A 72,089-nucleotide genomic window follows, 5' to 3' on the forward strand; every position below is an offset into this window, starting at 1 on the left:
GCTGCCTTTTTTTAACAGTGATTTAATTTAAAAAAAATGTTTTTAAAATAATTTACTGTCAACTACTGCCAGTTAGGTACTGTGATTTTATTTCACAGTAAGTTACTTGTCAATTACTGCCAGTTACTTACTGTAAATTTCACAGTACATTTTTACAGTGTAAATTTTCTTTGATTAAATTTGCAATAAAACAGAACTTTTGTTGATTGGTACTAAATCAAAACTAAGTAAATCCCATAACTTTCACATTCCTGTTGATAACTTCTCCATCTCTCCCTCCCCTCAGGTCAAGAATTTGGGTGCCATTCTCAAAAGAGTACTTTCCTTCGGATCCTATGTCAATAGCTGGTCAGCCTACTTCCATCTCCGGAAAATTAATCGTCTTTGTCCTTCTCTTACTGCTTACACTACAACTAATCTGGTCCACAGTCTGGTTACCTTACGTTTAGACTACACTGAAAAAAGAGAATTGTTGGACCAACTTAAAAAAAATACTTAAATTGGTAACACATAAATAAATTAAGTTTTTACAAATTAAGTAAACAAGTTAGATTAACACAATTCCTTTAAGTTAGCTCAACGTAATTATTTGATTACTTTCAAGTTGATGGTTTTCATTATCTCAACTTAAATTTAAGGCAAATCAACTTAAATTATCCAGTTTATCTAACTTAATTATGTGCTTCATAATTTTAAAGTACACTGTAAAACATTTCAAGTTGTTTAAACTCAGCATAATAAGTTCTCCTGCTGCCTTAAAAGGCTGAGTTAACTCAATGTGGTATTCTCAACATATTTGGTATATTATTATTTAACTGCAAATACTGACAGTATAATACTGGAGCAGCATAAGAATAAACTCAGTAGAGAGTGAACTCTGCAGCTCAAAGCCAGCATACTGTAATCACTAGGAACACAGAATAAAGATAATATGCTCTTACAGCCCACAAACACTGAGGCCTGGCAATCAAATTTTATTATAATATTGCACGCCTAGGATAAGGTAGCTTTGGGCAACAGACAACACAAAGATGGTAAGTAAGGGAGAGGCCACAACCAATATGCAGATATATGGTGCCAGGAGTCTATAGGAAAGCTGCATGAACCAACACTCTAGAAAGAGCATTGACACAGGTAGTGACTAAAAGTTGGTTGAAATCACATTTTTTCATTGGTTCAACCAACATTTTTAAGTTTTCAGGTTGAAGTTCTCTGAACTCATTTTATTGAGTTATACTGGCCGATAAGTTCACTCCACTTAATAATATTAGTTTCCACTGACTAAAACACAGAATCACTTTTTAGCGTGTACTGTAACTCTTTTTATTTTGGCCTACCACAAAAAAACCTACATAAATGACAGATGCTTCAAAATGCAGCTGCCCGTGTCATTACCCAGACTCTCTCAATCCTCATATAACACCTGTTTTACAACAGCTTCACTGGCTTCCTATCCCATATTGCATAAACTATAAAATATTCCCCCTCACAATCTTGCCCCTCCTTATCTTTCCTACCTTCTTCACATTGCTACACCTGCTTGTACCCTCAGATCCTCTTCTTCTATTTATCTTACTATTCTTCCTGCCCGCTCTGGCATTCACTCCCACCTACTCACCATAACATAGACTCATTGCCACATTTCAAATCCAAACTCAAAACTTATCTGTTTAAAGTTGCTTATGATTTGTGATTATTAATCCTATTCTGTACTTTTTTTCCACTGTATATTCTATATTCTGTCTCTATATATGTATTGTGTGGTCTGTCAGTTTTATGTTGAATCATGTAAGGTGACAAGAAAGGCGCACACAAGTTAAATCTATTATTGACCCCTTTCACACCTGACACTTGGGTTCAGACCAGACTGAAAAATTAGAATATCTGGACCAAAGGAAGTAGGTGTGAAAGCCCCATTAATAATATGTCTAGATGTCACGAGGCCTCTCATATCCAATGAAGTCTTCACACCATTTCCCAGGATTGCTTTTGTCTGACTATTTTCTGAACCAGTAATTCAAACCGGACTCGTCATTGACTGTAGTGCAACATAATTTTTTTAATGACCTACACGTTTAACATTTTTTTTGAAAGACGCAGAGGAGTTGCACTCCGTTGCATGGTGGTTTACCTCGGAGATAGGAGACCTCTTTAAGGAATACTTTGTGGGTAAAATGAAATTGCAATCTACTTTAAAACGGTAACTAAAGCAACATTGAAACTGACATATTAACTGTTTTTTCTATAAGGATGCTGAAGTTCTGAACAGAGAACTTGCTGGGAAGGTTATGAAAATTGTGGTTAACAAAGCTGCCCCAGCCAGTGCCACTCTCGTTATAGGGGGAACAGAAGTCCTGAGGGGACTGGATATACCAAGTTCTTGTGCCTTGCTGTGATGGGTCTTATATAAGCTCTTAATCTCAGCTACCCAAGACAACTGAGGCATACCTTCTCAAAAGTTTTTCAAAAGTTACTCCTCAAACTGGATGGACTGAAAGCTAGTACAAAATAATGTCAACAAAACAACAGCTCGTAACGTTCAAGGCCTTCTCTGCAAATTGCAGAGTTTTTTAATAAAATAATACAATTTATGCTTAAAATCCAGTTGAGTTTAATAGACCCTTTATATGTATGTTGAATATTTGAATATAACTCTAAATATTTTTGTGTCGCTGCGAGTATTGTTGCTTCAAGAGATGGTTTTACTATGTAACCTTTCCGAAGCATTTGGAAATAAAAGATGAAGCGTTTCCTTCTGTAATGTTGTTTGTTAACAAATGTTGTCTGATCTACAAGAGCCGTTTGGTGGGTTCAGTGCCTTCTTTGAAAATTGAACAGAGTAGTTTTTTTTTTATTTTGGTATGTTTGACATAGCAAATTTGCCAGCGGTAAATCAGTGCTGTATGTATTAAATAAATCTTAAATTAAATGTGGACACTGTGTTAATTTAATAATGACATACCACTGGCAAATATGGTTCCCCAAAAATGTTTATATAGTGCATATTTACTTTAGTGGTATGTTCTGTTAACTGCTGTGTCTACAGAATCTACAGAATAATTTTCACAGATCTTTTTTTTTTGTTTGTTTGTTTTTTTGTGAGGCATCTATTTTCAAGAATATTTTGATCTCAAAATCTAATTGTTTTTTTTAAACTGAAAGGCTTGTTTAATTGTTTAATTAATACTTGCTAATTAAAAAAATAATCAATAATAAAAGCAATAAAAAGGTAATGGTTTAAATTTTTTTTTTTTGCCTGAATATAAAAAAAATCTTACATGGATTAGTTAGGTTTAAATAAATACATTTTTAACGTTTTTAATAAAATTATGGTGGGAACAACAAAATAAGCTTTTTCTCAACAACATTTTAGTTAGGATTGCAAAACGACATTCTAAAATCCAACATTCTAGTTAGGATTGCAAAACGATGCATGCAAATTGTCACATAATTTTTTTAAAGCGATCCAGTATATTATTTTTTAGAGTGCACATAAGAACTGTTGAACACAAGATAGATGTTAGTGCATTTTACACAGTTAAAATGTGGTTTAGGTCTTAATTTTTGATCGAAAGAGAAGTTTTCAGTACAAAACAACACATGAAGCAGATTTCGCTCTAAGGAGTGAAATAGGAGCTCAAAAACGGTAAAACGGTTTTCTCAGCGTGAAACTTTTTTTTAACATTCAACCCCAACTCTTTATTACATGATGTGGTACATTTTACACAGTTAAAATGTGGTTTGTTGAGTCTAACCGCAGAGTGTTGCTGCTAGCGATGCGTTAGGAAGGAGCCGATTTATTTTTTTTGCTGATTTATTTCACAGAGCAATACAACGTGACCATCTGCCAGTTGGGCTGTACGTAGACTGACTTATACATGTGAAACTCTCCTACATAAAAGTGTCCAACTACGGAAAGTCCATTGTGCCAAAAAAAAACAACATTTACACATTACTCATATGTTTTGTGTTCTTGCGCCCTCTAGTGTCCGTAAGAGAACATAGCAGTATTTGCAAGTCATGTAAACTGAGGACATGGTTTAGGTCTTTAAAACTCATTTCTGATTGAAAGAGAAGTTTTCAGTAAAAAAACGCTTGAAACCGGTTTTCGCTCTTAAGGAGTGAGAGAGGAGCTCAAAACTAAGCGTAAAACGCTTTTCTCAGCGTGAAAAAATATTTTACTACATTCAACATATAAATGAACCCAAACACTTAAGAAAGAATGACAACGAAATGTTCGTGCATTTTACACAGTTAGAATGTGTTTTAGGGCTTAAAAACTCATTTCTGACCGAAAGAGAAGTTTTCAGTAAAAAAACAACAACACTTGAAGATGTTTTCGCTCTAAGGAATGAAAGAGGAGCTCAAAAACCATGCGTAAAACGCTTTTTTCAGCGTGAAAAAAGATTTTACTACATACAACATACATATGAACCCCAGCTCTTAAGAAATGTTTATTACATGATGTGGTACATTTTACACAGTCATAATGTGTTTAGGTCTTAAAAACTCATTTCTGACCGAAAGAGAACTTTTCAGTACAAAACAACACTTGAAGCAGTTTTCGCTGAAAGGAGTGATAGAGGAGCTCAAAACCATGCGCAAAACTATTTTCTCAGCGTGAAAAAAGATTTTACTACATTCAACATACAATCAACTACATTCAACCCAAACACTTAAGAAACGACGAAAACGAGATGTTAGTGCATTTTACACAGTTATAATGTGTTTTGGGTCTTAAAAATGCATTTCTGACCGAAAGAGAAGTTTTCAGTACAAAACAACACTTGAAGCAGTTTTCGCTCTAAGGAGTGATAGAGGAACTCAAAACTAAGCGTAAAACGCTTTTCTAAGCGTGAAAAAAGAATTTACAAGATTCAACATACAAATGAACCCCAACTCTTAAGAAATGTTTATTACACGATGTGGTACATTATACAAAGTCATAATGTGTTTAGGTCTTAAAAACTCATTTGTGATCAAAAGAGAAGTTTCCAGTACAAAACAACACTTCGCTATAAGAAGTGAGAGAGGAGCTCAAAAGTAAGCGTAAAACGCTTTTCTCAGCGTGAAAAAAGATTTTACTACATTCAACATACAAATGAACCCAAACACTTAAGAAAGAATGACAACGAAATGTTTGTGCATTTTACACAGTTATAATGTGTTTTAGGGCTTAAAAACTCATTTCTGACCGAAAGAGAAGTTTTCAGTACAACTACTGTCCTTTAACTGTGCTGTACCCACACTCAATATAACAATAACTCACCTGATCATTTCAGCACCCTCTACTGTTCTCTAACTGTACTGTACCCACACTCAATGTCCCAATAACTCAGCTGATTATTACAGCGCCCTCTACTGTTCTCTAACTGTGTTGTACCCACACTCAATATAACAATAACTCACCTGATCATTACAGCACCCTCAAATGTTCTCTAACTGTACTGTACCCACACTCAATGTCCCAATAACTCAGCTGACTATTACAGTGTCCTCTACTGTCCTCTAACTGTACTGTACCCACACTCAATATCCCAACAACTCAGCTGACTATTACAGCACCTTCTACTCTCCTTTAACTGTACTGTACCCACACTCAATATCCCAGTAACTCAGCTGTTCATTACAGCGCCATCTACTGTTCTCTAGTTGTACTGTACCCACAATCAATAGCAAAATAAATCACCTTATTATTACAGTGACCTCTACTGTCCTCTAACTGTTCTGTACCCACACTCAATATCACAATAACTCAGCTGATTATTACAGCGCCTTCTACTTTCCTATAAATGTACTGTACCCACACTCAATATCCCACTAACTCAGCTGATTATTACTGGGCCCTCTACTGTTCTCTAACAGTACTGTTCCCACACTTAATATCCCAATAACTCAGCTGTTTATTACAGCACCTTCTACTGTCCTTTAACTCTACTGTACCCACACTCAATATCCTAATAACTCAGCTGATTATTACAGTGGCCTCTACTGTCCTTTAACTGTACTATACCCAGACTCAATATAACAATAACTCACCTGATCATTACAGCACCCTCTACTGTCCTCTAACTGTACTATACCCACACTCAATATCCCAGTAACTCAGCTGATTATTACAGCACCTTCTACAGTCCTTTAACTGTACTGTACCCACACTTAATATCCCAATAACTCAGCTGATCATTTCAGCTCCATCTACTGTTCTCTAATTGTATTGTACCTACAACCAATAGCAAAATAACTCACCTTATTATTACAGTGACCTCTACTGTCCTCTAACTGTTCTGTACCCACACACAATATCACAATAACTCACTTGATTATTACAAAACTCTCTACTGTCCTCTAACTGTACTGTACCCAAACTCAATATCACAATAACTCAGCTCATTATTACAGCACCCTCTACTGTTCTCTAACTGTACTGTACCCACACTCAATGTCCCAATAACTCAGCTGATTATTACAGCGCCCTCTACTGTTCTCTAACTGTGTTGTACCCACACTCAATATCCCAATAACTCACCTGATCATTACAGCACCCTCTAATGTTCTCTAACTGTACTGTACCCACACTCAATGTCCCAATAACTCAGCTGACTATTACAGTGTCCTCTACTGTCCTCTAACTGTACTGTACCCACACTCAATATCCCAACAACTCAGCTGACTATTACAGCACCTTCTACTCTCCTTTAACTGTACTGTACCCACACTCAATATCCCAGTAACTCAGCTGTTCATTACAGCGCCATCTACCTTTCTCTAGTTGTACTGTAGCCACAATAAATAGCAAAATAAATCACCTTATTATTACAGTGACCTCTACTGTCCTCTAACTGTTCTGTACCCACACGCAATATGTCAATAACTCACTTGATTATTACAAAACTCTCTACTGTCCTCTAACTGTACTGTACCCACACTCAATATCACAATAACTCAGCTGATTATTACAGCGCCTTCTACTTTCCTCTAACTGTACTGTACCCACACTCAATATCCCACTAACTCAGCTGATTATTACTGGGCCCTCTACTGTTCTCTAACAGTACTGTTCCCACACTTAATATCCCAATAACTCAGCTGTTTATTACAGCACCTTCTACTGTCCTTTAACTCTACTGTACCCACACTCAATATCCCAATAACTCAGCTGATTATTACTGGGCCCTCTAATGTTCTCTAACAGTACTGTACCCACACTCAATATCCTAATAACTCAGCTGATTATTACAGTGGCCTCTACTGTCCTTTAACTGTACTATACCCAGACTCAATATAACAATAACTCACCTGATCATTACAGCACCCTCTACTGTCCTCTAACTGTAGTGTACCCACACTCAATATCCCAATAACTCAGCTGATCATTTCAGCTCCATCTACTGTTCTCTAATTGTATTGTACCTACAACCAATAGCAAAATAACTAACCTTATTATTACAGTGACCTCTACTTTCCTCTAACTGTTCTGTACCCACACACAATATCACAATAACTCACTTGATTATTACAAAACTCTCTACTGTCCTCTAACTGTACTGTACCCAAACTCAATATCACAATAACTCAGCTCATTATTACAGAGCCCTCTACTATCCTCCAACTGTACTGTACCCACACTCAATATCCCAACAACTCAGCTGATTAGTACAGCACCTTCTACTCTCCTTTAACTGTACTTTACCGACACTCAATATCCCAATAACTCAGCTGATTATTAAAGCTCCGTCTACTGTTCTTGTGACTGTACTGTAACTAACCTCAATATCCCAATAACTCATCTGATCATTACAGCATCCTCTACTGCTCTCTAACTGTACTGTAACTAAACTCAATATCCCAATAACTCAACTGATTATTACAGCGCCTTCTACTGTTCTCTAATGGTACTGTAACAACACTCAATATACCAATAACTCAGCTGATTATTACAGCGCCATCTACTGTTCTTTAACTGTACTGTACCCACACTCAATATCCCAATAACTCAGCTGATTATTACAGTGGCCTCTACTGTCCTTTAACTGAACTGTAACCACACTCAATATAACAATAACTCACCTGATTATTACAGCACCCTCTACTGTCCTCTAACTGTACTGTACCCATACTAAGTGTCCCAATAACTCAACTGATTATTACAGCGCCCTCTACTGTCCTCTAACTGTACTGTACCCACACTCAATATCCCAGTAACTCACCTGATCATTACAGCACTCTCTACTGTTCTCTAACTGCACTGTACCCACAATTAATGTCCCAATAACTCAGCTAATTATTACTGCGCCCTCTACTGTCCTCTAAATGTACTGTAGCCCACATTCAATATCAGAATAACTCACCTAATTATTACAGCACCCTCTACTGTTCTCTAACTGTACTGTACCACACTTAATGTCCCAATAACTCAGCTGATTATTGCTGCGACCTCTACAGTCCTTTAACTGTACTGTACCCACACTCAAAGTCCAATTAACTCAGCTGATCAATACAGCGCCATCTACATTTCTTTAATTGTACTGTACCTACAATCAATAGATAAATAACTTATCTTTTATTATTACAGCGCCCTTTACTGTCTTCTAACTGTTCTGTACCCACACTCATTATCCCAATAACTAAGCTGATTATTACACCGCCCTCTACAGTCCTCTAACTCTACTGGGTATTGAGTGCGCTATACCCACACTCAATACCCGAATAACTCAGCTGATTATTACAGGCGCTTGAATGTCCTCTAACCGTACTGTACCCACATACAATATCCGAATAACTCACCTGATCATTACAGCACCCTCTCCTGTTCTCTAACTGTACTGTACCCTCACTCAATATCCCAATAACTCAGCTGAATATTACAGCAACTTTTACTGTCCTTTAACTGTACTGTAACCACACTCAATATCACAATAACTCAGCTGATCATTACAGCACCCCCTACTGTTCTCTAACTGTACTGCACCCACACGCAATATCACAATAACTCACTTGATTATTACAATACCCTATTCTGTCCTCTAACTATACTGTACCCACACTCAATATGACAATAACTCAGCTGATTATTAAAGCGCCCTCTACTGTCCTCTAACTGTACTGTACACACACTCAATATCCGAATAACTCAGCTGATTATTACGGCGCCCTCGACTGTCCTCTAACTGTACTGTACACACACTCAATATCCGAATAACTCAGCTGATTATTACGGCGCCCTCGACTGTCCTCTAACTGTACTGTACCCACATTCAATATCCCAATAACTCACCTGATCATTACAGCACCCTCTACTGTTCTCTAACTGTACTGTACCCACACTTAATGTCCTAATAGCTCAGCTGATTATTACTGCGCCCTCTACTGTCCTCTAACTGTAATGTACCCACACTCAATGTCCCAATAACTCAGCTGATCATTACAGCGCCATCTACATTTCTTTATTTGTACTGTACCCACAATCAATAGCAAAAAAACTCATCTTAATATTACAGCGCCCTCTACTGTGTTTTAACTGTTCTGTACCCACACACATTATCCCAATAACTCAGCTAATTGTTCTGTACCCACACTCAACATCCGAATAACTCAGCTGATTATTACAGCGCCCTCGAATGTCCTCTAATTGTACTGTATCCACATACAATATCACAATAACTCACCTGATCATTACAGCACCCTCTACTGTTCTCTAACTGTTCTGTACCCACACTCAACATCCGAATAACTCAGCTAATTATTATAATGCCCTCTACTGTCCTCTAAATGTTCTGTACCGACACTCAACATCCGAATAACTCAGCTGTTTATTACAGCGCCCTCGAATGTCCTCTAATTGTACTGTACCTACATACAATATCCCAATAACTCACCTGATCATTACAGCACCCTCTACTGTTCTCTAACTGTTCTGTACCCACACTTAATGTCCTAATAACTCAGCTGATTATTACTGCGCCCTCTACTGTCCTCTAACTGTACTCTACCCACACTCAATGTCCCAATAACTCAGCTGATCATTACAGCACCATCTACATTACTTTAACTGTACAGAACCCACACTCAATATCACAATAACTAAGCTGATCATTACAGCACCCCATACTGTTCTCTAACTGTACTGTACCCCCACGCAATATCACAATAACTCACTTGATTAATACAATACCCTCTTCTCTCCTCTAACTATACTGTATCCACACTCAATATGACAATAACTCAGCTGAATATTACAGCGCCCTCTAGTGTCCTCTAACTGTACTGTACCCACATTCAATATCCCAATAACTCAGCAGATCATTACAGCACCCTCTACTGTTCTCTAACTGTACTGTAACCACACTTAATGTCTTAATAACTCAGCTGATTATTAGTGCGCCCTCCACTGTCCTCTAACTGTAATGTACCCACACTCAATGTCCCAATAAATCAGCTTATCATTACAGCGCCATCTACATTTTTTAATTGTACTGTACCCACAATCAATAGCAAAAAAACTCATCTTATTATTACAGCGCCCTCTACTGTGTTTTAACTGTTCTGTACCCACACCCATTATCCCAATAACTCAGCTAATTATAATAATGCCCTCTACTGTCCTCTAAATGTTCTGAACCCACACTCAATATCCGAATAACTTAGTTGATTATTACAGCGCCCTCGACTGTCCTCTAACTGTATTGTACCCACATTCAATATCCAAATAACTCACCTGATTATTACAGAACCCTCTACTTATCTTTAACTGTACTGTACCCACACTCAATATCCCAATAACTCAGCTGATTAGTACAGCGCCCTCTACTGTTCTCTAACTGTACTGTACCGATACTCAATATCCCAATAACTCAGCTGATTATTACAGCACCGTCTACTGTTCTCTAACTGTACTGTAACTAAACTCAATATCACAATAACTCATCTGATCATTACAGCATCCTCTACTGCTCTCTAACTGTACTGTAACTAAACTCAATATCCCAATAACTCAACTGATTATTACAGCGCCCTCTACTGTTCTCTAACTGTACTGTAACCACAATTAATGTCCCAATAACTCAGCTAATTATTACTGCACCCTCTAATGTCCTCTAACTATAATGTACCCACACTCAATGACAAAATAATGCACCTTACCATTACAGTGCCATCTACATTTCTTTAATTATACTGTACCCACAATCAATAGCAAAATAACTGATCTTATTATTACAGCACCCTCTACTGTCCTCTAACTGTTCTATAACCACACTCATTATCCCAATAACGCAGCTGATTATTACAGGGCTCTCTACTGTTCTCTAACGGTACTGTACCCACACTCAATATCCCAATAACTCAGCTGATTATTACAGCACCTTCTACTGTCCTTTAACTGTACTGTACCCACACTCAATATAACAATAACTCACCTGATCATTACAGCACCCTCTACTGTTCTCTAACTGTACTGTACCCACACTCAATGTCCCAATAAGTCAGCTGATTATTACAACGCCCTCTAATAATCTATAACTGTATTGTACCCAAACGCAATATCATAATAACTCACTTGATTGTTACCATACTCTCTACTGTCCTCTAACTATTCTGTACCCACACTCAATATCCCAAAAACTCAGCTGATTATTACAGCGCCCTCTACAGTTCTCTAACGGTACTGTACCCAAATTCAATATCTCAATAACTCAGCTGATTTATTACAGCACCTTCTACTGTCCTTTAACTGTACTGTACCCACACTCAATATCAACTATAACTAACCTGATCACTACAGGATCCTCTTCTGCTCTCTAACTGTACTGTACCCACACTCAATATCCCAAAAACTCAGCTGATTATTACAGCGCCCTCTACAGTTCTCTAACGGTACTGTACCCAAATTCAATATCTCAATAACTCAGCTGATTTATTACAGCACCTTCTACTGTCCTTTAACTGTACTGTACCCACACTCAATATCAACTATAACTAACCTGATCACTACAGGATCCTCTTCTGCTCTCTAACTGTACTGTACCCACACTCAATATCCCAATAACTCAGCTGATTATTACAGCGCCCTCTCCTGTCCTCTAACTGTACTGTACCCACACTCAATATCCCAATATCTCAGCTGATTATCAGTGCGCCCTCTACTGTTTTCTAATAGTACTGTACTGAAGGGTGTGATTGGAGATAATCACACCCTTCAAGTGAAGGGTGTGATTGGAGATAACCACATCTTCACACTCTTATTCTTAAATGTTTTATACATTTATATATACAGTTATTATTTTTACTGTTCACATTATAATTCACTTAATAACCTTATGATCTCTGCTCTCTTTTTAACTGTCACTATGACAAGGCTTTGGAGGTTGTTTTTACTTTTTCAGGAATCAGGAAGGTCAGAGTGTTTTCATCAACAATGAGAGCTGTGAGGAGAACGTGACCCTGAGTGGCAGAGAAGCTTCACTGCTTTTCTGCTGTTCTGGGACCAGTGCATATGAACTAGGAGACAACAAGCTATCTGAGTGAAGTGCTGGGAACCTCTCCTCAGATAGCCAGCGCTTGCCTGTTCTACACGCCGTAAAGTCGTATACAGGCCAGAAGATCTTTCCATCCACTCTTTTCCCCTATTTCATCTTCTCACAGACTTTAGGACACTTAAGGACTGTCTGCTGTGTTCATGAAGGACACAGAGCTGAACAACATCATGATAAGAACTTGTTGCTCAGACAGGCTGGAGCGGATCACGTCATTGGAACTGGACAACAAACTGTTTACTGGACTCTTCTGACGTAATCATATTGATAAGTTCTGTCCAATCACATGTCATTTGCAAAATGTATAACTGCTTGGATGAAGTCTGAGGAGTTCTCTCTGTCCCTCGACTGGCTTTAGTTTCTTTCTCTTTCTCTCTCTCTCTCTTTCTTTCTCTCTCTCTTTCTCTCTCTCTCTCTGGGTTGTGAATGTGTTGATCTATCGAGATTTTATTCGTTGATGTACTTTTACTCTTTTCTAATATATATCTATTAATTTTTGTTCCTTTTATATATCTGTAATGCTGAAACTATTTTTCAAGTAAACTTTAATATATTTTAAATTCTAAGCTCTGACTCATTGGCCATCATTTCATGTTCTGAGATTTCTCACATCCGAGTTTTATCTAAGTCGTGCTGTGGTAAATTACCCTACAGCTTTTGGTTTTTCAGCCCGGTTGTAATAAAAAAAAAAAAAGAGAGAATGATGCTGCTTTGGGCTGTAATTTATGGACCTTCTATACTGTCATGACCAACTGCTGTGTAAGGTAGGTTACATTTAATTAAGTAATATCAAAAGGGCTGGCACTGGGGGTTAAGGTGACTTGCGAGATGATGCCCTGGTCCTGGAACAGTACCGGACCAGGGGGGGGCTTTTTGGCCTGTTTGCCTTATGGTTCGGGGGTCCTGGAACAGTACCGGTCCTAGAAACCGGCCATAAAGGTGTTTGTGTGGCAGTTGGTGGTTTGGTCCTGGAACAGTACCGGTCCAAACGGAGCTTAGAGCTCGTACCTTATAGTTCGGGGGTCCTGGAGCAGTACCTCGACCACAGAACCTGGCTATAAGAGTAGTGTATACCAATATTGTCGTAGTCGCGACGCTTTTTCGTCTTGCATGATTCTTATCTCCCAAGTGTTCAAAGGTGGTGCACCACCACAGCAGATTAGGAGAGGATGAGATCTTACCCTCAGATGAGGTAGAGAAATATACAAATATTATATATGGCGCCAAATATAGATTAGATTAGGTAGTGTGAGGCAGTGTGAGGTAGTGTGAGGCTATGTAAGGGAAAGTAAAGTAAACACAGTTGCAGAAAAGGATTCTTCACTTGGTCATGGTAGTTGTGGTCTTTGTGTCCATGGTCGTTTTAATCCCAGTTCTATCGATTATTTGGTAAAATTAATGTATAAAGGTTTTCAGCATTACAGACCTGTTGATCTGAGCAAGAGAGTCTGTGTGTGTCCTGTCTGTATGGAGGCTGTGTGTGTGTGGGTTTAATTCTGGATCTGAGGTACATTGCAATCATTTTTAAATCAGTTTTGGACCCGACACCATTTCTTCTGTCCGGAAACCTGTGGGAGGTGGTGAGTTGCCTCAGTAATTTCTATAAAATGTTTAATTAAAATGTTTATTCTTAATATTTTATCATCCTATACATCCTAAAGGTGGTGATGGAATTTTAATTTTTGGCTAGATTTATTTTTGTAATGATGGCTAAACTTCTTTACACAATTTTGAAACACATATTTTGAGAAATTCAGCTCAGTTTAGCCAAATTTGGACCACATCACTAGATTTCTTTTAGACCAATCCAGCGAATTATTTAAAATATACACATGTATTAAAAGAAATTAAAATAAGTTGGCAGCACTGATTCTGGTTTCAGACGTGCCTAAGTTGATAGCACAAAATGGTTCAAACTCTGTTAATGGTTTAACCCCTTAACATGTCTTGTCCCATATATGGGCTACAGGGGTTTGTACCACCTACATGTTACTTGGAGAAGCTGGTTGTTTTCTCTCTACTTCACTAAATAATTCCAGATCAGTAACAGTAATCAACCCAAATTTTGCATGTTTGAAAATAGATGAAAAAAAAATAGATAAACATAACAAAACTAAAGCTTTGGAGGACATGAACTGTTTGGTTTTTATTCAGGAAAAGCCAATTTTATGATTTTATTCATTATATTTTGACATTATCAGATTTACTTAAACATTTTTATATGTTCTATTAAAATTGCAATTATGCTTTTTAGTAATGTCCCTCATCAAACATGAAAGCTTATGCAATTTTTATATAGAAATCCTCAAGATTTAGTGGTGTAATGTCAAAAATCCTGGCCTGTTAAGGAGTTAAACAGGTAAACAATAACAGAGTTGACCATGAATGAAACCTTGCTATACCTTGAGATGTTGTAATGAACCTGCAGTTCTAGAATGGAAAATGTCTGTGTGTGTGCGTGTTTATGTAGTGCTGTTCAAAAGTTTGGAATCGTTAGCATATAAACGCAATATACATATATTAAAGTAGGGCAGAATATTGAGCCATGCTGGTAATGTTCAATGTAACATGTTTCATTATCTTTATGGAGAATGCTGTAGAATTCTGAGGATGGCAGTTTAGTGAAATTGTGAGACAGCTTCATGTTTGAGTAGTAGTGATGAGTTTTGTACAAATGTCCACATTGTGAAAGTCATCCCTGATTGAAACAGAAAAGAGATCAGAGTTTGGAGCAGAGTACAGAAAATTAAGACAAACTGGCCAACTATGTGAACATGATATTAGTTTACTGTGGAACATTGATGAAATTCCAACTTTTAAAAGTACCAGATTTGGCCAGTTCAGTGTCAGGTTATTGAACTACAGCCTAAAGACAGAAAAAGGACATTTGCATTTCTTCGTTTCTATTCATTGCCACTTGTATGTAATGTTAATGCAGCAGAAATGGCACTTAAAAAATGGTCATCCAGTTTGAGGTGCTGTATGGCACTGCAAATGTGTTGTTCAATGTACACCTGCTGACACACATTGCAGCCAGCGTACCGAAATGGGGTCCTTTGTGGGCAACTTTTTTTTTCATTCAATGGCACTCTTGTGAAGTACTTCAATGGAACTACACATGTGCCTGTCCAGATTGTAAAGAGATTCCTTATGTGGAATGGTCTATCTAAAAGGGGAGAAAAGTGCATAAAGAATGCAACCAATGACATCAAAGATCTCTTCTCTTAGCTTCAGAACAGCAATTGTTTCAATACCAAATCAGAATACCTCAGTGGAAATGTAAGGGTGTTTGGTACTGCTTCAAACTGAGTGAACACAACCTAGCCACTAAAGCCTTTAATGATGGTCCAGTAACAAAGTCCACGCATTAAAGTCATTTCCTTGGAGATGATGTATATTTCCACTCTGATGGTAACAACAGGTTGCAGAAGAGAAATAATTCTATTGAAGAATTACAAGATGGGAAACTGTGCAAAGTCTTGAGCCTTGTTGCTTATGCAGGTGAAAAAAAGTGCTGTGTGGTGGTGGAGGAGCTTGTTAGGTCAGAAAGAAAACTCAGTTAAACACTTCATCTTTGTTCGTGCATGAGGTATCTGAGTCAAATAATGTCTATGGAATACATGCAGGGTTTATCAAAGGAAAATGTGTCATGATCAAAAAACATATGCCATTCCTCTACCAAATAATGTAGAGAGAGACTGAAAATGTTTTACAGATCCAAAATGAGATTTTTGTCACATTTTAAGTAAAATTATGGAATCACATGGAAAGATCTATTGAATAGAGAGCAGTGGTACTGAGTTGGTGCTTTGGGGATGAGGTGGGGTGGTGACCATCTAATACTCTGACCTTACTAATACTCTTCATGCTGAATGCAATCAAAGCATTCTACAGAGAGTAATGACAGCATGCTAGAATAATTTTAATACCCTTGATTTCTGTAGAAACAAAAAATGAGCATGTGTCCCAGAAGTTATAGTCTATATGAATTAATGCTTTTTTTTTCATTTTATTTGTCACATTGAAAAAGATAAACAATTTGAAGACAATAAATAATTGCTTGTTAAAAATGTGTACACATGTTTTCATATGTTCAATATTTATGAAAAATTAAATACATTAGAAAATGCACTTTAGATCTGTTTTCTTTCTGTTTATTTTTAAAGTTGGAAGTGTAAAACTACAATAATCATTACTACAAAATACTTACTTTATACTACAATACTTAATTTAAAGAAAATTTTATGTGAGAATGAATGTAAGAATGTTTTTAATAATACACCGATACATACATACATACAACATATTACATGACAAAAATGTACATTTTATTGCCTGAATGTAATAAGAAAGTAACTCGTTTAATTTAATGTGACACTGGAATCATGTTTGCTTTAGAATGTGAGTGAAGTCCATTCAATTGCTTACGTTGGATTAAAGCATGATATAAAAAGCAAATCTTTCATTTTATTATATTTGAAGTAATAACGTAAAAATGGTTTCACATTTAAATATACATTAGTTAAGTATAATATTTGACGAAAAGCAACACAAATTGTACCATAGCATAGTGTAAAAGGTATTTTTTTTTTTACAAAATATACTTTTTACATAATATACTTAAAATAGAATTATATGTAAAAAACACTTTTGGTTAAATTTGCTTTAGTATGTTTAGATTTAAATGTATTCTCTATCAACACATTAAAGTATAATTTAAGATGTATTACTTTAAAATACATTTTATAGAAATACAAAAAAGGTATATTTTATGTGTACTTTTCTAAAGTATAGGAAATGGAAAATATAATTTTAGTATTCTTGACCTTTTTTACATATACTGTCAGTGCTCTTAAAAGTACTTCGTATTCACAAAGAAGTGAGAGAGGAGCTCAGGCTAAGAATGTGTATGCCTTCATTACCTCAGGGTCAGACTATTGTTATGCGTTACTGTCAGAATGTTCCTGCAGCTAGTTCAAAATGCCGCAGCCAGGATCCTTACTAAAACTAGAACATTTGATCATATTAGTCCAGTCCTATCAGCACTGCACTGGCTTCCAGTCAAATTCCGCATAGAATATAAAGTTCTCCTGTTAATGTATAAAGCCCTACATCGGCTCGCTCCTGAGTATTTGCGAGACCTCATCACTGCCATTACTTAGATCACACGGTGCTGGTTTCTTATAGTTCCCAGAATTTAGAAGAGCTCTGCAGGAGAAACAGCTTTCTCTTATAAAGCACCCCAACTCTGGAATAATCTCCCCGAATATGTTCGGGACTCAGACACAGTCTCAATCTTTAAGACTAGATAAAAAAATTACTTGTTTAGTTTAGCTTTTGGTAATTAATGTTTTTCTCATTAGATAAGGTTGCAGATCCAGGGGTTCATGGATATAGGGAATTGTGGTAAACTGAGATGCTGGTGCTGTTGTTCGCTCACTGCACGCGATCACTCAGGTTTGTGAATGGTGGAGTGGGTGGATGCCGGTGTTTCAGGGTGCCTCCGTGTCTATGCTACCTTCTGGCTCTCTCCCTTTAGTTAGGTTGTTTTATTCAGATCTGCCGGAGTCATTAGCCACACTCTGATAATGTTTTATATTTTCTGTTTTACACAAATCCAGTCAAAACGAATTCCATCTCTCTGCTTTTCTTCGAGTCACTGACTGCCCACCTGTCTGACCCGATACCGAGGGATGCAGGTCCTCCCAAGGTTTCTTCCTCCTCCAGCTTTGAGGGAGTTTTTCCTTATCTCTGCGCTCACTGGGGATTCTGTATTCTGTATTTTCTATGTTTAATGTTTTGCCTGATTCTTTGATCATGTTTCTGTAAAGCTGCTTTGAGACAACATCATTTATAAAAAGCTTTTAAATCAAATCAAATAAATTTGATTTGAGAATTATAAAGAACATTGGGTAGCCTTTAATCGCACCTGTCAAGACACCATTTATCACAATTAAAAGGAAAAGAAGTGTTAGCATTTAAATTTCCTCAGCATCGCCTGGCCTGGGCTTCTGGGACTTTAGCCCCGATTATTTTTTAAGCTGTATTATTAATGAGGAGACAGGCCACTGGCCGTGTGTGAAGGAAAAATCAGCTTGCTGGTTTTGCGGAGCGCAGTGGGCTAGTACGGAAGCCCCATAGTATATTGATGTCTATGGGAAGCTAATAAACTACACATTATAGTGTTAAACATTATATATCAGGATACGCTGATGACACCCAGCTCTACCTCTCAACCAAACCTAATGTTGCACTTTCACCTTCATACCTCATTTACTGTCTCGCTGAAATAAAACGTTGGGACAGTAGTCATTTGGATTCATTTTGAATTCGACACACTTACAACCTGAAGAAGAAGAAGTAGAAAAAAGAAGAAGTCTGAAAAGTGAGCTTCTTATTAACATGATGTGCTTGACATACCATCAGATATGAAACCATGCGTCTTTTATTTTATAAGGACTTCAGAGTTTGACTGGCAAAACAATTAGATTAAACTGTTGTTCTTCACACTGAGGAAAAAAATAGTTAATGATAATTGTTTGCTGTGTCTCTGCAGATTTTGTTGAACAATAAAAAATGTCATGCAGTACTTAAGCATAAAAAATGCTTATGTTTAACAGCGATTTAATACTGACTTCAAAATAAAGCAGTAAGGTATCATTCTGTTGTGAAAACACATGTAAATAAAAACACAATACACATATATATATTTTTTGAAAGTCTGATCAATACAACTATACACAAAATTACAGTATGCATGAAACATTTTTACAGGCTAATTTACTATTCAGCTGCTGCCATTTTTTTAACAGTGATTTAATTTAACAAAATTTGTTTTTACAATAACTTACTGTTAACTACTGCCAGTTAGGTACTGTGATTTTATTTCACAGTAAGTTACTTGTCAATTACTGCCAGTTACTTACTGTAAATTTCACAGTACATTTTACAGTGTAAATTTTCTTTGATTAAATTTGCAATAAAACAGAACTTTTGTTGATTGGTACTAAATCAACACTAAGTAAATCTCATAACTTTCACATTCCTGTTGATAACTCCTCCATCTCTCCCTCCCCTCAGGTCAAGAGTTTGGGTGCCATTCTCAAAAGAGTACTTTCCTTCGGATCCCATGTCAATAGTTGGTCAGCTACTTCCATCTCCGGAAAATTAATCGTCTTTGTCCTTCTCTTACTGCTCACACTACAACTAATCTGGTCCACAGTCTGGTTACCTTACGTTTAGACTATTGTAACTCTTTTTATTTTGGCCTGCCACAAAAAAAAACCTACATAAATGACAGTTGGTTCAAAATGCAGCTGCCCGTGTCATTACCCAGACTCCCTCAATCCATCATATAACACCTGTTTTACAACAGCTTCACTGGCTTCCTATCCCATATCGCATAAACTATAAAATATTCCCCCTCACAATCTTGCCCCTCCTTATCTTTCCTACCTTTTTCACATTGCTACACCTGCTTGTACCCTCAGATCCTCTTCTTCTATTTATCTTACTATTCTTCCTGCCCGCTCTGGAATTCACTCCCACCTACTCACCATAACATAGACTCATTGCCACATTTCAAATCCAAACTCAAAACTTCTGTTTAAAATCTGTTTAAAGTTGCTTATGATTTGTGATTATTAATCCTATTCTGTACTTTTTTTCCAATGTATATTCTATATTCTGTCTCTATATATGTATTGTATGTTCTGTCAGTTTTATGTTGAATCATGTAAGGTGAAAAGAAAGGCGCACACAAGTAAAATCTATTATTGACCCCTTGCACACCTGACACTTGGGTTCAGACCAGACTGAAAAATTAGAATATCTGGACCAAAGGAAGTAGGTGTGAAAGCCCCATTAATAATATGTCTAGATGTCACGAGGCCTCTCATATCCAATGAAGTCTTCACACCATTTCCCAGGATTGCTTTTGTCTGACTATTTTCTGAACCAGTTATTCAAACCGGACTCGTCATTGACTGTAGTGCAACATAATTTTTTTAATGACCTACGCGTTTAACATTTTTTTTGAAAGACGCAGAGGAGTTGCACTCCGTTGCATGGTGGTTTACCTCGGAGATAGGAGACCTCTTTAAGGAATACTTTGTGGGTAAAATGAAATTGCAATATACTTTAAAACATTACGGTAACTACAGCAACATTGAAACTGAAATATTAACTGTTTTTTCTATAAGGATGCTGAAGTTCTGAACAGACAACTTGCTGGGAAGGTTCTGAAAATTGTGGTTGACAAAGCTGCCCCAACCAGTGCCACTCTCGTTATAGGGGGAACAGAAGTCCTGAGGGGACTGGATATACCAAGTTCTTGTGCCTTGCTGTGATGGGTCTTATATAAGCTCTTAATCTCAGCTACCCAAGACAACTGAGGCATACCTTTGAAGTTTTTCAAAAGTTACTCCTCAAACTGGATGGACTAGTACACTACAATACAGTACTAGTACTAGCTAGTACAAAATAATGTCAACAAAACAACAGCTCGTAACATTCAAGGCCTTCTCTGCAAATTGCAGAGTTTTTTAATAAAATAATATAATTTATGCTTAAAATCCAGTTCAGTTTAATGGACCCTTTATGTGTATGTTGAATATTTGAATATAAATATAAAATTTTTGTGTCGCTGCGAGTATTGTTGCTTCAAGAGATGGTTTTACTATGTAACCTTTCCGAAGCATTTGGAAATGAAAGATGAAGAGTTTCCTTCTGTAATGTTGTTTGTTAACAAATGTTGTCTGATCTACAAGAGCCGTTTGGTGGGTTCAGTGCCTTCTTTGAAAATTGAACAGAGCAGTTTTTTTTTTTTTAATTTTGGTATATTTGACATAGCAAATTTGCCATCGGTAAAGCAGTGCTGTATGTATTAAATAAATCTTAAATGAAAAGTGGACACTGTGTTAATTTAATAATGACATACCACTGGCAAATATGGTTCCCCAAAAATGTTTATATAGTGCATATTTACTTTAGTGGTATGTTCTCTTATCTGCTGTGTCTACAGAATCTACAGAATAATTTGCACAGATCTTTTTTTTTGTTTGTTTGTTTTTTTGTGAGGCATATATTTTCAAGAATATTTTGATATCAAAATCTATTTTTTTAACTGAAAGGCTTGTTTAATTGTTCATTTAACACTTGCTAATTAAAAAAATAAACAATTTCATTTCTTAACAGCTGTTATCAGCTGGTATATTTTGTTCTATGCAGATGTCTATTTATTTAAACCAATAAAAAGGTGATGTTTAAAAAAAAAAATATTTGCCTGAATAAAAAGGTTGGTTTAAATGAATACATTTTTAACGTTTTTCATAAAATTATCGTGGGAACAACAAAATAAGTCTCTTAGCTTTTTCTCAACAACATTTTAGTTAGTATTGCAAAACGACAAAAAAACATTTACACATTACTCATATGTTTTGTGTTCTTGCGCCCTCTAGTGTCCGTAAGAGAACATAGCAGTATTTGCAAGTCATGTAACCTGAGGACATGATTTAGGTCTTAAAACTCATTTCTGATTGAAAGAGGTTTTCAGTAAAAAAAAAACGCTTGAAACTAAGCGTAAAACACTTTTCTCAGTGTGAAAAAAGATTTTACTACATTCAACATACATTCAACTACATTCAACGCAAAAACTTAAGAAACGACGAAAACGAGATGTTAGTGAATTTACACAGTTATAATGTGTTTTAGGTCTTAAAAATTCATTTCTGACCGCAAGAGAAGTTTTCAGTACAAAACAACACTAAGCAGTTTTCGCTCTAAGGAGTGATAGAGGAGCTCAAAACTCTCAGCGTGAAAAAAGATTTTATTACATTCAGCAAACAAATGAACCCAAACACTTAAGAAAGAATGAAAACGAAATGTTCGTGTATTTTAGACAGTTATAATGTGTTTTAGGTCTTAAAAACTCATTTCTGACAGATAGAGAAGTTTTCAGTACGAAACAACACTTGAAGCAGTTTTCGCTTTAAGGAGGGATAGAGGAGCTCAAAACTAAGCGTAAAACGCTTTTCTCAACGTGAAAAAAGATTTTACTACATTCAACAAACAAATGAACCCAAACACTTAAGAAAGAATGAAAACGAAATGTTCGTGCATTTTACACAGTTAGAATGTGGGTTAGGTCTTAAAAACTCATTTCTGACCTAAAGAGTTTTCAGTACAAAACAACACTTGAAGCAGCTTTCGAGTGAAAGAGGAGCTCAAAACTAAGCGTAAAACGCTTGTCTCAGCGTGAAAAAAAAGATTTTTCTACATTTAACAAATAAATGAACCCAAACACTTAAGAAACGACAAAAACGAGATGTTAGTGCATTTTACACAGCTATCATGTGTTTTAGGTCTTAAAAACTCATTTCTGACCGAAAGAGAAGTTTTCAGTACAAAACAACACTTGACGCACTTTTCACTCTAAGGAGTAAAGAGGAGCTCAAAACTAAGCGTAAAACGCTTTTCTGAGCGTGGAAAAAGATTTTACTACATTCAACAAACAAATGAACCCAAACACTTAAGAAAGAATGAAAACGAAATGTACGAGCATTTTACACAGTTATAATGGTGTTTTAGGTCTTAAAAACTCGTTTCTGACCGAAAGAGAAGTTTTCAGTGCAAAACAACACTTGAAGATGTTTTCGCTCTAAGGAGTGAAAGAGGAGCTCAAAACTAAGCGTAAAACGCTTTTCACAGCGTGGAAAAAGATTTTACTACATTCAACATACAAATGAACCCAAACACTTAAGAAACGACAAAAACGAGATGTTAGTGCATTTTACACAGCTATCATGTGTTTTAGGTCTTAAAAACTCATTTCTGACCGAAAGAGAAGTTTTCAGTACAAAACAACACTTGAAGATGTTTTCGCTCTAAGGAGTGAAAGAGGAGCTCAAAACTAAGCGTAAAACGCTTTTCTCAGCGTGAAAAAAGATTTTACTACATTCAAAACACAAATGAACCCAAACACTTAAGAAAGAATGAAAACGAAATGTTCGTGCATTTTACACAGTTATAATGTGTTTTAGGTCTTAAAAACTCATTTCTGACCGAAAGAGAAGTTTTCAGTGCAAAACAACACTTGAAGATGTTTTCGCTCTAAGGAGTGAAAGAGGAGCTCAAAACTAAGCGTAAAACGCTTTTCACAGCGTGGAAAAAGATTTTACTACATTCAACATACAAATGAACCCAAACACTTAAGAAAGAATGAAAACGAAATGTTCGAGCATTTTACACAGTTAGAATGTGGGTTAGGTCTTAAAAACTCATTTCTGACCTAAAGAGTTTTCAGTACAAAACAACACTTGAAGCAGTTTTCGCTATAAGGAGTGAAAGAGGAGCTCAAAACTAAGCGTAAAACGCTTGTCTCAGCGTGAAAAAAAGATTTTTCTACATTTAACAAATAAATGAACCCAAACACTTAAGAAACGACAAAAACGAGATGTTAGTGCATTTTACACAGCTATCATGTGTTTTAGGTCTTAAAAACTCATTTCTGACCGAAAGAGAAGTTTTCAGTACAAAACAACACTTGACGCACTTTTCACTCTAAGGAGTAAAGAGGAGCTCAAAACTAAGCGTAAAACGCTTTCTAAGCGTGAAAAAAGATTTTACTACATTCAACATACAAACGAACCCAATTACTTAAGAAACGACAAAAACGAGATGTTAGTGCATTTTACACAGCTATCATGTGTCTTAGGTCTTAAAAACTCATTTCTGACCGAAAGAGAAGTTTTCAGTACAAAACAACACTTGAAGCAGTTTTCGCTCCAAGGAGTGATAGAGGAGCTCAAAACTAAGCGTAAAACAGTTTTCTAAGCGGGAAAAAAGAATTTACAAGCTTCAACATACAAATGAACCCCAACTCTTAAGAAATGTTTATTACATGATGTGGTACATTTTACACAGTCATAATGTGTCTTAAAACCTTAAAAACTCATTTGTGATGAAAAGAGAAGTTTCCAGTACAAAACAACACTTCGCTCTAAGGAGTGAGAGAGGAGCTCAAAACTATTATAAAAACGCTTCTGTCAGCCTAAATCGTCGAAAAACAGACTTTATTACATTGATTACACAAATGAATCCAAACACTTAAAACAACACTTTATCGCTCTGTTGAATGAGAGAAACGCATCGCTTAGCCTGAATCGACTTTAATACATTCAACACACAAATGAATTCAAACACTTTAGAAATGTTGAAAACAAGACGTTTATTGCATTTTACACATATGTTTTAGGTCTTAAAATGTAATTTCTGAACGAAAGAGAAGTTTTCAGTTCAAAGCAATAATTGATACAGTTTCTCTCTCTTGAAAAGACACAGGTTTAATATATCCATGTGTATAGAAATATGAGTATGAAAGCAGAGTTCATGTAAACTACGATGCAATTAGTAGTGGAGAGTGGACAGCTAGTGCAAAGAAGGTGAATAAACTGGTTGAAGGGCAGCTGAACTTTGGTAGGTGATAGGGAAAGCTGACTTTAAGAAATTTGAAGCCCCCCTGTTGAAGACAGGCACCATGACATGTAAATAACATAAATTGCATGACATTCAGACCTTGCAGTGCTGAGATGATAGGGGAAGTATAATTTCGGCAAGTTTAAAAATAATGCTGCCAAAATTATACTCCCCCCAGTTTAAGCCCCCCCCTGTTGAAGTAGAAAAGAATGCATCACAGTACATTCTGGACACACCATGACATGTATGTAAAATAAATTACATGACATTCAGACCTTGCAGTTCTTGCACTGCGGAGTTCATAGGGGAAGTATAATTTCGGCAGGATAATAATGCTTCCAAAATTATACTCCCCCTATTCGAAGCCCCCCTGTTGAAGATGCATCACAGGACACACTCTACACACCATGCCATTAATGTAAAATAAATTACATGACATTCAGACCTTGCAGTGTTGAGATCATGGGGGAGGATTATTTCGGCAGGTTTAAAAATAATGCTGCCAAAATTATACTCCCCCCAGTTGAAGACCCTTGTTAAAGATAGAGTAAAATGTATCACAGAACATACTCTACACACCATGCCATGAATGCGAAATAAATGACATTACATTCAGACCTTGCAGTGCTGAGTTCATAGGGGAAATATAATTTAAGCAGGATTAAACATAATGCTGCCAAAATTATACTAACCCCATTTGAAGCCCCCTGTTGAAAATATTGTAAAATGCATCATATGACATACTCTACACACCATGACATTTATGTAAAATAAATTACATGATATTCAGACCTTGCAGTGCTGAGATCATAGGGGGAGTATAATTTCGGCAGGATTAAAATAATGCTGCCAAAATTATACTAACCCCATTTGAAGCCCCCTGTTGAAAATATTGTAAAATGCATCATATGACATACTCTACACCATAGGTCGGCAATAGGCGGCCCGCGGGCCAGATGCGGCCCGCAAGCAAGAAACATCTGGCCCGGGAGGTTGAACTATAATGAAAAAAAAAAATCGGACAGTCCGTCTCAAAAATGCTCTTTATTTAGAAACTTAATTTTCCAAAACAGAAAAATTTATTAAAGATTTTTTGACACGGGCTGTTAGATAACTGCTAGCTTCTCTATTCTGTTATTTTTTTTTTGTTCGTTTGTTTTTTTTATTTAACAAACATAAAAAACATAAAAGGCCAAACTTAATTGCCGACCCCTGCTCTACACACTATGCCAGGGGTCGGCAATTAAGTTTGGCCGCGGGCCAGATTTATTCCAAGCCATTACATGGCGGGCCACAAGCACTTGGCACGGGGGGGGGGGGGGGGGGGCTGACATTCAAGTGGGCTGATGTGGGTGAAATCTGTGGACTGACCATTGGGGGCGCTATTAATGATATACCTGTTTGTTAAATAAAAAAAAACAAACGAATAAAAAAAAATAACAGAATAGAGAAGCTAGCAGTTATCTAACAGCCCGTGTCAAAAAATCTTTAATAAATTTTTCTGTTTTGGAAAATTAAGTTTCTAAATAAAGAGCATTTTTGAGACGGACTGTCCGATTTTTTTTTTCATTATAGTTCAACCTCCCGGGCCAGATGTTTCTTGCTTGCGGGCCGCATCTGGCCCGCGGGCCGCCTATTGCCGACCTATGCACTATGCCATGAATGCAAAATAAATGACATTACATTCAGACCTGGCAGTGCTGAGTTCATAGGGGAAGCATAATTTCGGCAGGATTAAAAATAATGCTGCCAAAATTATACTCCCCCCAGTCAAAGCCCCCTGTTGAAGATAGAGTAAAATGCATCACGGGACATACTCTACACACCATGACATGTATGTAAAATAAATTAAATGACATTCAGACCTTGCAGTCCTGAGATCATAAGGGGAGTATTATTTCAGCTGGCTGAAAAATAATGCTGCCAAAATTATATTCCCCAATTTGAAGCCCCCCTGTTGAAGATAGAGCAAAATACTTCACAGGTCATACTCTACACACCATGACATGTATGACACATAAATAGCATGACATTCAGATCTTGCAGTGCTGAGATGATAGGGGGAGTATAATTTCGGCAGGTTTAAAATAATGCTGCCAAAATTATACTCTCCCCATTTAAAGCCCCCCTGTTGAAGACATAGTAAAATGCATCACAGGACATACTCTACACACCAAGCCATGAATGAAAAATAAATGACTTTACATTCAGACCCTGCAATGCTGAGTTCATAGGGGAAGTATAATTTCGGCAGGATTAAAATAATGCTGCCAACATTATACTCCCCCCCGTTTAATCTGATGAAGATATAGTAAAATGCATCACAGGACATACTCTACACACCATGACATGTATGAAACATAAATTGCATGACATTCAGACCTTGCAGTGCTGAGATCATAGGGGGAGTACAATTTCGTCAGGCTTAAAAATTAATGCTGCCAAAATTATACTCCCTCCAGTTGAAGCCCCCCTGTTGAAGATATAGGAAAATGCATCACGGGACATACTCTACACACCATGCCATGAATGCGAAAAAAATGACATTACATTCAGACCTTGCAGTGCTGAGTTCATAGGGGAAATATAACTTCAGCAGGTTTAAAAATAATGCTGCCAAAATTATACTCCCCCCAGTTGAAGACCCTTGTTAAAGATAGAGTAAAATGTATCACAGAACATACTCTACACACCATGACATGTATGAAATGTAGCGGGCTCAGTGGTTTGAATACCTGGTGCTAATTGAGATGTTGAAATATTTTTAATTGGGCGCCAGTTATTAAATTAATTTAATTAGATTAATTAATAAATTAATTAATCAAATTAATTAATAACACAAGACATCTCAGGGTGTGGTTTCTACAGGTGACAGAAATTTTCATAACCAAGTTATCCAGAAAAACACACTGAAATGACAGGTTTTGTAAAATAAACGTATTTATTAAATCACACAGATATGAGTAAATAATTCATAAAAAAGTCATAAATGTAGCCATTAGATATCAAATCATAGTGTAGAACGATAAATGAGGAATAAACAACAAACACGTTATAATGCTGATATGAAAGGAATAAAGATTAATAGAACTATTAAGTGAATATTTCTAAATAAGGGTCTAAGGCATTTTAAGTCTACGAAACCAATTCTTATTTCCACCCAAGACACTCAAAATGAGTCATCTATACTAAAGACGCTCTATTAAAGACCCGACCCAAACCATGACCAACAGACACCATCTGCCGAAAGATTAAACCCAGCTCTGCCTTACTCTGAGGTGTTGAAGTGGGCCTTGGTGATGTCCGTCTGGGTTGGTCGTCTGATGCTTCACCCCGAAAAAGGATCACGTGAGCCTGTCTGCAGGATGGTTTGACTTCCTGTGTCAGCACGGAGCCCCATTAGAACCCACAGGGTAAATCCCTTCACTCTCAGCTGGCTTGCTGGTGGCCTCCGGACCGCAGGTTTCTGGGTTGGATCTGGCGGATCTCTTTTTCAGCTGTACTTTAGCTAAACTTAGATGGAATAATGCTTGGCTTCGTAGATTGTAAAATAAACTTAGATATTTTAACTAGGATAGCTAATATTAATATACTTGAAGATTAAATGCACTAGTCTAAGAAAACTAACTTAAGATGACTAAACTAACAGTCTATCCTTTCTTCATCTCTAGGCCCTCTCTAACCTCTCTCCTCTAACTTCTCCCTGAACCTCTCCTCCACAACTCATCTTCTACTGCTTCCTTCAACTCATCTTCTCCCCCTACTTCTACAACTCCAACTGCTCTGACTGAACTCCAAAAACTGAACTGGAAAAACTGAACTGGAAACTGAACTGTGTCTGCCCAGTTTAACTATTAGTCTCTGTGGCCTGTTTGGCCCTTGAGCTACGATTGGCCCTGTGGCCCAAATGTCTGTGTTTTGATTGGTCTAGGAGCAATTTCAAACTTTGGCAGGGAAGATGATCTTATTCACAAAGGGCCATAAAACCCCCCACATGGTCACAATGCTTCAGCTATTTTTCTAATAGACCAAACCAAAAGAAAACTCAACTAAACAGTGGATCAAAATACATTCTTCAGCATACCAGTTTGTGAGGATAAATTCAGGAAACAACAATCTTACAATTGAATCACAATAAATGTAATATATATATATTGCCCACAAACAGTTTTGTAATATTCAAGATAATCTTAGAAATACAACGATGGATGGTATTCTGTCAGAAAGAGATCAAGAGTCATGTTATTATTTAAACCCAATTAAATCACTTAAAAGATAATACATGGTTAAACCACTGATAACCAAATAAAGCTAAATTATCAAATGCTAGTTAAACCTTGTTGATTCAGACTTGAATGTGTAGGAGAATTTAATCAGGACACATCCAAACACATATACCATATACCAGACACATATACCATTATTTAGTAAACATTCTATAAAACACCTTTTTTATATAGTCAATATATATGTATTTTAAGCAAAATCCTCTTAGTGAGAAATTTCTCCTCTCTGCTGAGTGCTCAGATAAGGCTTGGTCCTTGCCTGTCGGAATTTACGACGGTTGGGGAGGTCGGTGGACAGAGAGAGTCTCACTTACAAACGGTCAATGGAATTTCCAAGCTTAGAACATTTCTCTTAATTTCATTAGTCTTATTTCTGAGTGATTGCAGAAATAACTAGGCACAAACCCCTAAATTGGTATAATATTTGGTGAATTAACAATTTCCAAGGCATTAATTAAGTTTTGACACTCTCTTAAGTCCGCAGTCCCGTCCTAGTGATGGTGTTGCAAATGTTTGGTGTTCATTTGGTGTTCCAAATGTTTAACATTAACTCCGAGCTTTACGACTTGGAGGAATGTCAACAGAATTTTACCCTAAACTCGCATTTAGGGCTCTTGAGCGAGGCTGAGTGAAGAAATAGTCAGGAAATGTCATTTTGAAATTTAAGGTTGTTTGAAAAAGATTACTCCAAGGCTTCTAGAGTGTTCTTCTGGGGGTGATTGTAAAGTTAGAACATTCCTTTTAGACCATAAGATGGGGGTAGTGTGTGTGTGTCCAAGCAATGAAGAAATCCTCTGTTTAATCCACTACAGAAACATAAATTGCATGACATTTAGACCTTGCAGTGCTGAGATCATAGGGGGCGTATAATTTCGGCAGGCTTAAAAATAATGCTGCTAAAATTATACTCCCTCCAGTTGAAGCCCCCCTGTTGAAGATAGAATAAAATGCATCACAAAACATTCTGGCCACACCATGATATGTATGGAAAATAAATGACATTATATACAGACCTTGCAGTGCTGAGTTCATAGGGGGAGTATAATTTCAGCAGGCTTAAAAATAATGCTGCCAAAATTATACTCCCCCCATTAGAAGCCCTCCTGATGAAGATATAGTAAAATGCATCACAGAATATACTCTACACACCTATGGAGCCAGATAGCTGACAAAAGTATTTGAATCTGAATTTTGTATATTTGAATTATATTTACATGACATTTCAAAAAAATGAATTTTTTAATGGTGTAATTAATAAATTTGAATTTTGACAATGCATTTTGTGTTTTGAACGTATGATGTGGTGACATTTGCTGTTGAAAAAAATTCATTTCAAAATTACAACTTGCAATTTTCAGATTTAAAAAATTCAGATGCATACATTTCAAGTCGCTCAAATTCAGATCTCAGAAATACGAATTCAAACCGGAGTTCCAACATCCGGGGCTTCCCAGGAAAAGTAAATTGTGTAGAGCGATCGATCGCAGCATTAGCGAGACACAGCGCCATCTCACGGCTGCACTCGAGTTCACGTCTGAGGAGGTGAAGCTGAGCAGATGAGCCGCGTTTGTACGGGAGAAAACTAAGGATGAACCCCAACGAGGTAAGTGCATACAAAGTTCTTCACGCCCACATAATCATCTAGGTAATTAATTAGAGTTCTAAATACTCAGTGCGCCACACGGCAAGCTTGATATTTTGCGTTATATAACGCGGGGTGACTAGCTAGCTAGCTTGTTGGTTGTGGGTAGCCAAGGGTTTTGGTTGGCCTGAGCTGGTCTGAGTTTAGGAAGGCATGTTGAAGTGTATTGGTTAACATTATAGTTTGTTAAGTATGTGTTTCCCTGACGTTTGAACGTTAACGTTTCGTCAGTACAATGGTTGGAGCTAACTACAGTCTGTAAAACAGGGAATGCGTTTCTAAGTATCGTAGTAAATGGTATCCTATTGGCAGTTAATATTTAAATGCATTAGACTAACCTGCTAAATAAGGGGTTAGCAGTGTGTTCCATAAGTAGTTCATGCCACCATTTGTACGGTTTTCTCATTCATTCTTGTTAAACCGTTTGTACTTTCTACAAATTATAGTAATGTTTTGCTTGTGTTTATAGGGAAATGCTGATGTTGTCAGGTCAGCAAGGCACCTGTTGTCCTTGTTGACCTCACAGTCAGGAAGTGCAGCTGGCCCTAGTCAAGAAAATGCCAGGTCTCTATTATTTTAATGTAATGAACTAAATATTTTGTCTTAACAGTGATATGTGCATTGCCTGCTTCAATACAAATATTAAACTGTGAATATCTTACTGCTTTTAATGGTTTTACATCCTTTAGGCAGCAGTTCATTTCAGTTCAGGGTGAGAGAGCAGCTGTTCAGACCGAGATGGCCAGGTTTTACTACCTATTTTGATTATGTACTGTTAAGTAAAGATATATAGTGAAGATATATAACGAGCTGAGTTTTTAGTACACTCATTGCCATGGTTTGTAAATGTAATATCTTGACAGGTCCTTCCCTGGGTTTTTCACCAAAGGACGGGGGAAAAAACGTTTTTGTGCTGCTGCACCTGTCCCCTGCAAACCAGCTAAAATAATGCCATTGACCATTTACCTCCTACCTCACCAATATGATCGGACACCTAAGGAAGAGGACCAACTGTTGCACATGCAAGCCGGGTTGGGGCGTAGGACGGCATACATGGATGAAAATGCTACACATGAGGAAGTATGTTTGTTTGTCATTCAACAAAAAAACAAAAACAAACAGACTATGGTTCTGTTCCCTGTTTTATACGGTGCCCATCAATACCTAATTCCTAAAATAAAATCACAAGTAAAGTTAATTGTTTTAGTGTTTTATGAGAAGGCCTTAACATTTTCTGAATTGTTTTTGGGTTTTTACCTCTTCTCATTTTTAGATATGTGCACAACTAAAGGAACTATATCCAAAATTAAAGGAGCTGACAGGTGGTTGGCTCATTTACAAAGCCTCAGGTACATATAGGGATGTGTGTGTCGGGGGGGGGGGGGGGGGATTTTAAGATGTGAAGAACATGATAAGAGTGGTAACCCTGTAAATTGCCAGCAAACACTGTGCTCATTATTGTTGTTTTCATTTTAAGGAGGGTGGGGTACCCGAAAGCTCACTCTTGTAACACCTGATGATGGAGGATACTGCAGTAAGCTTTTGAAAACTGCAAGTCAGAATGGTAAAGGAATTCTGTATATAGCTCCTCTTCAAATGGAACTTGATACTTCTCCTCTGCCACCAACCTCGGGAAGCTTCAGCGGCATGCCAAAAGAGAAGTGCCAGAAATGTGGTGTCTTTTACCCGCTTGTCATCCTACCTGCCCATATAAAGTCCTGCGAGGTCATCAATCTAGAGGATGATCAGAATGTAATTAACTTATTATTCAAAAACTGAAAAGTTACATTTATTGTGTGGTACTTTGTGGAATAGTTTATTGAATGGTATGAAAAATATAAATAAATAAAATCCACTGATTCAGTTTCTAGACCACATCATAAGGAATCCTGATGTCTCTGTACCATTTTAAAATTAGCATCTAAAATTGATTACTCAACAAATCTGATGTAAATCTTATATCCTAACTTAAAAAGAAAGTTCAGTGTATTTAATAGATACTATGCATATACTGTCATGTTGCAATGGAAAACCTATTTTTAAAACATTTTACTTCTGTACTTCTTTACTTTAAGGCAACCTGTCCCATATGTGAGGAGGAAATGCCACTTGATATTCTGGAAATACATGCAAGTTCTTGCAAAGAAAGGTAAGAGAAATGGACTTTCCATTCCTAACATTCCTAATCACAGAAACTCCACATTGTTTAGTGGATCTGAGATGTATTTAGTATTTCTATTGATTGATCTTTGTGTAAATTCAAAACTATTGGTTTAGAGTGTGTCATTGTTGCTGACTTGGCTCCTAAAATGTTACCATAAATGTCACTTGTTATTTACACGCATGTGTTTAAGGGTACCACCTGTAGACAGCTTGTCCCAGGCAGGACCATCCATACCCCACACTTCTTCAGGAAATGTCACTCTACTTGCATGTAATGCTGAACCTTCAAATGCAACTCATGACACATGCATGAATGATTATGGTATGTGATGTGGCCTACATATTTTAATTATTATACATTGTTTTTTTAATTGAGCTGTTCAGCATCATGAAAGAATTACAGTATTGATATTTGATCGCACTTTAAAAATAATAATAATATTAAAATTCTATTTTCATATCAGACTGGAAAACTCATCCAGATCCTGAAAGAGCAGCAACTCTTTATAGTAAGGGGATTCTTCGCTTTCATGAGACTGGGAAGCCCTTCTTCATGAACATGGATTTGAGAATGAGCAAGGAGGATCAAGACCGAGAACTGCTTGCATTGTACAAGCAGTCGAGTGTGGAATGGGGATGTCCAGTGACATGTAAACTTCAAGGTGACTGTCTATACAAGTGCAAATTTACACAGTGTTTATTTCTTGTCTGACATTGCTGTTCAACATATTTCTTATTGATTTAGATACCAACCATATATAGTTATTTCTGTGTCGCTTATTAGAATAGACCAAATAATGCTCAAATCAGTGAAAATCAGACCTTCTTGTTTGTTTTTCAACAGAAATAACTTCTGATTCATTTTCAGCTATAAGTGCAGCCATTAACAGTGAAATGTCAGCCCCCTTTTCATCATCACCTAAATAATTGCCCCATAGTTTTATTGAGCTGGTCTAAAAAGTACTATATTATTATTCAGTTGAATCTTTTAGTGATCTTGTAGTGGAAGACAACCTTCATGCTACAGGTGTTGTGCTAGATGTTTCTGGACCTTTTCAAGTCAGGAATTGTAGAGATTTTTTTATATAGAACTGGACAATGCTCCAGAAATAGTCTGTAGCATATATATATTAGTTAATGGTTAATGCTTTTAACCCCAACACTTTCAAGCTCTTTTATAAAGAGTCAAGTTCTTTATTGTGGATGATAGATGATGACCCTAATTCAATTTCAGATCTTTGAGGGCATTAGTCCAGTACACCTTATTAATTGTCAGGTTCATTCTGGTTGGTTGAACTGAAGAATCACCAAATTATTGATGAATAGGAATTTGCTGTTTTAGTATGTTTTGTCTATTAATTGGTGTTCTCCATATTAGGAGATGTTGCTGTGGGTGAAGGAGTGACAAGATACTTTTTTTCAGCACTAATTCAAAGACTTAAAGCTGGCTTCACTATTAACCTAGGTATGATAGTCATTGTTACAAAAGTTTATTACCTTTCTTGGGATCTGAAATGTTGACATTCATGTCCATCTTTCAATTACAGGAAATGCTGAAAGTACTTGCCTATTTGAAGGGGAACCTGATCATCTGGTCCCTTCATCATCCCAATTCCTCATTGAGGGTGACCTGTTTCTAGTAGCTGGACGGATGCTGGGACATTCGTTCTTACATGGGGGACCTCGACTGTCTGGGCTCAGCAGAGCAATTGTCCATGTACTTGTAGGAGATTCACCTGAGACAGCCACAGTGCAGATAGAAGATTGTCCTGACCATGACATACGAGAAATAATCAAATTGGTATGTACATCATGTGTTGTAATTTTTTTCTTTCTATTTTTATTGAAAAAGGAAGTTGAGTTACACATATGTATTTTGTTTGTATTCTTCAATTTTGTTTCCAGCTTGATGGAGATGCTGAACTAAGTGATGATGAACGCAAGGCTGTCCTTGATCTGTGTCTTTCTTGGGATCTACCTGGCCCAACCAATACAAACAGAAGATGGCTCTTTGAACGCCTTTTGTGGCATGCGGTAAAATGCCTTGTCTACACATGATCCTCTTTCCCTGCAAATTTTAACACTGCTGCCTTAGTGTGACTTTTTAGTTTTTAAGTAACCAATACATTAAAGTAAGCAGTAACAGTCTTTTGCCAAATCTGCAGGTCAATGGTAGAAGATTACGTCAGTTGAAACAAATTCGGAAAGGACTAAAGGAAACCAAGGTGTGGTCACTTTTGATTGAAAGGAAAGATGTGCAGATCTTTCCAAAGGAAAGTGAATATTCACTTACGCCACAGGTGTGTTTATTATATAGAGACATATATTGTGTTCATGACCTAGTTATATACAAACAACATTAATCTACAGGCATGATGTTATTTTTTAAGATACTGCTCCCATACATACACTGGCCCACTGAAAACAGTGCAGATGAAGACGATGATGATGACTGTCCACTGGAAAACAAGTGTCGCATCTCAGGATATTTTCGGCAGTTCATTGAGACTGGTATGTATTTTTTTACATAACATTTGCTGTTGCCCTAAATGTACTGTATACCTGCCAATTTTTTTTACCTTGATAGACCAGGAATAAGCCTTGTCTAAATTAAAAAAGTGTGTAGTTGTAGACCTGGTGATTCTATACAGACATATAACTTTCCATGTTACTACAGTTCTGCTTTTTGCTCTGCTAAAAATAAATCATGTTCACATTTTAAGTAACATTGCCACAACATCATTTAGAGGTTTATTTGACTTCACATTAATTGTATGCACTTGCTACCTGACATTAACAAAGAGTATTCACAAAGAGTATTCACAAAGAGCACACAAAAGTACCAATTGCTCTTATATAATATTCTAATATTCTGAGACACTGATTTTGGGTTTTCATTAGCTGTAAGCCAAAATCATCAAAAATAAAATAAATAAACTCTTAAAATAGATCACTCTGTGTTTAATACATCTATATAATATGAGTTTCACATTTTGAACTGAATTACTGGAATAAGGTAACTTTTCAATGATATTCTAATTTTATGACCAGCACCTGTATAAGCAATTGTACTTATTTTTATGTAATTGTATTCCTATTCAGTTGAATTTTCTGCACACAGTATTTACAAGTATTGTGTATTTAAACGTTCAGTGTAAAAGTGAAATGTAAACACATTCTTGACAGGAAACTAAAATTTTACATTTGCATATTGCAAATTCTGCACACCCGTATAGTTTATTTACTGAATAATGGGAAGGAAAAAAAACAATTTACACATGCAATGGTCATTCTGTTCCCCTCCTCCCAGTAATTTAAATTCAGTAAATGCACAGATGCATTAAAACAGAGGTTGGGTGTCTCTGGAGGATGTGTTCACCGATTTTCTAAGTGGAAGATTTTTACCACCTGTTTTTACACTCAGCTAATTCTGTATTAACATAGTTGGTTACAACTATATATGCCTTCGAAAGTTTGTTTGCATAGACTGTTTTGTAATCATGCACTCTTTCTTTCATTTAACAAAATATTGGACACATGGCAATTCTGGATGTAAAATATTTTATTTGTCAATGTTTTACATAGAAAATTGGTGAATTAGAAATAAAATGTTGCGTCTACAGAAAAATGAATGCCTTTCTTAAGCTTTTATGGTATCTTGGTACTCCCTATAATCAACATAATGTAACTAATTTTAGCAGACATAGATGAAACAAACTTAAATGTTTAAGGAAATAATGTCTTAACAATTCCACTGTTTTCCATTGGAAAAGAATCCACTGTGGTATTTTTCTTGCTGTCACCCCATCGTCCTCTAAAATGCATTCAGAAACTTCTCATTCCAAAAGAGTCTGGCAGAACTGCACAGCAGCCATATAGATGTCAGCACCCCGTGACTGTGATGTTGCTCTGGGGTCAATGAAGTCTCTGAGTGCTGTAAACTGCTCTGCTGTAAGTGGACAGCCTGTGGCAGGAACATGAATTCCAGTATTTCTAATGTGAGGTAACCCACTGCTCTCCCAATCAATCTCTGGTATGCCCAACACCTAGATAAAAGAAAAAGTTCACTTATCAAGGAAATGCATCATACCAAACAGCTACATACACACAAATATGCAGGTCCGGGTAATCCAGGGTCAGTGTTGAAACCAGGTGGATTACAGTTAATAAGGATACATGATGGGTAGTGTCGTCCGTAAATCGACGACTCTTAAGGCCTCCCTTAAAGGGAAGCCTTGGGCTAACCTAAAATAGGCTTTAAAAGATTATCTAGACATGCATCACTACAAAAGTTTTAAGTTCAAAAGAAAGAAGATACAATCAACAGACGAGTGCCTAAGTTAAAGAAAGGAGAAGACGGAGTCCTTCCGAAGTTCTAAGTTGATCTTTTATTGTTCTTGAAGTCAGCCAGGTAATATCAGGAGCTTCGAGTCTTCTGATGGTACAAAGCTTTACACACATTTTTATACAGCTTTTGGGTGAACAAAGGTGGGGGCTTCAGGCTCCACCTTTTATCATTATATAACCATACATCGGTTGAACATAATTGTTCTCAAACAAGACCATTTTTAGGGAGTTTTTTCCGGTCACGTCTCTGGGCGCGGTGCCATCTTTCCCATAATTAGACATAATTGTAATCAAATCAGCATGGTATGGTTTTTTTAAAAGATATGACCTTCACCTGTTCTGATGTTCCCGTGTGAGCTGGGCCTAGGCGGACATCTGGTTTGGCTCATAAACTTAGAGATGGCGGTTCTTGGGAGCTCATCCAATTATCTCCTGGGAACTCATCCAATTATGGTTTGTTATCTATAGTCGCTGCCTCCCGTGCCTGGTACATGCAATTTGTTACAGAAAGAGCAAACAGGAGATGAGCGGACCTAATGAACTTGCTCATACAAGGCTTGCTGCTCACACGTATAGGGATTCAGATCTATCGATCTTCGATATCCTATTTTTAGGCCCCACATTCCCCCCTTCCGTGGGATTAATTCCCACGGAACAATGATGGTATGGTGTGGTATCTCAAGCTGTCTCTTAGAACGTAAAGATTATAAGTATAGCTAAAATCATGTTTTAATTATTTATTATTATGTGTAAGTTTCGTGCTCATAAAATAGTTTTAAGTCCCAAGTTCATTTTAAACCATTTTGATTTGACACAATTTTGCATGCTTAAATGCGAGTAAACATGACAGAGTAGTAGGAAATACATGGTTATATAATATCTACATGACACCAAAACAGACAGGTAAATGATGGTGTAACTACAAAGTTATGAAAATGCACACTTTCAAATGGATTATTAGTGGATAGCATAATTAGATTAGATAACTTTAAGTTTCATATTAATATATTGTTCACAAGGAGGGTCAGACAGGTCCGAATTACACATCTCAAATATTAAGATGGTCTTGTCAAACTTGACATAAGTATCTTAGTTAAAACCCCACATTCCCCTTGTCTCCTCGCTGGTAACTGGCGAATAATTGAGCATAGAAAGGCACGTCAAACATGGCACCTGGCAAAGCAACCCGACAAGGCCCCACATGCAGTCGCATACCTCAAGATCCAAGGGTTAAGGCATACCACCCCAGCACAAAGGCAAGGATGGCAAACCCCCCTAGAGCCAAGGCGCTATACCGATGGGGAAATACCAGTCTGTTTGGTCGCTGCCTGGAAAAGCTACCTGATAGGTCCCCTATGGGAATGTGTAGCGTTACCAAGACAATGCACAGTCAAGGGGCTCCGCCTCTTCAGAGGAATTTGGGAACACGAGCAGTAGGTAAGAAAGATCCAAATAAGCATGTCCCCCCTTAGGCACAATACACATATGTAACTGTGAAACATTTCACCCTACAGTGAAAGGCACGCTTGGAAAAATAAAACACACAATCAATTATCAATGAGCATTGGGACACAAGAAATACAAGGGTGCATGATTAGATAGTCCTTAGAGTTGGAGAAAAATCAAGGGTAGTAAAGGCGCCTGAAGATGTCTTCCGCCTTTTGTGACTTTGCGCCACGTAGAAAGGCACGGTGCAGGTCAAGGGAGAGGTTACTAGCACTTCACCTTGACCCGAAGAACGTGATTGCTTCAGTTAGCCGGGGCCACGCCCTGGCCCATCTGGCAAGTAACTTCGAGTCCTGCGGACGAGTCGAAAGACGCATGCAAAACAGCATATTGTCCAGAGATTGATGAAATAGTACGTTCAATCAACAGTCTCAGGCAGGGCACAACGCAACATGCAACAAACATCAAAATCAAAATAACATACAAAAGCATCATACCCATTCTCATTAAAAGAGCCTTCCACTCTCCAGAAAATAACCAATTAAACCATGAGGTTTGGGCAGCTTGGGTGTTTCTAACATGTTCATCACGGAGTTTTCTAAGTTTAGACATTACCTTAGTAAAGTTGCCTTCAGAACCAGTATGTAAGGGAATATAAGAACAACATTCATCACCAATCAAAACACATACACCGTCATCAGGTGCTCTCATTTGGTCAATGGCAAATCTGTTTTGAAGGGTCATTTTCGAAGTAGCATGTAATTGTTCACCAAGTGCTTCTAGAGCAGAAATGGTATGATTAAGGAATCTCTGTTGATTGTACCAAATGTAATTAATCCAATGGCCATTTCTATAGGCTTGCATTCCAGCAAATAGTATACCAGCAGCTCCAATGCTGCCATCACTCATAACCAGGTGTTCTTTAGGAATTTTAACAGGAATGCCTAAGTAATTTAGCTCAGGAACATTTTGTATTTCAGAGATGTCAGAAGGAAGATCCCTCTTGTGTCTGGGCAATGTATCATCAAAGGTTAATACTGAAACAGAACCAGTTAAAGTGACAGGTGCGCAGCAGCCAGCCCACGTACTAGTAAGTGACTGGAGCAGCTTTGTGTCAGATTGGCAAATCCAAAAAAGGTCAGCCAATGGGAGAGTACCATTGGCTAGGTTAATGTTGAGATATCTGTAGCCTGTAAGTATATCAGTACCAATTGGGGTAAGGCGGATACGACACCTGTTATCAAGTTCAGGGAGGTCGCGTCGTGAATTGGTTCTGCAAAAACAAAATGGATACTGAGCTCCAGTGTCACGTATTACTGGAGGGGGTGGAACAAGAGGGCTATCAATATCTGTACATCTAGGATCAACAGCTGAGTGTTGGTTGGGAATATTCAATGAAGACATCAAGCATTGCAAAGGGGAGGGGGCTGTTCTATTAGGAATAACATCTAAACCGTCTATGGGGGTGATAGTTGGGACGCTGTTACCATTGTGACAGGCTAAACAATCAGTAGAAGCAACTGATTGAGCAGTGTAGGACAGATATTGATAGAACATATTCTGGTCAGCATATTGAGAAATCACTACACCAGGATCACTATCCGTGTCAGGTAAATCATTGGGGTTCAAGGAATCAAATGTGAATAATCTCTGTGCTTCCCAGGAATGCACTACAGCTCTTGGAGTTCTGTTCAGTCTAGCTTGTTCATAACAGATTAAAGGCTCACAATAGGCATTCAAAGTATATTGAGCCTGTTGTGAGCAGTTGGACCCAATTGGGTAAGCCTTTACAGAAAACATACCCTTCGTGTCAATGAGGAAAGCTACAGAGGCCATTGATCTAAATTCAACTTGGAAGTAGGTGTATCTGTCTCGTGTTGAGGGTGTAGTGGTCAAAAAGTATGACATTAACAAAGCTAGGCTGCAACGCAATTGCTTGCTTGGGCGTTTCTTAAGGCGAGCAGAATTGAAACAGTTGGCAGGTTGGTCACAGATGTTGGCAGGAGATGCCAAGCACCGTTTTTTGGTAGTTTCATAATCGGATTGGCGATATAGTGTCCACTCAAAATAAACATTTGCGTAGGAAAAGGAGGAAAACATGTTGGATGATGTCATGCAAATTGTTGGGTCAACATAAGGGCAGTATCGTTCGCACGTGCGATTGCCCGATTCAGACCAAGTCTGATGGACAATGGAACGTCTGTATTTAGTAGGATCGAGGGAGCGTTTAGAGACAGTTCGGTAGGAGTTGGCAATCATGGGGCTGGCCATCAGGTCGGGTGAGCCGGCTTGGTATCTGCTACATATCATAGATATAGTTAAGGCACCTAATGCAGAGGTAATAAATGCTGCCATGACTACTGTCAACCCGAGCAAAAGGCGGTCCTTATGGGACCTCCAAAGGTCAAGGCACTTAGTCTTGATGTGTGCAAGGCTCATGATTAGGACGCAGTCCAATGACAGCAGTATTCCTTTAGTGAGGATTTACTTGTGGTAAACGAGCGAAAATATTGTCGACGACTTAGAGAGGCGGTATCACCAGGAGTGGCAAAATACCATACAATGGCGGTAGAAAAGTTTGGTCTAATTATTTCAGCAACTAAAAGGTGTTCAGGGTTAATTAATAGAGTTGATTCTAGAAAAGGAATAAAAGCAGTGTATGTTTCCAAACCAGTATCTACTACACCATTTGGTCCAGAGTGGTTAGTCGATTGTGCTATAAATGTAGGTGCTGTAGTGATGTCTGCGTTAATCAGATATAAGGGCAAGTCTTTGAAAAAGGAAAAAACTGGTAATGGAAAAGGGAGAGTTGGAATATGAAATGCTGGACAGGGGTTCATCAGGTGAAATTGGGACAAAAACATACACAAGTAATCTTAGGTATCAGCCAAAACAAATAAAAGGTATGTAAAACAAGAAAGGTTATAAAAAAAGGTACACACAACAAAGTTATACATGCATTGAAGCAAACAACACAAGGTCCAAGTACTTAATCAGTATTGTCCAGTAGTGTTTGATTCAAGAGAATTGTTCACACAAAGTTCAAGTTCAGTGCGAGATATCTTCGCAGATTGTTCCGAAAAAAGGATAGCAAAAACAATAATGCAGGAGATGATAATCAAAACAAGGTTGGTACCTGTAAGTCCGCAAAATCCGGGATGCCTAAAAGGATGCCATGGAGGCATTTCTTCCCGAAGGATAGTTACTGCAAGGTACCGTAGTTTTTGGTTGGCAGTGGTTTAGCTGGAATCAGATCCTGAATCAGGGTCAGGAGCGGCCAGACGGACAGTACTTCTCGTCTGGATCTGGTATCCACTTGGTCCTGCCCTAGGTGAGACAGGAGCAGGGTCACCTTGTGTTTGCTCAGCAGGTTGCTCATCAGTTTGCTGTTGAGGTTGGTCATCAGATTGTTGTGGGGGGCTGAGCATTATGGGAGCTCTGGAACAATGATTCAAATGGAACCAGACGGTTTTTCCCTCCACCTTCACAGCAGTGGGTGTAGCCAAAACTACCTTATATGGGCCTTCACGGCGAGGTTGGTCCCACTGTCTTTTGTGGACTCTGACATATACATAATCTCCAGGGAGCAATTCAGTCAGTGAACTGTCAATCTCAGCGGTTCTGTTAGCACTTGCTCCTTTTGCTTGTATATTTAGGTCTTTGTGAATTTTTGTAAGGCATGTGACATAATTATGAAGTTCATCTTGAAGCTGTTCAAGACTAGGGCCTTGATAAGGTGCCCTAAGATAGGTGATCGGCATTGGCCTTCCTGTCACCATCTCATGTGGCGTGAGGTGGGTCACTCTATTGGTTGTCATTCTCATACTCATCAAGGCTAATGGTAGGGCATCAAGCCAATTAACTTTGCCTTCACTGTGTGCAATGATTTTTGCAATCTTTGCTTTTAGGACTCCATTCTGTCTCTCAACAATGCCTTGGCTCTGTGGTCTGTAAACGCAACCAAGCCTACGTTTGATGCCAAGTGATCTGGCTATGGCTGCGATGACTTTGTTAGCGAAATGGGACCCGTTATCTGAGCTAATTGTATCTGGTACTCCGAATCTAGGAATCACCTCTCGGATCAGGAATCTCGCAGCAGCAGTGGCTGTTTCTTTTTGAGTTGCTTGCGCTTCTGTCCATCTACTGAATCTATCAGTAACTACGATTATGTAGCGGTATCCCCTAATGGGCTTTCCCATGTCAAGGTAATCCATTACCAGGTGTCTGAATGGACCATCAGGAGCAGGAATGTGTCCTAATGGAGCAGTCAGAGACTTTCTAAAGTTGTATTGTACACATACCGCACAATTTTGAAGAAAATGGTCTACTGACGGAACTAAATAGGGAGTCCACCACTCGGCTCTAAGCTGTTTAATAACTTCTTTCCGGTGGACATGGGCTATTCCATGTGCATCAGCGATTAGTAGGTTCAGCAGAGTAATGGGAGCTACTGGCAATCCGTTTGGGCCGTACCAAACGCCATTTTGTTGTTTAGCTCCTCTTTTGATCCATACATTTCTTTCATAGATACTGGTGTTTGCTTGGCCTTCACTTAGGCTAGCTAAGTCTGCTGCATACTCAGTCTGTGGTTCTTCTGCCAATTGGAGCCTGTCTCGAGATTGTGCAGGACATTGTAACGAAGCGGCAGCTGCATCTTTAGCCTCCTGATCGGCCATATTGTTGCCCTGGGTAATCAGAGAATCGTCATGTCTATGAGCGGCACATTTTACAATGGCAAGTCTGTCAGGTAGCAAAATAGCTTCTAAGAGTTCAGAAATGGCTTGGCCGTGTGAAATTTCGGTACCATCAGCTCGTACGAACCCGCGCTGGGCCCAGATAGATCCGTACACTTGCGCCACCCCATGGGCGTACGCGGAATCGGTCATTACAGTCGCTTGTTTACCCCTAGCTAATTGACAAGCAGTTGTTAATGCTTTAAGTTCTGCCAATTGAGCAGAACATGGCTGTGGTACTTTAGCTTTGAAAAGTGTGACAAATTTATTTGTGGTCTGATCGTAACTTACTACGGCAAAACCAGCTAGGTTGCCTTCTGGTCCTCTAAAACAGGAACCGTCAACAAAGAGAACCAAATCATTGTACGTCAAGGGCTCACTTGCTAGGTCATGTCTTGGCTTCAGAAAGTCAGAAGTATGTTGCTCACAGTCATGTGGAGTACCCTCCGTAGGGAGTGGGATCTTGTCAGCTGGGTTAATTTTGTTGCATCGTTTGATGGTTAGTTCAGGGGCAGACAGAATTACGTCATAGCCAGTGCGTCTGGCATTTGTCAGAACAAAAGAGTTTGATGTTAACAAGGTATGCAGACAATGGTTGGTATACATGGTAACTGGGTATCCCATGGTAATTGCAGTAGCTTTTTCAAAAGCATAGGCCGCTGCTGCCAAACCTTGGTAACAAGGAGGCATGCCTTGTTCAATTTTGTCTAGTTGTGCACTAAAGTAAGCTATGGTGTTTACTTGAGTGTAGCCCTGAATGGGGTTTGACAATTGTCTCAAAACTGCATTAACAAAACCCTTTTTCACAGACACGAAGAGTTCAAAAGGTTTCGAGTAGTCTGGATTAGCCAATGCTGGAGCATTGCACAGATCACGCTTGATTTGCATGAAAACTTGTTCAGCTTCTTCGTCCCAGACCAAGATTCCTTTAAGGTCTCTCTGTCCGGCTGCCTTCACCAATCTCCTTAGGGGAGTGGTTTTAAGTGCAAAATCACAAATCCATTGTCGGCTATAGCCAGCCATTCCTAAAAATGTTAGCATTTGGCCCACGGTGATTGGTTTGGGTACCGTTTGGATAGCCTTAATGTGTGCAGGCATGATTGTACGCTTATTACCCTTTAAGCGTCTTCCAAGATAGTCTACTTCTTCTGCACAAAATTGTAGTTTAGCTTTGCTAACTTTATGACCTTTCTCTGCCAATTTAGTAAGTACTGTTACCGTGTCTTGTTCACATTCCTGTTTGGTTTTGGATGCAATTAACAGATCGTCAAAATACATGATTAATGTGCTGTTGATTTCAATGTCACCTAGATCTTGTGCTATTGTTTTGTTGAATATGCTAGGGCTCTCGCTGAAGCCTTGTGGCATACGAGTGTACGTGTATTGTCTGCCTCCATAGGTGAATGCAAACAGATATCTGGATTGCTCATCGAGCGGAATGCTAAAGAAAGCAGAGCATAAGTCTATGACGCTATAGAACATAGCATCAAAAGGTATGTTTGAGAGTAAAGTGTGTGGGTCAGGTACTACAGGAGTTTCGCCTTCCACAACAGCATTCACAGCTCTTAAGTCATGCACTAATCTCCATTTGTCAGAGTTTGGTTTTCTCACAGGGTAAATTGGGGTATTGCATCGGCTGGTAGTTTCTACTAAAACTCCAGCCTGCACCAAACCTTCAATTGTTGGTTTAATTCCCTCAAACGCAGCTTTACTCAGTGGGTATTGTCTTTGGTAAGGTAATCTTGCATTTGGCTTGAGAATTATTTGAACTGGTTCTACAGATTTAATAAAACCTACATCTGTGTGATGTTTGGTCCACAATTGGTCAGGCACTGCTTTCAACAGTTCTTCCTGATCCTTGGTCAGTTTAGCTTGAATGTAAGGTGCTAGTCTATCTACAGCTACCTTTTCAGCTATTGTTCTGTTGACAGATTTGGTGGTTATTTTATAGTATGTTCGATCAGCCGATACGAAAACACACTCGTCATCTGTTTCAACCCATGTCATCTTTTGGCTAGCTAACACCATTGGACCTAAGTCCATTGGTCGATTATATTTAGCAACCATAAGAGAAACATGTGGTACAGAATTTTCGACCTTATACCACTGTAGCAAGTTGTCATCAAGGATTGCTTCTACAGCAACTCCTTGTGGGCCTATGATCATATCTCCTGTTCTTAATGTAAATGATTTACCCTGCAGGCACTGTTGCCAACATGCATCATACTCCGTTTGTGAGTTGTCATGGTCGTACAAAAGTGTACAGTGTAGTTCATCAGACACGTGTTTCATATCTGGTCTACGGCTCTCAATCCAAGGTTCCCATTTATGGTACAACCCATCAAGTAATTGGTCAACTAGTTTTAGCCAGTAAACTGTTGGTAAATCTTTGGTTGGTCTTCCCTCTTTTGCCTTTATGTACATCTGGTAAACTGGGGTTGGGAAGTCTATGTACAATCCAGTGGGTGAGCATTTAATGTCTGCATTCAATTTACATAATATATCTCTACCTAAGAGATTAGCTGGGCATGCTGCTGAATATAATAAAGGAGCTACCACAGTTTGTTCATTAATAGTTAAGTGTACAGGTTCTGTAAATTTTAGTGTTTGTGTTTTCCCTGAAAAGCCTTGTGCCCTTAGTTGATGAGAGGACAGGGGAAGATTTACTCCTTCTGGGCCAATTACGGAGTGGGTGGCTCCTGTATCAATTAAAAACAATACGTTTTTCTCACCATTAATTTTAACCTGTACTTTAGGGTCACTAATAGACGAATTTGATACTGCCAATTGAATGTTCTCCCCCTTGAGGCTTTCCGGGCATCTTCAGTACCATGTGGCATTCGGACAGTTTCTTGAGTAGTGGCCAGGTTGGTGACATGTGTAGCAAACTGGAGAAGGTCCAGCTTGTCGATAGCCTTGGCTTTGTTGGTAGTTTTGACCTTGCTGGTATCCTTGGCCTTGTTGGAAATTTTGACCTTGAGTGTCAAATGTGTCTAATTGATCCAGGGTCTGCGCATTAGGCATTCCGAATGGGTTGATGTTCGGTCGAGGCATCCCACGGCCTCTACCTCTTCCTCTGCCTCTGGCTCCTCCCCTATTGCCTAAGCCTGTGTTGACATAAACATTGACAGGTGGCATAGGCCGTTGGAGCTGGTTGAGAGTGGGATTGGTCATATGAACATTGTTGGGCTGCATGCCTTGGTTTTGTGGCATGGTATTGATTGGCATCATTGGTGTTGCAGGAAGCATCTGAATTGTAGAAACAGGCTGTTGTGGTTGCATCCCCTGCTGCCCTTGCATTGACTGTTGTACAGGTGCGTGTGTAGTCAGTACAGGTAAAATCTGATTGGTTGCACCTGGTGCCTTGGGTTTGTCAGGGGCCATTACTGCCATGAGGTCGGTTGATTTTTTATCTTTCTTCTTCAACTCTGTCAGTTGTGCTCTCTGCAGCTGTAGAGCTATTTTCTCCAGTTCTTCTTTGTTCTGTGCCTTCTTCTTCTTGTATCTCTCAGCATGATGGATGATGTGGTCTTTGAACATGTTCCATTCCATGTTATTTAAGCCCACTACTTCATCAAGTGCGTCCTGCACCTCTTTGGGTAAGCTCTTTCTCAGCATCATTTTGAACAGGCACTGGTTGGAAGAGTTCCAAGCCGTTCCTGTTTCCTCTAACCACTTCTTTTGAAAGTTGATGATGTACTCACTGGCAGAGGTATCAGGTTTCAGTTCAAGTGAGTCTAGCTGGCTTGGATCCATGTCAGTGGGAAATTCTTGACGGATGGCATCCCAAAGTCTGTTTCTGTAGTAGTTGAAGGGTGTGTCTTCAAAGAATTGCTTTGTTGCCAGGTTCTTAAAATTGGCCAATGAAAATATGTCTTCCATTCTAGCTTTACCAACTGAGTGGGACAGGATAGCCTTAATGTCTCCAATGGCTATGGTATAGCCTGATGTCTTGTCTTCAAAAGCAGTGATCCACTTCTGCCCTCCCGCGGTTATGTTGGGTAGTTGTTCAACTAGGCCTTTCAGATCCATAAAGGACCAGGGCACATATGAACTAGTATGGCCATTAACTATTATTGGGCAGAGCAGGGAGGACCTGCTTTGCTTAATTGGTCTGAGACGGCCTTTGGATTCTAGTCTTCGTTTTATGCGTTCAGAACGTCTCAGTCCTGAAGGGGGTTTCCAGTCGTGTGGTGGTCTCCATTCTGATGGGTCTTCATCCTCTTCATTATCGGTGAGATGGAAATCTGCATCCAAAGTGTGTTCCTTTGGCACTGGTGGTGTCTGTAGTTCAACAGATCGACTTCTGCGTAAGCCATGAGTTGGGCGTGGGGTTGTCAATCTGTCTGAATCTCTTTTATTGTGTAGCTTCCTTAATTCTTCCTCAATAGCCTTCTCTGTTTCATTGTAAGTGTTCTGGAAGTCGTCTCGTCTCCGTCTAGCACTTGCCTCAGGCTCTATTTCTAGCACGCCAGTAACTCTCCGCTGTAGTGGAGCTGCGAGGAATTGTACTTCAGGAAAGTAATCCTCAGCGACTGGGAACGGTTCTTCTGCAGCAGGGGTGCGTGGTCTGGATCTTCCATCCTCATCAGCTAGCTTCTGCACACTGCTATCATGGGTGCTTCTTTGTGTCTGTCCATCTCTCATCAGTTCTTTAGCAGGTCCTGCCGAGGAGCCATTTGCAGTGAACATCTTTGGGGTCATCAGGGTGGGTTTTGGCACTGTCCAAGTGGGTGCCATCTGCAGGGGTTTATCAGACGGAAATGTCTTTGGTGTATATTTACTGCACCCCTCAGCAGCCTCTTGATCTTCTGACAGTGTGGTCGCGAGTCTGCCAATTGGTAGGTCAGGTCTGACACTGGGTGGATCAGGTGTGTCATCTGATGTTTGGTCAAAGCTTAATGTGCCCTTTAATTCAATGGACGCATCTGGCCAACATGTTGCGACAGGATAGAGTCCTGTGGTCGGTGTTCGCTCAGAAGCATAGGGCGGAGGTCTTTCTGGAATTGGAATTGGGCTGGTAGGGCCTGTTGGGGTCTTTGTTGGCTTTGGGCCACGGTCTATAAATGCCCTCAGCAAAATCAATCTTCGCTGCTGTTTAACTCTCTGACGGCTATTCCATACATAAGACTCTTGCTCTAAGGCACGTATCATGTTACACAGCTCTGGGTCAAAGGTCCCTGCAAGGGGCCATTGCTTATCAGCTTTGGCTGTCAGCTTATGCCATCTATTCATACACTGTGTCAATTCAGCATAAGTGCCAACTCCTTCCTCAATAAGGAGCTGCACAGGGTCTATCTCATTTTTACAGATCTTGGAATTTTTAATACCCATGTTGTATGAGTTAATAACGAATAAAATGTACTTCTTATCTGTTTTTCGCGCAGGGTGCCACCACGTTAGTCTCTCGTTTTCTCCTCAAGTGGGACAGTTGCTTCAGCTGATTGAGGTGTTCTAAAAGAGACTGAAAAAATATATTTACGTTTCAAGATAGATTTCGAGATTAAAGATAAATGATTAAAAATAAATGTATAGATAAATTATTAAAGATAAGTGATTAAATATAAATGTAAAATGCTGTAAGATAAGTGATTAAAGATAAATGATTAGATAAATGATTAGAGATGAATGATTAAAATAAATGTAAAGACAAATGATTAAAATAAATGATTTAGAGATAAATGATTAAAATAAATGTAAGGATAAATGATTAAAATATAAATGATTAGAGATAAATGATTAAAATAAATGTAAAGATAAATGATTAAAATAAATGTAAAGATAAATGATTAAAATATAAATGTATCTCACCCCCGTTTATCATTTTATAAATGATAAGAAAATCAATAGTTACTATTCAGTTGAAGGAGTAATGTAGTTATGAGCGGGTGTGTCCGCAAGTGCATATGCATGCCCATGTATGGGTGGGTCAGCATGTGTGTAAATGCATGTGAGGTTAAAGAGAAGGGGAGGGGTGAGTACATAGAATATGTGTGTGCGTCTGTACAACCAGCACATTTACAAGCCTGTACACTTCACTCTAGACGAATGGTTCTGGCTGTAGCGCTTGTGACGCAGTACAACTCTTAATGACCTTCATTGGTCTAGCGTCTTCACGTCTGCGCTGTTTGCGGGACTCTTTGAGTCTGGCTCTGTTTAATCTACGGCGAGCTCTTCGGGTCTGTTCAATGTCAAGTTTAACTGCAGGGCCAGGGGCGTCTAAGCCCTGCAGACGCAGCTGCAAATGGGTCAGACCTTTGAATCTACATTGGCCGTTCATTAAAAGAGAAAGCCATGATTTTGATGTAAAAACCATGATTTCACCAACCCATGTTTCGAACAATTTCCAATTGCTCGGTCGGTACTGTTTACAGTACCGCACAGTTCTCTCCTCACTGTTACTGGCCCCAAAATCGATTGGGAATTTTTGATAAACCACTGTCACCATGGATATGGTTATCAGCAAATTTTTGTACTGTATTGTGGCATATTGCTTTACCGACTCCAACCTAGTAGTAGGCTTGTGCATTTTGTACTTTACTCTTTTCGTGTAAAGGTGTCAGGGTCGCAAAACATCTGCAGCCGTTTCACGCCCTTAACCACTTCACGACCAACCCGTCTTACAAGAATAACACGAATATCCACTCTACAAAAAATGTCACGCCTACGGTGTGCGGTAATAGAGACTAAACATGTAATAATGACTCTATTACAAACTCTCAATTTTCTGGGGGGGCTCATCACTAAACAACATCAATTAACATTACTGACATTTAAACAAGTTTTCTAACAAGTCACTATTAACAGTGAACAGTTTACTTAAGTTTTAACACAGTCTTAAACAGTTATTACAAAAATAAGCTAGAGATCTCAGGCAATACTTAAACACAGATTTTAAACAGACAACACAAAACATATACCCTGCTAGTCAGATTTGAATAGCTTTCCCTCGTCTCTCTGTCAGTTACAGTGGCGTTCTGTACTAAGCGTTTTTCTCCGAGTGAGAATCAATCTCCGCTGTAAAAACAGTCAGGACAGAGTGTCTCAACTTACGCTCATGGAACAAAGAGACGGACTTGGTTGCTTATGACCGTCTGTTAAGTGGACGGTGTCCAAGCCGTTTCCCCTTTATCTCTTACTCTTTTAGGCCTTTTTTGGCGCACGCTACTCTTCTCTGGCGTCGCTCTTATTATATTTCTTAGTTCTCTTTATTTTCTGTATTCTCTCTTTTTCTCATGTGCTTTTATTAAGTCTAACGTCGTGCTTACTAGATCGCACCATATGACGTGTCCCGTCTTTAACGCCCGGGAGGTAAAACATACAACATACAGCAGACAGACAGTAACATACAATTATTTTATTGTAATTTACTTTAATTTGCTTGAATTCACTTGAATTTAGATTAGGAGTCGTGAATTTAGGCGTCTAGACGCAAAAAAAACTCATCACGGATTGTATTGAATTTGATGAATTGATTTCAATTTATATTGTTACATACATATTTCTAAAACATGTATATATCTTTCTTTAAGTCCTAGCGCTCGTCTGTTTTTATTCAATTAAGTGGTACAGTATGGTTTATTTAAGGGACAAATTTTTCTTATAATTTCGTCAGCAATGACATCTTTGTGAGCAAGAAAACACAATTTTCCTTGTAAGTAGGTTAAATTTGAAAAAAGGTTCAATGCTCACCTTGCCTTCAGTATTGAAGAGGATTGTCTTCTTCGTCACACGATGTCACCGCTGCTGGACTCTAATCGGTACTACGGAGCTCAGCAAGTGGGCTCTTTAACGTTGGGCGCCAAAATGTCGTCCGTAAATCGACGACTCTTAAGGCCTCCCTTAAAGGGAAGCCTTGGGCTAACCTAAAATAGGCTTTAAAAGATTATCTAGACATGCATCACTACAAAAGTTTTAAGTTCAAAAGAAAGAAGATACAATCAACAGACGAGTGCCTAAGTTAAAGAAAGGAGAAGACGGAGTCCTTCCGAAGTTCTAAGTTGATCTTTTATTGTTCTTGAAGTCAGCCAGGTAATATCAGGAGCTTCGAGTCTTCTGATGGTACAAAGCTTTACACACATTTTTATACAGCTTTTGGGTGAACAAAGGTGGGGGCTTCAGGCTCCACCTTTTATCATTATATAACCATACATCGGTTGAACATAATTGTTCTCAAACAAGACCATTTTTAGGGAGTTTTTTCCGGTCACGTCTCTGGGCGCGGTGCCATCTTTCCCATAATTAGACATAATTGTAATCAAATCAGCATGGTATGGTTTTTTTAAAAGATATGACCTTCACCTGTTCTGATGTTCCCGTGTGAGCTGGGCCTAGGCGGACATCTGGTTTGGCTCATAAACTTAGAGATGGCGGTTCTTGGGAGCTCATCCAATTATCTCCTGGGAACTCATCCAATTATGGTTTGTTATCTATAGTCGCTGCCTCCCGTGCCTGGTACATGCAATTTGTTACAGAAAGAGCAAACAGGAGATGAGCGGACCTAATGAACTTGCTCATACAAGGCTTGCTGCTCACACGTATAGGGATTCAGATCTATCGATCTTCGATATCCTATTTTTAGGCCCCACAGTAGCATGGCATACCTAGGTTAAAGGCTCTGGTGACAAATCCATTACCTTAAATCTTTAACATCGTTTAAAATTTTAAAATAAATTAAAAATGTTCAAGTTTTGCTCATTTATAAATCATTATATAAAATTTGAATAAACAACTATTGAACTGTCCAAAAAATATACTACTGATTTGTTTGCAGGTTGTTACATACACACACACACAATTGTACAACCATTTTAAGTTGTAACAGTTTGTACCTCCTCATTTTGGGGCTCCTGAACTGGCTCATAAACTTGTCCTATTGCCCACAGCTGGTTTGGAGTCATGTTGCCCTCGGTTCTTAAGGGGTGATTGTCCCAGCCCTCTCGAAAAATGTCCAGGTCATCTTGAAGTCTTGGTACAAAGGTGTAATGGCAACAGAAAATGTGTGTTTGGTCTGCAATGTCAAGATAGTTGCCTTCCTCAAGATAGTGGAGGACATCGTAGTACATGCTGGTCACTGCAGTCCACACGTCTCTCCATAATCTCTCGATGCTAAAAAGTAAAAGTACTGCACCTCAGAATTTATCACAAGACAGTAAGTACAGCTGTAGCAGCTTAATTAAAAAAAGTATTATTTTGATTAAACGCACCGCTGGTTGTGGACACTTTTTCCAGAAATGAAACTGCTCCTCCCAGTTCCACGGACTGTGAACATGAGGCGTGCTATCTGGACATTCTCAACTCCCTGATCGCCCCTTACTCTATAAGGTTGCAGAATATTACTATTAATATTATTAATATATAATTTGTGATTTATTAACTTAAAAGTACATATTCCTGTAGTTACTAAACAAAGCACTAGCAATGGCAACATCATGGGTTTGGCTAAAACAATGAAAAAAGTATTTAAGCTGATTTCATTAAAAGTGTGTTTTAAAGAAATATGTAAAATATTATAACAATATGCTCAACATTTACTGAAACAAAATGAAAAAGCTTAACTCAATATAATTAACCTAAGTCATTATGTGCATAATTTATAGACTATTATAACATACCTAAGAGGGAAACCAAATCTGTCCACTGATTCCTGGAAGAAGGTCAGTGCAGTTGATGACAGGTTGTTCGTGGCAGCTCCCAGGTACATTATCTAGGTCATATAAAAATATGTCCAGGCTTCTTAACAGTATAACAAACAACACAATTTTAATAAAGTAATTAAAAACATTATACAATAAACTTAAGACATAGCAAAATATGATTTAACAACCAAAAAGAGAGAAAGAAATGAAAAGTGCAAGATTTAAAAAGGTGCTGTAATTCAAGAAACAATTATTCATAAAAATCACCTTTCTTGAAAAGCCATCCACTCCACCAAACACAACAATGTTGAATCTAATATGAGATAAAAAAAAAGTTTTTAGTAGGTAACATATGAAAGCTGACCATAATCAATACTAGGCTGGAGTAGCTGTCCACAGACGTTAATAGGAATGCACAATCTAAGCTGAACCCAGAGGATACTATAAATTACAAATAAAACAAGGAATAACAAACCAGGCAACACCTTCCGATAATTTTAATAGCTTTAGGAGCATAGAAGGACACATACCTAATTAGTTTATGATTAGTATCAACGTGCATCATTGACTTGGGGCCTGGAACTGAATATCTTCTTCTGACAACGCAACCCATCTCCGTCATCCTGGACAGGACTCCGAGTGTGTCAACACGATGAAGTGATGCTCTAACACGGTCATACTGTACTCTGTGCCCTTCAGCCAGCAAGATTCCCTTCACCATCCTATAACCAGAGTGTGGCATTCTGGATGTGACATCAGACACCAGTGTGTCCAGCTCCTCATCTGAGAGAGTACTGTAGTGTGCCCTAACTGAGAGATTGTACTCTGTCATACGCCTATGAACAGTTCTTTCTGATACTCCTAATAGACCAGCGATGCATGAAATGGGTAAATTCATGTCAAGTAAACTTTTCAGGTATTCTTGACTGATCACCACTTTTGGTCGTCCAAGGCAACCTTGTTCCATCTGAGACCACCATGTGTGTCTCATTCTGTTGCTTTGCCATGTTAATTGCACTATTTAGCTCAGTTAAAGCCTCCAATATGGTATGGGGTACACTGATCTGAGGGGAGATGGCAGTGAGGAAAACTAGTTCTTGAGCACAGACAAATTCCATATAGTCTAAATCCAAAGGCATCCTGTCAAGGACACGCTCCAGACGCGAACGAAGCCTCTCCCAAACATGATCCAGAAGTAAGGTTAGTTGCTAAACATAAAACAAGAACAAAATAAGCTTTAATTACCATGTCATTTTAACACACCAATTCCTAACAGTTGACTCTCAAACAATAGTCAAATCTTACATGAAATTCTTACTAGCAGACCACTGCTAGGCTCTGCAGAGATTCAACTGACCATATGAGTCAAACCAGGTGTGTCATTTATGTAAATGAGGTAGACAGAATGCTTAACGTGAAAACAGCTTAATGTGTCTTAATGTATTCAAACAATGAGCTAGGAACACCAAACTTCACTCACTTATTTCTCTTCATTAGTACTCTCTAATATTGTAAGGATGAACCTGTACTACAACAGTAAAGTTAAAATAAAATGTTACATTTTTTTCCCCTCCCATTGAGACAGATTAATGTGGCTTAATATATTACAACAGCAACCTAGGAACACCAAACTTTATTAAAGTATGCCCAAAGTCAACTAACCACTAAATACCACACAGTCAACCATCCCTTACCCATTCATTTAACACTAAAAACCACCACAGCCAATTAATCATTGCCTGCTAATTAAACAGTTAATTCAGCCCCAGTCTTTCAACCATTATTTGGTTTGAATTTAGTTAAAAATAAAAGAACATCAAGACCTTCAATTGCACATGATACACAATACTTAAAATGACATTTAACTTAAATTTACTTTATCGAATTGAATATTATGCATAATTGTAAATAATTAAAGCTTAAATAAAACTATTTGGTTAGATATTAATTAAAAGGTGGGGTCATTGATTTGGCATATTTAATTAAAGTTTGGTGTTCCTCACTCATTGTCTAAATACAATAAACTGTTTCCTAGTAATAGGTTTCAATGGGTGGAAAAAGCTTAACATTGTGCTACTGGAGTACAGGTTCATCCTTACATTATTAGAGAGTACTTATGAAGAGTAATGAGTGAGTGATGTTTGGTGTTCCTGGCTCATTGTTTAAATACATTAAGCCGTGTTAAGCTGTTTTAGACTGTGCCGTAAATACTGAATTCTAAAGTGAAAAGTTTATACCCAATACCCATGCCTTCCTAAACTCAGACCAGCTCAGGCCAACCAAAACCCTTGGCTACCCACAACCAACAAGCTAGCTAGCTAGTCACCCCGCGTTATATAACGCAAAATATCAAGCTTGCCGTGTGGCGCACTGAGTATTTAGAACTCTAATTAATTACCTAGATGATTATGTGGGCGTGAAGAACTTTGTATGCACTTACCTCGTTGGGGTTCATCCTTAGTTTTCTCCCGTACAAACGCGGCTCATCTGCTCAGCTTCACCTCCTCAGACGTGAACTCGAGTGCAGCCGTGAGATGGCGCTGTGTCTCGCTAATGCTGCGATCGATCGCTCTACACAATTTACTTTTCCTGGGAAGCCCCGGATGTTGGAACTCCGGTTTGAATTCGTATTTCTGAGATCTGAATTTGAGCGACTTGAAATGTATGCATCTGATTTTTTTAAATCTGAAAATTGCAAGTTGTAATTTTGAAATGAATTTTTTTCAACAGCAAATGTCACCACATCATAAGTTCAAAACACAAAATGCATTGTCAAAATTCAAATTTATTAATTACACCATTAAAAAATTCATTTTTTTGAAATGTCATGTAAATATAATTCAAATATACAAAATTCAGATTCAAATACTTTTGTCAGCTATCTGGCTCCATACACACCATGCCATGAATGCGAAATAAATGACATTACATTCAGACCTTGGAGTGCTGAGTTCATAGGGGAAATATAATTTAAGCAGGATTAAACATAATGCTGCCAAAATTATACTCCCCCCTGTCAAAGCCCCCTGTTGAAGATAGAATAAAATGCATCACAGGACATACTCTACACACCATGACATGTATGTAAAATAAATTACATGACATTTAGACCTTGCAGTCCTAAGATCATAGGGGGAGTATTATTTCAGCTGGCTGAAAAATAATGCTGCCAAAATTATATTCCCCAATTTGAAGCCCCCCTGTTGAAGATAGAGCAAAATACATCACAGGACATACTCTACACACCATGACATGTATGACACATAAATAGCATGACATTCAGATCTTGCAATGCTGAGATGATAGGGGGAGTATAATTTCGGCAGGTTTAAAAATAATGCTGCCAAAATTATACTCTCCCCATTTATAGCCCCCTTGTTGAAGATATAGTAAAATGCATCACAGGACATACTCTACACACCAAGCCATGAATGAAAAATAAATGACATTACATTCAGACCTTGCAGTTCTGAGATCATAGGGGGAGTACAATTTCGGCAGGCTAAAAATAATGCTGCCAAAATTATACTCTCCCCATTTAAAGCCCCCCTGTTGAAGACATAGTAAAATGCATCGCAGGACATACTCTACACACCATGACATGTATGACACATTAATAGCATGATAGTCAGACCTTGCAGTGCTGAGATGATAGGGGGAGTATAATTTCGGCAGTCTTAAAATAATGCTGCCAAAATTATACTCCCTCCAGTTGAAGCCCCCCTGTTGAAGACATAGTAAAATGCATCACAGGACATACTCTACACACCAAGCCATGAATGAAAAATAAATGACATTACATTCAGACCCTGCAGTGCTGAGTTCATAGGGGAAGTATAATTTCGGCAGGATTGAAATAATGCTGCCAAATTATACTCCCCCCAGTTTAATCTGATGAAGATATAGTAAAATGCATCACAGGACATACTCTACAAACCATGACATGTATGAAACATAAATTGCATGACAGTCAGACCTTACAGTGCTGAGATCATAGGGGGAGTACAATTTCGTCAGGCTTAAAAATAATGCTGCCAAAATTATACTCCCTCCAGTTGAAGCCCCCTGTTGAAGATATAGGAAAATGCATCACGGGACATACTCTACACACCATGCCATGAATGCGAAATAAATGACATTACATTCAGACCTTGCAGTGCTGAGTTCATAGGGGAAATATAACTTCAGCAGGTTTAAAAATAATGCTGCCAAAATTATACTCCCCCCAGTTGAAGACCCTTGTTAAAGATAGAGTAAAATGTATCACAGAACATACTCTACACACCATGACATGTATGAAACATAAATTGCATGACATTTAGACCTTGCAGTGCTGAGATCATAGGGGGCGTATAATTTCGGCAGGCTTAAAAATAATGCTGCTAAAATTATACTCCCTCCAGTTGAAGCCCCCCTGTTGAAGATAGAATAAAATGCATCACAAAACATTCTGGCCACACCATGATATGTATGGAAAATAAATGACATTATATACAGACCTTGCAGTGCTGAGTTCATAGGGGGAGTATAATTTCGGCAGGCTTAAAAATAATGCTGCCAAAATTATACTCCCCCCATTAGAAGCCCTCCTGATGAAGATATAGTAAAATGCATTACAGAATATACTCTACACACCATGCCATGAATGCGAAATAAATGACATTACATTCAGACCTTGCAGTGCTGAGTTCATAGGGGAAATATAATTTAAGCAGGATTAAACATAATGCTGCCAAAATTATACTCCCCCCTGTCAAAGCCCCCTGTTGAAGATAGAATAAAATGCATCACAGGACATACTCTACACACCATGACATGTATGTAAAATAAATTACATGACATTCAGACCTTGCAGTCCTGAGATCATAAGGGGAGTATTATTTCAGCTGGCTGAAAAATAATGCTGCCAAAATTATATTCCCAAATTTGAAGCCCCCCTGTTGAAGATAGAGCAAAATACATCACAGGACATACTCTACACACCATGACATGTATGACACATAAATAGCATGACATTCAGATCTTGCAATGCTGAGATGATAGGGGGAGTATAATTTCGGCAGGTTTAAAAATAATGCTGCCAAAATTATACTCTGCCCATTTATAGCCCCCTTGTTGAAGATATAGTAAAATGCATCACAGGACATACTCTACACACCAAGCCATGAATGAAAAATAAATGACATTACATTCAGACCTTGCAGTTCTGAGATCATAGGGGGAGTACAATTTCGGCAGGCTTAAAATAATGCTGCCAAAATTATACTCTCCCCATTTAAAGCCCCCCTGTTGAAGACATAGTAAAATGCATCGCAGGACATACTCTACACACCATGACATGTATGACACATTAATAGCATGATAGTCAGACCTTGCAGTGCTGAGATGATAGGGGGAGTATAATTTCGGCAGTCTTAAAATAATGCTGCCAAAATTATACTCCCTCCAGTTGAAGCCCCCCTGTTGAAGACATAGTAAAATGCATCACAGGACATACTCTACACACCAAGCCATGAATGAAAAATAAATGACATTACATTCAGACCCTGCAGTGCTGAGTTCATAGGGGAAGTATAATTTCGGCAGGATTAAAATAATGCTGCCAAATTATACTCCCCCCAGTTTAATCTGATGAAGATTTAGTAAAATGCATCACAGGACATACTCTACACACCATGACATGTATGAAACATAAATTGCATGACATTCAGACCTTGCAGTGCTGAGATGATAGGGGGAGTATAATTTCGGCAGGCTTAAAATAATGCTGCCAAAATTATACTCCCTCCAGTTGAAGCCCCCCTGTTGAAGATAGAATAAAATGCATCACAAGACATTCTGGCCACATCATGACATGTATGACACATAAATAGCATGACATTCAAATCTTGCAGTTCTGAGATGATAGGGGGAGTATAATTTCGGCAGGTTTAAAAATAATGCTGCCAAAATTATACTCTCCCCATTTATAGCCCCCCTGTTGAAGACATAGTAAAATGCATCATATGACATACTCTACACACCATGACATTTATGTAAAATAAATTACATGACATTCAGACCTTGCAGTGCTGAGATCATAGGGGGAGTACAATTTCGGCAGGCTTAAAATAATGCTGCCAAAATTATACTCCCTCCAGTTGAAGCCCCCCTGTTGAAGACATAGTAAAATGCATCACAGGACATACTCTACAGACCAAGCCATGAATGAAAAATAAATGACATAACATTGAGACCTTGCAGTGCTGAGTTCATAGGGGAAGCATAATTTCGGCAGGATTAAAAATAATGCTGCCAAAATTATACTCCCCCCAGTCAAAGCCCCCTGTTGAAGATAGAATAAAATGCATCACAAGACATTCTGGCCACATCATGACATGTATGACACATAAATAGCATGACATTCAGATCTTGCAGTGCTGAGATGATAGGGGGAGTATTATTTCAGCTGGCTGAAAAAAAAATGCTGCCAAAATTATATTCCCCAATTTGAAGCCCCCCTGTTGAAGATAGAGCAAAATACTTCACAGGTCATACTCTACACACCATGACATGTATGTAAAATAAATTACATGACATTCAGACCTTGCAGTCCTGAGATCATAGGGGGAGTATTATTTCAGCTGGCTGAAAAAAAAATGCTGCCAAAATTATATTCCCCAATTTGAAGCCCCCCTGTTGAAGATAGAGCAAAATACTTCACAGGTCATACTCTACACACCATGACATGTATGACACATAAATAGCATGACATTCAGATCTCGCAGTGCTGAGATGATAGGGGGAGTATAATTTCGGCAGGTTTAAAAATAATGCTGACAAAATTATACTCTCCCCATTTATAACCCCCCTGTTGAAGATAGAGTAAAATGCATCACAGGACATACTCTACACACCATGACATGTATGACACATTAATAGCATGATAGTCAGACCTTGCAGTGCTGAGATGATAGGGGGAGTATAATTTCGGCAGGCTTAAAATAATGCTGCCAAAATTATACTCCCTCCAGTTGAAGCCCCCCTGTTGAAGACATAGTAAAATGCATCACAGGACATACTCTACACACCAAGCCATGAATGAAAAATAAATGACATCACATTCAGACCCTGCAGTGCTGAGTTCATAGGGGAAGTATCATTTCGGCAGGATTAAAACAATGCTGCCAAAATTATACTCCCCCCAGTTTAATCTGATGAAGATATAGTAAAATGCATCACAGGACATACTCTACAAACCATGACATGTATGAAATATAAATTGCATGACATTCAGACCTTGCAGTGCTGAGATCATAGGGGGAGTACAATTTCGTCAGGCTTAAAAATAATGCTGCCAAAATTATACTAACCCCATTTGAAGCCCCCTGTTGAAAATATTGTAAAATGCATCATATGACATACTCTATACACCATGACATTTATGTAAAATAAATGACATGACATTCAGACCTTGCAGTGCTGAGATCATAGGGGGAGTATAATTTCGGCAGGATTAAAAATAATGCTGCCAAAATTTTACTCCCCCCATTTGAAGCCCCCCTGTTGAAGATATAGTAAAATGCATCACAGGACATACTCTAAACACTATGCCATGAATGCAAAATAAATGACATTACATTCAGACCTTGCAGTGCTGAGTTCATAGGGGAAGCATAATTTCGGCAGGATTAAAAATAATGCTGCCAAAATTATACTCCCCCCAGTCAAAGCCCCCTGTTGAAGATAGAGTAAAATACATCACAGGACATACTCTACACACCATGACATGTATGTAAAATAAATTACATGACATTCAGACCTTGCAGTCCTGAGATCATAGGGGGAGTATTATTTCAGCTGGCTGAAAAATAATGCTGCCAAAATTATATTCCCCAATTTGAAGCCCCCCTGTTGAAGATAAAGCAAAATGCATCGCAGGACATACTCTACACACCATGACATGTATGACACATTAATAGCATGATAGTCAGACCTTGCAGTGCTGAGATGATAGGGGGAGTATAATTTCAGCAGGCTTAAAATAATGCTGCCAAAATTATACTCCCTCCAGTTGAAGCCCCCCTGTTGAAGACATAGTAAAATGCATCACAGGACATACTCTACACACCAAGCCATGAATGAAAAATAAATGACATCACATTCAGACCCTGCAGTGCTGAGTTCATAGGGGAAGTATAATTTCGGCAGGATTAAAATAATGCTGCCAAAATTATACTCCCCCCAGTTTAATATGATGAAGATATAGTAAAATGCATCACAGGACATACTCTACAAACCATGACATGTATGAAATATAAATTGCATGACATTCAGACCTTGCAGTGCTGAGATCATAGGGGAGTACAATTTCGTCAGGCTTAAAAATAATGCTGCCAAAATTATACTAACCCCATTTGAATCCCCCCTGTTAAAGATAGAGCAAAATACATCACAGGACATACTCTACACACCATGACATGTATGAAACATAAATTGCATGACATTCAGACCTTGCAGTGCTGTGATGATAGAGGGAGTATAATTTCGGCAGGCTTAAAAATAATGCTGCCAAAATTATACTCCCCCCATTTGAAGCCCCCCTGTTGAAGATATAGTAAAATGCATCACAGGACATACTCTACACACTATGCCACGAATGCAAAATAAATGACATTACATTCAGACCTTGCAGTCCTGAGATCATAGGGGGAGTATTATTTCAGCTGGCTGAAAAATAATGCTGCCAAAATTATATTCCCCAATTTGAAGCCCCCCTGTTGAAGATAAAGCAAAATGCATCGCAGGACATACTCTACACACCATGACATGTATGACACATTAATAGCATGATAGTCAGACCTTGCAGTGCTGAGATGATAGGGGGAGTATAATTTCGGCAGGCTTAAAATAACGCTGCCAAAATTATACTCCCTCCAGTTGAAGCCCCCCTGTTGAAGACATAGTAAAATGCATCACAGGACATACTCTACACACCATGCCATGAATGCAAAATAAATGACATTACATTCAGACCCTGCAGTGCTGAGTTCATAGGGGAAGTATAATTTCAGCAGGATTAAAATAATGCTGCCAAAATTATACTCCCCCCAGTTTAATCTGATGAAGATATAGTAAAATGCATCACAGGACATACTCTACACACAATGACATGTATGAAACATAAATTGCATGACATTCAGACCTTGCAGTGCTGAGATCATAGGGGAGTACAATTTCGTCAGGCTTAAAAATAATGCTGCCAAAATTATACTAACCCCATTTGAATCCCCCCTGTTAAAGATAGAGCAAAATACATCACAGGACATACTCTACACACCATGACATGTATGAAACATAAATTGCATGACATTCAGACCTTGCAGTTGTAGCGGGCTCAGTGGTTTGAATACCTGGTGCTAATTGAGATGTTGAAATATTTTTAATTGGGCGCCAGTTATTAAATTAATTTAATTAGATTAATTAATACATTAATTAATCAAATTAATTAATAACACAAGACATCTCAGGGTGTGGTTTCTACAGGTGACAGAAATTTTCATAACCAAGTTATCCAGAAAAACACACTGAAATGACAGGTTTTGTAAAATAAAAGTATTTATTAAATCACACAGATATGAGTAAATAATTCATTAAAAAGTCATAATGTAGCCATTAGATATCAAATCATAGTGTAGAATAATAAATGAGAAATAAAAGAACAAACACGTTATAATACTGGTATGAAAGGAATAAAGATTAATAACTATTAAGTGAATATTTCTAAATAAGGGTCTAAATGTAATGAGGTCAAACTAATCAAATGAGAACACTAAAATAAGTAGATAAGTAAGATATTTACGTCCTACAAAGATCATCCCTTTCGCCAAATAACTAAAAATGAATCTATACTAAGAAAAGAGTTAAGGATAATAACCAAACTAGACTTGACCAACCAAAACACCAATTACTGAGAGAAATACCCAAACTGCCTTACTCTGAGACGTCTACAAAGGGGGTCCCCATCGGTTCGGTCCGCTGTTTAAACCTCTTGTTCGGCTGACATCCTGCACCCCTAGAAGGTCCAGTGTGGATCCATCCGCAGGGTAAAGATGGTGCTCTGTGGGCCAGCGGCGCACCTGGTCGACACCCACTTCTAGTCTCTGCACAGGGAAAGCCTTCCCTGGAGCTGGCTCGGCTGGCGTACCCTCTCGGTGATCCGTCGGTTGGTCTAGTTGGTTTACTGAACTATATTAACTATCTTGGCAAGCAGGAGAACTCCGTAGATCATAAAATAGCTTAGTTATTTAAACTAGGATAACTAATACCATTATGCTTGAAGAAGATTAAATGCACTAGTCTAAGAAAACTAACTTAAGATGACTAAACTAACAGTCTATCCTTTCTCCATCTCTGGGCTCCCTAACCTCTCTCCTCTAACTGTTTTCCTCAACTGCTTCTCCTCCAACTCCTCCGAACTGAACTCCCTAAACTCTACTGGAAACTCTAAACTGGAAAACTGAACTGTGTCTGCCCAGTTTAACTATTAGACTCTGTGGCCTGTTTGGCCCTCGAGCTATGATTGGCCCTGTGGCCCAAATGTCTGTGTTTTGATTGGTCTAGGAGCAATTTCAAACTTTGGCAGGGAAGATCTTATTCACAAAGGGCCATAAACCCCCCCCCCTCACATGGTCACCATGCTTCAGCATTTTTCTAATAGATCAAACCAAAAGAAAACTCAGTTAAACAGTGGATCAAAATACATTTTTCAGCATATCAGTTTGTGAGGATAAATTCAGGAAACAACAATCTTACAATTGAATCACAATAAATGTAATATATATATATTTTGCCCACAAACAGTTTTGTAATACTCAAGATAATCTTAGGAATACAATGATGGATGGTACTCTGTCAGAAAGAGATCAAGAGTCATGTTATTATTTAAACCCAATTAAATCACTTAAAAGATAATACATGGTTAAACCACTGATAACCAAATAAAGCTAAATTATCAAATGCTAGTTAAACCTTGTTGATTCAGACTTGAATGTGTAGGAGAATTTAATCAGGACACATCCAAACACATATACCATATACCAGACACATATACCATTATTTAGTAAACATTCTATAAAACACCTTTTTTATATAGTCAATATATATGTATTTTAAGCAAAATCTTCCTAGTGAGAAATTTCTCCCCTCTGCTGAGTGCTCAGATAAGGCTTGGTCCTTGCCTGTCTGAATTTACGACGGTGGGGGAGGTTGGTGAACAGAGAGAGAGTCTCACTTACAAACGGTCAATGGAATTTCCAAGCTTAGAACATTTCTCTTAATTTCATTAATCTTATTTCTAAGTGATTGCAGAAATAACTAGGCACAAACCCCTAAATTGGTATAATATTTGGTGAATTAACAATTTCCAAGGCATTAATTAAGTTTTGACACTCTTCATTTCTTCATTGCTTGGACACACACACACACACTACCCCCACTTTACGGCCTATAAGGAAACTTCGAACCCAGAACACTCTAAAAAAACCTTGGAGTAATCTTTTTCAAACAACCTTAAATTTCAAAATGACATTTACTGACTATTTCTTCACTCAGCCTCGCTCGAGAGCCCTAAATGCGAGTTTAGGGTAAAATTCTGTTTACATTCCTCCAAGTCATAAACCTCGGAGTTAATGTAAACATTTGGAACATTTGCAACACCATCACTAGGACGGGACTGCAGACTTAAGAAAGTCTGCAGTCCCGTCCTAGTGATGGTGTTGCAAATGTTCCAAATGTTTACATTAACTCCGAGGTTTATGACTTGGAGGAATGTAAACAGAATTTTACCCTAAACTCGCATTTAGGGCTCTCGAGCGAGGCTGAGTGAAGAAATAGTCAGTAAATGTCATTTTGAAATTTAAGGTTGTTTGAAAAAGATTACTCCAAGGTTTTTTTAGAGTGTTCTGGGTTCGAAGTTTCCTTATAGGCCGTAAAGTGGGGGTAGTGTGTGTGTGTGTGTCCAAGCAATGAAGAAATCCTCTGGTTAATCCACTACATTCCCCCCCCATCGATCGATGGGCCACTGGACGTTGGGTCATCGGTCGATGTCAACGTGGATTTCTGTAGACAGAGCACGTTAGGGTACATCTTTCATGCAATTGGTGTCTTGTTGGTCATGCTTTCTTAAGACAATCTACTACAAGGTCGCTGACAGAGTTTTTGGTCTAATGGATATACAATTTCTCTGATGATCAGTTTTTTTTTGTTGTAGCTATTGGCTTTTGGTTCTGAATAAAATAGTTAATTTAATGTGATAGTGTGGCAACAAGCATATGAAAGGGTCACAAATAGTTTGCTAGCTATTTGTTCCTTTATAACTTTATCAAGACAACCTACCCATAAGGTATGCTTCAATAATTAGCCACTACTTAGTCAACAATTGAGAACAATATAGCGGAGCAAACATAGTCAGAAGGGAAACAAAATATGTTTTGGGCACCTGAAGAGAGGAGAAAAAAAAAATAAATAAATTGGCACCCCCCCTTCTCCACGTATTTATTATACTGCTATGCTAATGGTTTGAAATGGTGATCCAAACTCTAGGTTTAACAAAATATCCAATTTGTTGTGGGTTATGCTACTCGGATAGGTGAGTTCCAGACAATGAATGTGTGGTACGTTCTCAATTTAACAATTGCGTCAGGCCAGAAAATGGTGGACAATGAACACTCAGTGTGTGGCCCCGTATTATGATTTACCCTAGGGCATTATTGGTCCCGACTTGTCCCATGGGGCTTTTGCATAGTTTGATTGGGTTACAGTGAACTTGTTTGAGAATCGGTTTAATAAAACACTGACGATGCGGGATCTGGTTCCAGATGCGAGGCAGTTTGTCTGCCTCTGCATGAGGACCAAACCAATGAGACCTGAGCTCGCAAATTGTTTTGCCAGTGCTGTGCTGGGACCTCACCAGTAGCTTGTCAGCAGTGTAGCACAATGGTTGGTATCCAAGCGTGCTTTTTCCCAGTTTTGGGTGTTTCCGCAGTTCACCGCTAGAACGGTGAGATATACCAACACCTGAGAAAGTGTGGTTCAGCAAAAAAGTTGTGGCCTGAGCCATTTCAATAGGGTCTGGGGGACGTCCCCCCCATCTGGCAAATGCACCTGCCACAGTGATGAGATGTTTGTTCCTTCGAACAAATTTCATGAGTCTTTCAACCCAATCCATTTGTGGAATTGGCCATACACCACACAGATCTTCTGAAGATTGGGGCTGAAAACACACTAGCCTTTTTCCAACAAGTGGCAGATATGTCAATTGTGGGAATGCTCGGTGTGTTTTCCCCATCATTTTTTGGTCCACCCATGGGTGATCGAGGGCCTGGGCTAGGCTCTCCCCCCCATGGCTCTGAGGCACCACGAATGAAGATGAAGCGTGTGTATCTGGGGCATAAACAAACAGGCCCTTGAGCATCCTGAAAGACGCACAGTAAGTGGCAAGTGGATCAAGGTGAAATGCCAGTGTTCTGAAAGAAGTGTTGTCACATGCACCAATTGTCATGTCAACTTTCCATTTGATTTGAGCATTCCGAAAAGCACATCCATCTGTGTAGATGGTGGGAATGTTTTTACATTCATAAGAATCCAAGGGACTGTGTTTGTCTGGAACCACTGGTGCAGGAACAAGAAGAGAACAATCCTTTTGGTGCACGAACAGAGGATCACAGTTAGTCCGTGGCAAGGAACCTGCAGGTGGTCTGTGAACAGCTGACTTGTCAGCCCATGGAACAAAGATTTCACCGTTGACCGTTGTGTTAGGAGTGAATGACTTTCCAGCTTTTGGGTTGTACTCATCTACAGCCGTAGAGGGAGTCGATGCCCATGAACAGGTGTTTTGTTTTAGAATCATGCTAGGGGATTCTGAGGATGGTGGTTTCAGAACCCTGACCATGAGCTTCTCATTGATTCCCGTGGAATTTGAAGGTTCAATGAGCTTGTGTGGCTCAATGTTGCTAGCAACATGATAGTATTGAACTCTATCCTGTGCCTTAGGACAGGGCAGGGGTTCGCAAACCTGTGCCCAGATTCTACGATGCTGAAAGTCAATCAATGGTTTGAACCGGTCAAGGAGGTCTTTGCCAAAGAGCAATGGGACGTTCTCCAATGGAGAAATGTGAATTGGATGGGTGAGGCTCATTGGACCGATGGCAACGTGCACCAGGGCTGCAGAATGCAGAGTGATACCAGTGTGCGAATATGGTTGAAGGTGAAGAGCACACTTTTTCAGAGGTATCTCTTTGTTGTTTCGGCGGGCTGTCGCCCTCACCTGGTCAAAAAGTGAATTTGACATTAAAGAAATGTCTGACCCCGTGTCCAAAAGAGCTTCATACCCGAACACATTTTCCAGCCAGGTGGCTAGGTAGAATTTTGGTGTTGAACCTTTCTCGGTTAAGAAACCCAAGAATTGTTTAGGTGGTGGATCCTCCAGGCTGAGGGAAGAAGCTTCCTCAGTGTGGTTGTTTTCAGCGTCTGGCTGTACAACCAAGGCTGCATTGGGGTGGATGGATTTCGCACCCCCCCAAGCAGGTTGATCTGGAGCATGGACAATTGGCAAGAATTCAGATTCAGCATTGTCCTGCTTGCATATTTCGTTACGAAATTGTCTGAGCAGACTGCCGTCTTTAGTGCTCAGGTTAGTTGGATATCTCTCATGCTTGTGCCCTTTAGGTGGACACCAACGCTTGTGGTGCTTTGGGCTCTTTCTCCTGAGCGGAGATTGAAGTTTGCTGGAGCTCTGTGCTCGAGCATGGTGCTGTGAGTGTTTGCCATTCCAACTGCGTTTTATCCTACCTTTCCTTCGATAGGAGGGCTTTTGGTCACTTTGCTTGGCCCAATGTAGGGACGAGCGACGCCAAGAGTGGAACACTCTCTGGTTTTTGTGGTTTAACTGGGTCTTAGGTGGCATTGGAGCCTTGTGTGCCCCTTTTTGCTTGACGTGGGAGGACTGCTCATTAATTATCAGGACGTCATTTGACTCTGATTTTTTCTTAATGTTTTGTTGGAACTTAGCAAATCCTCTGAGAGCCAAATCACGCAGCTGCCGGCTTGTTAGCGTACGAGGGCAGGCTGCGACTCCAAAAGAGTGACTGGTGGAGGGATGGAGGTTTCTCACGAACAAGGTTTTGAAAACTTCCTCTTCCTCCATTCCAGGCTCATTTCTATAGCCGAAATAAGCGTGCCTGAGGCGGTGATAGTACTGTAGGGGTGTTTCCTGGCGACTCTGCTTTATTGCAAGAGCCGCAGCAAGGCCGGTTTGAACAAGGTGGTTGGAGAACTCATTCTCCAAAGCCTTGCAAAGAGCAGGATAGTCTCTCTTAACCTGGGGTGGTTGGCGCTCAATGAAACGTCCAACTTCCCGACTAGAGGACACCTTAATGAGGTAGATTTTATCATGTACCGTGGCCTTGGGGAAACGGCGTAAGAAGAAGTCAATGTCGCGAAGATACTGGTGGACATCATTAGAACCGTCCGGTTCTGGTTCAAAGCGTGGGATGTTACGCGCAATTTTGTCCAAATCTCTATCAGAGGGTGCTTGAGGTTGCACAGAGGTCCCATGTGGCTGGGAACGCTGAGTGAACCTTGGTTCTACTGGCGCTTCAGCACCTTTAAGGGAGACTAGAGGGAATGTATTTGTGGATGGTTGTTGCTTAGGATCCGGAACCCCAGGGGTTCCTGATTTACCAGCTGGATTGATGGGGGAGTCTCCCTCCATCATCAGCTCAAATGTTAACTCTGTTTGGTCTCGAGTTAATTTGACTGCATTGTTAGCATGTGCTAATTCAGTTTGTAGCTCAACCTGTCTTGCATTAGCATGTTTTAGTTTTTCCTGTGACTGAGCTGCAAGTTGGGTAGCTATGTTGGCTTCCTTTTGAAACAGCTGCACTTCGGTTTTGAGGTCTCTTTGGTTCATTTCAGACTGTACAGTTTTGTTCTCTAGGTCTGCAACTCTATCATTTAAAGTCACAATGTCTGCTTGGAGATTTTGAATGGTTTTGGAGGAAGCAGCAAGTTGATCCTGTGACAACAGTAGTTGTTTCCACAGTATTAGGGAAATCGGATCCACTTGTTGCTTGCCCTCAAGGATTTTAGATACACACTCATTGAGGCTTTTTGCAATTAGTGCATGGAGACCCCCACTGTCCATTTGTTGGACTGGGATGGTAAGTCCTGGGGGTAAACCAGCTGTAAGCTCTAAAAGAGCTTTTTCAGTGACACGCATTTTGATTTACGTAAAGCACGTGGAATCAAACAATTTTGATGACAAACAAGTTTATTTTATGTTCGAGTTAATTAGCATTGTGCCTTTTCTAAGAAGAAAATCTGTTAAAAGTGGGTGACCTAAGGTTACGATTAGTAGATTAATTTTAAAAGAATGGTTAGATTTGTTGTCAGTGGTGCTAGTGAACAGTTTAATAACTGTAGGCCACTATACACAGTATGTCTAAATATGAGTATAGTTATTAACGATGTACAGGATGGGAGAATTTAACTATGTATTTAGCACAGGTGTGCTGGGTATATGGTTGAGTAACTGATAACTGGATACGTTTTTTTTATGGTTAATTAATTAATTAATTAATTTCAATTAGTTATTAATAATTGATCTTAATCGATCAATAATTAATCTTAATTTATTTGAAGATGGTTGAATTAAATTGAAAATAATTAATTAACAAAAATTTAATTAACTTTACTTAATCAAATTGATTAAAATGACCAGTTAATTATTTTATGTTGTGATTAGTTACTCAATGGAGATAGCTATTTAGCTTGGTTCAATGTAACATAAAGAGTAATGTTTGAGAGAGCAGACCTGAAACTTAAATTTAACTATTTAATATAAACCAATTAAATGAATGCAGTTATTTGTTCACTTAATTAGAAACCATTTAACCCAACCACAATGCAAATTCCCTTTATTAACTTAATAAAAAAATCGTTTGAAGTTGGCACCCTCTGGCGACAGACACTCTAAATGCGCTCTACAAGATTATAGCAATTACACAAGTACAACACCAGGTGGCGACACAGCTATGTGGCTAAGTGGCTCCCTCTGGTGGTCAAACAAATGAAATGCACCTTTCTGCACTGTATGCAGTTAACCAAATCAAACACCAGATGGCGATGTGGCAGTGTACCCCCCCCAAGTGGTGAGGGGTAGTAAAACACCCTTTGAGTTTGAGTGTAAATAGTCAGACTGTCCACCAGATGGTGGCAGAGGCCGACTGGTGGGAGTGGTCACGCCCACTGATGATGCCACGTTAAGGACCGCCCCTTGGGTCTGGGACCTGGTCAGCAGATTTGACTGACTCAGTCGACTGTGAATAGCAGAGGAGAAGGACTCGGCGGTCCGAAAGTTTAACACAGCAGCAACACACTCACTTCACGAGATGAGCAAAGAGGATTTACATCCTGGCGTGGTTAGTTTAATCACGCACACAATAAACTTCCTGCCACTCAGGGTGGTGTTACGTAAAAGTTAGCTACTCTTTTACGCACGTGGAAGTGTCCAGTACTGCAGGATTTTACGGATTTCGCGCAAAAACCGGCAGTTTTAACTGGAGCGCGGAGTCAATGAGCCGGAAATCCGCGACTCAGAGCTGCGCGAAGGCCTTATCAGATCAACACTGGCAAAATATGTCTATTTTACCGGAAACAGTTCGAACTTTATGTAAGTACACACGTATATACACGTATATACACGTATATACACCCGGGTTTAAGGTTACCCACACACGGCGGTGTGTCAACCAAGCTTATTTTACAAATAAGCGTAATGTTTTCAAGAGCGCTCACGTACCACACACACACAACTGTACACGTTATACAGACACACAGGGGACCGTGCGCGCGACGCGCACACACAGCGGGGGACTGGCCAGTCCTGAATTGTAAACAAAAACACGTGTAGAACATGTGCGTGTGTTTCTAACACGCTAGGTTTATGCAGTTAACTCCAGCTAGGCCAGCTAGCCAGCAGCTAACGCATTTAGCAATAAAAACAAAATACACTTTATTCTGCAACTTACAGCGCTATTTTCTGGAACTGGTTATGAAATGTGTATACTCTGGTCTCGCGGCGGAGAGCCAATAAGAATATAATCCTGCCCCACGTTGGGCGCCAAATTATGTAGCGGGCTCAGTGGTTTGAATACCTGGTGCTAATTGAGATGTTGAAATATTTTTAATTGGGCGCCAGTTATTAAATTAATTTAATTAGATTAATTAATAAATTAATTAATCAAATTAATTAATAACACAAGACATCTCAGGGTGTGGTTTCTACAGGTGACAGAAATTTTCATAACCAAGTTATCCAGAAAAACACACTGAAATGACAGGTTTTGTAAAATAAAAGTATTTATTAAATCACACAGATATGAGTAAATAATTCATTAAAAAGTCATAATGTAGCCATTAGATATCAAATCATAGTGTAGAATAATAAATGAGAAATAAAAGAACAAACACGTTATAATACTGGTATGAAAGGAATAAAGATTAATAACTATTAAGTGAATATTTCTAAATAAGGGTCTAAATGTAATGAGGTCAAACTAATCAAATGAGAACACTAAAATAAGTAGATAAGTAAGATATTTTACGTCCTACAAAGATCATCCCTTTCGCCAAATAACTAAAAATGAATCTATACTAAGAAAAGAGTTAAGGATAATAACCAAACTAGACTTGACCAACCAAAACACCAATTACTGAGAGAAATACCCAAACTGCCTTACTCTGAGACGTCTACAAAGGGGGTCCCCATCGGTTCGGTCCGCTGTTTA

At 38.7% G+C, this 72,089-nt stretch overlaps 2 protein-coding genes across 3 annotated transcripts; one reads left to right on the plus strand and one right to left on the minus strand.

Moving 5' to 3' along the window:
- The first annotated feature begins 30,835 nt into the window (after positions 1-30,835).
- Positions 30,836-35,635, plus strand: LOC125787581 (uncharacterized). The gene is made up of 13 exons (XM_049471994.1): positions 30,836-30,896; positions 31,405-31,499; positions 31,625-31,681; positions 31,799-32,015; positions 32,209-32,284; positions 32,413-32,687; positions 33,011-33,084; positions 33,290-33,420; positions 33,563-33,760; positions 34,477-34,563; positions 34,646-34,899; positions 35,004-35,398; positions 35,489-35,635. Exons 1-12 carry the CDS (start codon positions 30,882-30,884, stop codon positions 35,154-35,156), a joined length of 1,632 nt encoding a protein of 543 aa, XP_049327951.1. The 5' UTR covers positions 30,836-30,881; the 3' UTR covers positions 35,157-35,398; positions 35,489-35,635.
- A 1,013-nt stretch (positions 35,636-36,648) lies between these two features.
- On the minus strand, positions 36,649-53,455 carry LOC125787396 (uncharacterized). 2 transcript variants are annotated; one of them, XM_049471573.1, is made up of 4 exons: positions 53,239-53,455; positions 52,831-52,941; positions 52,456-52,732; positions 36,649-37,144 (listed from the first exon to the last, which is right to left on the minus strand). In XM_049471573.1, exons 1-4 carry the CDS (start codon positions 53,325-53,327, stop codon positions 36,935-36,937), a joined length of 687 nt encoding a protein of 228 aa, XP_049327530.1. In that variant the 5' UTR covers positions 53,328-53,455; the 3' UTR covers positions 36,649-36,934. The 2 variants fall into 2 exon arrangements, with proteins under 2 accessions (XP_049327530.1, XP_049327531.1); XM_049471574.1 differs by lacking the exon at positions 52,831-52,941 and having other exon boundaries at positions 53,239-53,450.
- Positions 53,456-72,089: the final 18,634 nt, after the last annotated feature.

Source organism: Astyanax mexicanus, chromosome 24, assembly GCF_023375975.1.
Source record: "Astyanax mexicanus isolate ESR-SI-001 chromosome 24, AstMex3_surface, whole genome shotgun sequence".
NCBI lineage: Eukaryota > Metazoa > Chordata > Actinopteri > Characiformes > Acestrorhamphidae > Astyanax > Astyanax mexicanus.

Bases quoted from the DNA above. Each gene is read 5' to 3' on its own strand.
- LOC125787581 (XM_049471994.1), top strand. The intron at 31,500-31,624 runs GTCTCTATTATT...TACATCCTTTAG, and splicing joins CCTAGTCAAGAAAATGCCAG to GCAGCAGTTCATTTCAGTTC. The intron at 33,421-33,562 runs GTATGTGATGTG...TTTTCATATCAG, and splicing joins CACATGCATGAATGATTATG to ACTGGAAAACTCATCCAGAT.
- LOC125787396 (XM_049471573.1), bottom strand. From the start codon at position 53,327: ATGTACCTGGGAGCTGCCACGAACAACCTGTCATCAACTGCACTGACC. The intron at 52,733-52,830 runs GTGCGTTTAATC...TTTACTTTTTAG, and splicing joins AAAAGTGTCCACAACCAGCG to CATCGAGAGATTATGGAGAG. The intron at 37,145-52,455 runs GTACAAACTGTT...TCTTTTATCTAG, and splicing joins AGGAGCCCCAAAATGAGGAG to GTGTTGGGCATACCAGAGAT.